At 34.3% G+C, this 72089-nt stretch overlaps 5 protein-coding genes, 1 non-coding gene and 1 pseudogene across 8 annotated transcripts; 3 read left to right on the forward strand and 4 right to left on the reverse strand.

Annotated features, from left to right (window-relative positions):
- The first annotated feature begins 22518 nt into the window (after window positions 1-22518).
- Window positions 22519-28702, forward strand: LOC140978974 (protein NRT1/ PTR FAMILY 4.6-like). Its single transcript, XM_073444282.1, has 5 exons — window positions 22519-22626; window positions 22709-22817; window positions 23380-23597; window positions 27048-27488; window positions 27567-28702. The coding sequence occupies exons 1-5, from the start codon at window positions 22624-22626 to the stop codon at window positions 28539-28541; spliced, it is 1746 nt and encodes a 581-aa protein (XP_073300383.1). The 5' UTR covers window positions 22519-22623; the 3' UTR covers window positions 28542-28702.
- TRNAG-GCC (transfer RNA glycine (anticodon GCC)) lies at window positions 26427-26498 on the reverse strand. Its single transcript has one exon. It is a non-coding gene; the product is annotated as a tRNA-Gly (tRNA).
- A 412-nt stretch (window positions 28703-29114) lies between the features above and the next one.
- Window positions 29115-34931, reverse strand: LOC140978975 (protein TWIN LOV 1). 2 transcript variants are annotated; one of them, XM_073444284.1, is made up of 8 exons: window positions 34633-34930; window positions 33587-34114; window positions 32914-33121; window positions 32759-32823; window positions 32575-32654; window positions 32240-32295; window positions 32095-32158; window positions 29115-29451 (listed from the first exon to the last, which is right to left on the reverse strand). In XM_073444284.1, the coding sequence occupies exons 2-8, from the start codon at window positions 34008-34010 to the stop codon at window positions 29305-29307; spliced, it is 1044 nt and encodes a 347-aa protein (XP_073300385.1). In that variant the 5' UTR covers window positions 34011-34114; window positions 34633-34930; the 3' UTR covers window positions 29115-29304. The 2 variants fall into 2 exon arrangements, with proteins under 2 accessions (XP_073300385.1, XP_073300384.1); XM_073444283.1 differs by having other exon boundaries at window positions 33587-34931.
- A 1533-nt stretch (window positions 34932-36464) lies between these two features.
- LOC140978976 (2-oxoadipate dioxygenase/decarboxylase, chloroplastic/amyloplastic-like) lies at window positions 36465-39717 on the reverse strand. Its single transcript, XM_073444285.1, has 7 exons — window positions 39460-39717; window positions 39109-39258; window positions 38619-38834; window positions 38270-38391; window positions 37703-37866; window positions 36931-37085; window positions 36465-36716 (listed from the first exon to the last, which is right to left on the reverse strand). Exons 1-7 carry the CDS (start codon window positions 39655-39657, stop codon window positions 36618-36620), a joined length of 1104 nt encoding a protein of 367 aa, XP_073300386.1. The 5' UTR covers window positions 39658-39717; the 3' UTR covers window positions 36465-36617.
- A 3572-nt stretch (window positions 39718-43289) lies between these two features.
- On the forward strand, window positions 43290-52790 carry LOC140978920 (pectate lyase-like; annotated as a pseudogene).
- Window positions 52791-63218: 10428 nt separating this feature from the next.
- On the forward strand, window positions 63219-67172 carry LOC140978988 (single-stranded DNA-binding protein WHY1, chloroplastic-like). 2 transcript variants are annotated; one of them, XM_073444319.1, is made up of 7 exons: window positions 63219-63594; window positions 64421-64521; window positions 64625-64717; window positions 65900-65994; window positions 66266-66339; window positions 66441-66529; window positions 66807-67172. In XM_073444319.1, exons 1-7 carry the CDS (start codon window positions 63327-63329, stop codon window positions 66918-66920), a joined length of 834 nt encoding a protein of 277 aa, XP_073300420.1. In that variant the 5' UTR covers window positions 63219-63326; the 3' UTR covers window positions 66921-67172. The 2 variants fall into 2 exon arrangements, with proteins under 2 accessions (XP_073300420.1, XP_073300421.1); XM_073444320.1 differs by having other exon boundaries at window positions 63223-63594; window positions 64424-64521.
- A 57-nt stretch (window positions 67173-67229) lies between these two features.
- LOC140978987 (probable LRR receptor-like serine/threonine-protein kinase At1g14390) lies at window positions 67230-70846 on the reverse strand. The gene is made up of 7 exons (XM_073444318.1): window positions 69426-70846; window positions 68899-69032; window positions 68562-68805; window positions 68315-68499; window positions 68142-68185; window positions 67808-67919; window positions 67230-67721 (listed from the first exon to the last, which is right to left on the reverse strand). The coding sequence occupies exons 1-7, from the start codon at window positions 70654-70656 to the stop codon at window positions 67464-67466; spliced, it is 2208 nt and encodes a 735-aa protein (XP_073300419.1). The 5' UTR covers window positions 70657-70846; the 3' UTR covers window positions 67230-67463.
- Window positions 70847-72089: the final 1243 nt, after the last annotated feature.

Consider the following 72089-nt stretch of genomic DNA (forward strand, 5'->3'; position numbering starts at 1 on the left):
AATTAGATGTTAAAACTGCTTTTTTACATGGTGAACTTGATGAAAAAAATTTTATGAGGCAATCTGATGGTTTTGTTGATTCTAAGTATCCTGATCATGTTTGTTTGCTAAAGAAATCTTTGTATGTATTGAAGCAATCCCCTAGGCAATGGAACAAAAAGTTTGATGAATGCATGCTCTCTATGGATTTTACTAGAAGTAATTATGATCATTGCTTGTATTTCAAACACAATGCTAAAGTACCTGTTTTCTTGCTTATCTATGTGGATGATATGCTATTGATTAGTTCTTGTGTGAAAACTATTGATCATGTCAAAAATTGCTTGAGTGCTAAATTTGATATGAAATTCCTAGGAGATGCTAAACGTATTCTTGGCATGAACATTTATAGGGATAGAAAATATTTTGTCATTTTGTTGAATCAGTATACATATGTTAAGAAAGTTTTGAGTAAATTTTCCATGTCTAATGCAAAACCAGTCAATGTACCTTTAGCTGGTCATTTTGTTTTAAGTAAAGAGCAATCCCCTAAAACTGATTTTGATGTTAAAAACATGAAGAATGTGCCATATTCAAATGCTATAGGTTCTGTCATGTATTTAATGGTTAGCACGAGGCCTGATATTGCATTTTCTGTGAGTTGTTTGAGTCGGTATATGTCTAATCCTGGTGTTTATCATTGGCAAACTGTCATATGGCTTTTGAGATATCTGAATGGATCTGTGAAGCATGGTTTAAAATTTTCAAAGTTTGATGTTGGTGTTAAATTGGTTGGATATGTGGATTCTAATTATGCACATGATAGGGACAATAGAAAATCAACAACTTCTTATATGTTTACATTGTGTGGTGCTTGTATTAGCTGGAAATCTCAATTACAACACATTGTTGCTCTTTCAACCACTGAATCTGAGTATTTTGCTGTCACTGAAGCTTTAAAAGAAGCTATTTGGTTGAAAGGTCTTATTTCTGAAATTGGTTTTCTTGAAGGTGAAGGTGAAGTTGTAGTATTTTCTGATAGTCAGTCTGGTATACAACTGTGTAAGAATCCTGTTTTTCATGATAGAACTAAACATATTGATGTTAGATTCCACTACATTCGTTATGTGGTTGCAAAAGGCATAGTCTATCTTGAAAAAATTCCTTCTCAATTCAATCCTACTGATATGGGAACTAAGTGTTTGTCTGTTGAAAAATTCAGATCTTGTTTAAAAATTTTAGATTTTGATACTTCTGACTGATGTGTTCGGTTTCTGTTCTTTTATGTAGCTTACTTAGTGTTTGCTATAAATTGGTACTTGTACTAACTTTGTGTTTTCTGCAAGTGGGGCAATGATGATGGCTGTAGGTGACTTTCCTGTCCAGTGAACCGGCGTTGGGCCGAAAGGTGGAGAAATGTTGGATTTGGCCCAACTTTTTTCCCATTCCCTTAAACCTTGGCCTACTAGGTTATTATGTCTCATTTTTAAATACCCATTAGTTCCCAGCAACCAGAAACCAAGCGTGAGTTTTCTGATAGAAGGCAGTAGCAATTCTTCTTCTACGAGTAGTGCTCTTTGCTTCGTGTATGTGAGTCCTTCTCTTCTCTCCTTCCTCTATACCCCTAAAGTGATATACGAGAGAGTGTGGTGAGATTGGTAGCTGATGTCTTCTTTCTTGTGCTGTCTCGATCAGTGTTGTTTCTCGCCTTGGTTGAGTTTGCCTACTGTGTGTGGTGAGCTGTGTGCTTAGGGGCTTTTTGCTTAGGGTTGAGTTGGTTATCAGTAACCGAGGTTTTGATCGGGAAACCTTTGTGGTCTTCGCCTTGGTTTACTGTGTATTTGGAGAGGGCAATATCAGTTCGTCTGATCCCCATTTTGATCCTAACATATCATATTGTATTGTTTCTTGTTGTGTTGAAAGTTGCAGGTTTGCCAACCAGATATAGAAGATACGGCATCACCGATGGACACCTAACACATCATGCTAATCTTTCTTACCTGCATCACATGAAACTAAACAAAATGAGTTCATAAAACTCAGGAAATGGAAGTGATTTACTAATCATACTTGAAAGGAAATAGCCTCATTTGACTTGTATTAAACTATCATTCTTTGAAGAATATTAATAACAATATACCAGTGATGGTTTTCATAACTTGTTCTTTCATTTTATGGCATTGATAGTTTGACGTCCATTCGTTCATTCATTAGACGTGTACATTTCAGTCTCATTCAATCATTGTACATGTTAAGTTGGCCAACATCATATTGTGGGTTTATCAACTTTTGTGGTATTAACCATCTTTCATAGCTTATGGATTGGGTTAATTGTGTATCAGTACATTTTCAAAATGGATTTTGGATTTAGTACCTGGAGAGAGAAATTTTCTTTAAAAATACCAAAAATTCCCTTTTTATCTATTTTAATTTAATTGATCCCTGCGCTTTCAAAATGGTATCAGAGCTTAAGGTTGATTTGTTTCAAACACAAAATTTATTGTTATAAAGAAACAAAATGTTTGAGGAGGAGAATCTCGAAAAATTATGAATCCGAACTTTTGTTCGAGAAAAATAATTTACAAGAATTATTCCAATATTTTGGAATATAAACAAGGGAATCTAACTACTGTTAGATATCAGAAACAGAAAGGGAAGCATCAGCACCCTCAGGTAAACTCATGATTCAAACAAATAAGTTTCTGGAAATAGTTCCAGATTCCTCTAAGCTCTCTTTAGACCTTAGAGAAATCCAGAAAACAGTACAAAATTATGGCAACATGCTATATTTTGTACCTCAACGAGTTGAGAAGATCCTTGAAAACCAGGAAGAAATTCTTGAAATATTAAAGGATATTCAAAACAAAATTCAGAAACTAGAACAACAACCAAGTTCTAGTAAAAGATCTTCAGTAGGATGGTTACCACCATCATTTGGTACTGAACCCTTGTTACATCAACAAGGAAAGGCCAGAGTGGTTTCAAAACCATTAACTGAAGAAGAAAAAATGATCAATCTGATTAAGTCGGTCTCAGAAAAGAAATTAATCTGATGACAACTTTAGAAAGGATTGGTCTAGAGGATCTACAAGTGCTTGCGGAATCCTTCGTAAATCTCAAGGTTGTAGATCTTAAGATGAATGTAGCAGGAAATGAAACACCTGATATAACTTGGTCATCCTCTCAGGAACCACCCAGAGAAAGTGTGGGANATTGCAGAATCTTTCGCAAACTCAAAGTTGTAGATCTAAAGATGAACACAGCAGGAGGTGAAACACCTGCTATAACTTGGTCATCTTCACAGGAAGCACCAAGGGAAAGTGTGGGATCTCAAAATATACACATGAGAGAATCTCAAACTGATTTCCATACTGGTGGAGGTTCACACCCTGCGGGAACAAAGAAAAGGAGAAATCAAATTCCCTTGCACCAAACACCCTATGGGAAAACTGTTTTAGATCCTATACATCCTTACGGGGTTATGCTTAACCTTGATGCATTAGATTTCAAAAACATAGAAGAACTCATACACGATTGGACATCTGCTATCAGAATTACAGCAGGAACACTTGATCTCAACAGAGAAGGATTCATTAAACTCCTAGAAATGAGTCTTATGGGATCAGTGAAAATTGCTTGGGACATGACTTCGGTGGAAACTAAAGAGTCGGTCCTAGCCGGAGAATCTCTAAGCGAGATAGCCGGAAGAATGGCTACCCTATTTAAAGCACAATTTATAGGGGTAGACTATTTTAATAGTCAAGACACAGAGAAGAGGAAGAAATATACTCAAGCTCTGTATAGTCTTGAATTACATGACATCTGTTTAGTAGATGAATACATTATGTTATTCACTAAATATAGATGGAATTCAGGAGTCGAAGAAGATATAGCTATGCAGCTTTTCTTCGCAAAAATGCCAAGTCCCTGGAGAGAAATGCTCATAAGGGAATATGTACCTGGAAATCCAGATACATTGGCACGAAGAGCTTCTTTCCTTAAAGGAAAATTGGCGGAATGGTGCCATTTGGCAGCATTACAAAAGAATTACAAACGATTAAGGGGTATTAACAAACGTACTCCTTTGTGTTGTAAGGAAAATGATCTTCCAACAATTATTGGAAGCAAACCACAAAAGCATAAAAGGAAAAGTTTCAGAACTCATCTTTATGCTAGAAGTGGAAGAAGTTCTTGGAAACCAAGAACAATATGGTCTAGAAAAAAAGCCAGATCTTATAAATCTGGACAAAGAAGCGGACCATCAAGGAATAGGACATCCTCCCAAGCATCGAGTACATCTCGAAACACAGGAAGAACACCTACAAAGAAAACTTTCAGAAGGGCTCATACACGAGCTAATGAAAGTTTTAAGGACTGTAATTGCTGGACATGTGGAGCAAGAGGACATATCTCGACTAACTGTCCAGAAAATGAAAAAAGAGGTATTAAACGCTTCGATCCAACTCCGGATATTGAAGAAGCAGTGTATTACCAAGATCTTATTCAGGTATACCGATTTGAGGACATTGCCTCAGATGAAAGTATATATGAAGAAGAAGAAGTCCTAAGTCAGGAAGAATCCGATGAAACTGAATCGGAATCTGACTGAAAACGAGGTATTTTGAAACGAAACACATAAGGATTTGTCTGGGTTTTTAGCCAGACAACAATATCTCATAACATGGTCCAAAGGATCATGAAAGAAAGTCCTAGTCTACAGAGATATCAAGGATTCTCTGCAGGACAGGTAGAAAAGTTCTTAGGAAATCTTGGCCTAAGAAATAGAAAGCATCATCTGATCTATAAAGTTTCCAGAAGGGAAATGACAATCCCAATGGAACTTACTGGAAATAGAATAGAGATGCAATTAATTCCTTCTGAGGAAATGAAGGAGGAATTACAAAAACTCAAGATCGAAGTAGCAAGGACTATGTCTTGGATTCATATTGGAGCAATCCAAATTATGATAAAAGCTACTTTCAAAGAAGGTATAGATTCACCCATTGATATTGCTATATGTGATAAAAGAATGGGGAACCTTCAAAATCCAGTGCTGGGAACTATCTCAGGAAATCTCTGTGCAGGCAAGATTGTAGGAGTAATCTATCCAAGGATAGCCTACAACCTGGCAGATCGAGATTTTAGTCGAGCCTTGACATTGCATCAAAATTTCAAGGAAAAAAGACTGATGAAGGAAGGTAATAGACCATATTCTATTACCTATCAAATCTCATATGCTTTATCTAATACACATCATTCAGAGTTGTTTATTAGAAATGAGTTTATTGAGATACCAGAAATATTCGGAAAAGTTGCTCAGGTAATTTATCCAGAACGAATTGAATTTCCTGTAATACAGGAAACAGATATCCAAATACAAGACAAACCGATTCTACAAAGGAATCAGAGTCTTAGATTGGAATCAAGAAGACTATCTTTTCAAGGAGATAGAATTACAAGCTACAGATGGGAAAAAACCCCTGTCCAAGAAACCCAACATGAGCTAAGAATTTTTTCAACAATAGGAAAGCTTAGATTCCCAGAAGGGTGGAAGAAAGTCGAAATAGTATTTTATATTACGAAACAAAGGAATCAATTTCCTTGTAATACCATCTACTATTTAGAACAACCTATGATAGGAACTTACCAAGGAATGATCCAAGTAGGAGAATTGAAAGTTAATATCACAGGGATTCCAGGAAAAGAACCAGATCAATTGGTTCTTGGACTAGAGTTTCTTGAGGAACATAAACCTTGGAAACGTCTAGAGTATGGAATGGAATTTATGGCAGAAGATAAGATGTGGAAAATCCAATGACCACAAGTCTATTTTCTATATACATTCCGGTAGTAATGTTATATGAACAATATAAGGCAGAATATTTTGCGGCTTATATTGATTCAGGTGCTGGCATTTGTACAGCAAAACGAGGAGTTTTTCCAAATAATTTGGAAGAAGAACTACCCAAAATTGCTGGAAGAGATTTTTCCAGAAGAATCTTAATCTTATGTAAAGAGATTAAGATGACTGAAATAATTATTGGAGGTGCTGGGCAAACACTTTGGTACAAGGTGAAGACACCACCAATTTATTTTCATGATACAGGAACTGACATTTTACTAGGAAAAAATTTTCTACAAATGTTCAAATCATATACTCAAGAAAATGAGACTAGAATATTAGTGTTTACAACTTCTTGTAACAACAAAATTATAGTCCAGAGACTAAGAGAGGCATTTTACAGAAAATTGCCGATCCAGTTTTGCAGCAAGCGTGGTGATTCAGGACAACTTCTGAACCCAAAAATGAAAGATTCTAGAAGGTTTGGAGAAACAATGCTCCGGTTGAGAGCAGATAAAACGCTCCAACCAGAAGATATGGAATACTTGAAGATAACTCTACATCAGAAGGAAGTAGAGTTTGAATCTAAGGTATCCTTAGAAGATGTCAAGAAGAGGATCAAAGAAAATTACAATGAAGATCCTTTGGCATGGTGGGACAGAAATCAACTCAAAGTTTGCCTTAAAATTAAGGAAGGCAAAGAGTATGAATTTGTCCGTTGCAAGCCTAGCCCAATGAATATTACTGATCAAAGGGATATGCAGATTATAATCAAGGAACATTTGGACCTTGGTTTAATCAAAGCGGGAATGTCACCATATAGTAGTCCAGGTTTTCTGGTAAGAAATCATGGTGAGATAAAACGAGGAAAACCCAGATTAGTTATTAATTATCAAGAAATTAATAAGATTCTGGAGTTTGATGGGTATTTAATACCTAGTAGAGAACATCTAATAAGTTGCATACGCAATGCTAAGATATTCTCTAAATTCGATTGTAAGTCCGGATTTTATCAGATTCGAATTCAAGAAGAAAGCAAGAAATTTACAGCTTTCTCTACACCTCAAGGACATTATATTTGGGAGGTATTACCAATGGGATTGGCTAATTCACCTCAAATATTTCAAAGAAAAATGGATAATCTTTTTAAAGATTATTTTAAATTTATGTTTGTTTATATTGACGATGTTTTAATAGCATCTAAAGATATGAATGAACATGTTAAGCATTTGGAGATTTTCTCCAATGTTTGTAAAAAAGAAGGACTGGTTTTATCTGAAAAAAAGCAGTCATTGCAACAAGAAAGATTGAATTCCTCGGAATTGAAATCGATGAGTCAAGAATTATTCTGCAAGAACACATAGTGGAAAAAGTGCAGAATTTTCCAGAAAGTCTCAAAGACAAGAAGCAACTTCAAAGTTTTTTAGGAGTTGTTAATTTTGCTGGGATGTTTATCAGAAACCTAGCAAAACATAGGAAAGTGTTTAGTTTATTATTGAAGAAAGATGCAAGATTTATATGGACGGATGAACACACAAAAGGATTATGCCAATTAAAGGAGATTTGTAAGAATCTTCAAAAAATGGCTATTCCTCAAGATTAGGATGATCTGGTATTGTATACTGATGCCAGTGATCATTGGTGGGCAGTAGTTCTTACTAAGCTCACACCAGATGGAGAACAACAATGCAGGTATTGTAGCGGTTTATTCTCAGATGCAGAAGCCATAAGATGGCACATCAACGAGAAAGAATTTTATGCAGTAAAAGGGCTTTTGAAAAATGGCCATTATTTTTACTTGCAAATAAATTCACTTTGAAAGTTGATAACACACAGGTGAAAGCTTTCTTAAGGAATAGAATTGAATCTAAACCTGAGAAGGCCAGATTATTAAGATGGCAGACATTATGTCAAAATTATATTTTTGATATTATGATAATTAAATCTCATGAAAACATTCTTGCAGATTTTTTAACAAGAGATGGACAGCATTGACATTGATGCTATTATCAAGATGCAGAGGCATTTGAGGGAACACCTTGAAATGCTTCAAACCGAGTTTAACAAGTTAGCACTAAACGCAGAAGTTGCGGGAAGGCTTCAACAAGCTGATAAGAGAATTGTCTCTGATCGAATTACAGGATGTTTACAGGCATATACTCAGTTATGGTCTGTAATGCAAAGGCCTATCCTCCAAGGCATTGAGAAACCAACCAAATGGAGAGTTTTCGAGTACAAGACTATATACCTGGAGCAGGGGATTCAAATACCCCTAGCACAAGTGTTAAGTCGGGATCATCTCCAGATGAGTCGGCTGAAACAAAAAATGAGACTCCAGATCCTTATCTTGAGTCCTCAAGTCAACCCTTCACCTCGGGGATTGAAGAGGGAGAGATCAACCTTAGGCCTCGTACTGACAAAGGCAAAACTAAGGTTGATACTAATGAAAATGCAATTTCTCCATTTCAGGTTTACCAACAGAATTGGGAGAAATTAAACACAAGAATTGGCATCAACCCAGCCATGGCTCGAGTTGATGTTGCAGAAAAATATCCTAGGGTATGGATGAAACAAAATTCATATCCAAAGGTATGAATTTGGGGCTCTTGCCTCAGTTTATACTACTTCGCCCAGCTTCCCGGAGATATCAGCATTACCAAAATGGATTCAGGAAGCTGTTCATGAGATTTGGGCAAATAATGATCATTTGTCCAGAGGAGATGTTTTGGAGCTATATTTTTTTAGTGCAGCACCAGAACCAGCAGGAAAAGGCTCACACGAAGCCTTTCATTTCATCAAGCTAAGGAGGCCAGACATGAATTCTCAAAAATTTATAAAGGATCCTTCTACAAATGAAACCCCCTTAGTCTCTTCATTCAATGAAGATGACATATCTACCAGGAGAGCATGGGGTATCTGGGTCTGTCTCACAGAGATGGACAAAGTCAAGTTTCCATTTAAGTTTTACCAAAATTCTTTAAATGGATCATTCCTGTTAAACACTATGACAGGAAAAACTACAAGCTTTGCAGAAGACCTATTCGAAAAGAAAAGAAATCTTCTGTGGAACAGCAAGCTGCCGGCCAGTAAAGAAACTCGCCGAAAATTCTGTAATATGGCACATATAGGAAGATGGTCAGAAAACATATGTCCTGAATGCCAGAATCAGAAAGAACCGGAGTTCGGTAAAGGTTTCAAACCGAGATCTGATCGGAAACATTCTACCGAAGCAAGGACAAGGAGGGAAGGACCACATTCACATTTTCCTCGATGATACAAAAAGCCTAAGATTCCTCGACAAAATTAAAAGGGACATGTGAGCAAGCCCACTCACCAAAAGAAAATCCACCATGTGAGTGGAAGGACAGGACCACCAATAATCGGTGGAAAAATGATAAAGAACATTGGATACCTTATCTTTAAAGATAAAGGAAATCCAATCAAAACAAGAAACTGGACCAAAAAATTCACAATATAAATACGGGTAATTTGGAACCAGTAAAGCACACCAGAAAATCAAAACTCAAAGATGTAAGTATATCTTAAAGTTTTGAAAAGAAGGATAAAATACAAGAGAAGTGAAGCTGCTGCGCTTAGATCAATAATTAAGATGTACAAAGAAAAGGGTAATGAGATAACATCACATCTATTCCAGACTCATCTCTATTGGTATCTAGGAGAGCTAAGAGAAGATGAGAAGTTGATTTCTAGATAAAAAAAAAAAAAAAAGACGTTTTGCAAGAAAAGTGGAGGGACCATTTTAAAAGACCACTCAACCACTACATGGTCCCAAGGCAAGCTGTAAAGGCTTATCAAGATTTGAAGTCCGAGTTTCAAATCCGAAGAAGCCTTCTATAAATAAAGCAGGAAGAAGGAAGTGAAGATCATCGAACATTTTCCTCATTTCTTTCAATCATAGATTGTAATATTTTCTCTTTCAAGTTTATGTGTTTTTCAAGTTCGGCGACTATAAGTAGCTAAACAAGTTTCTCCTCCTCTACAGGAGGGTTCAATGTAATAATAAATGTTTGTGTTTGAATAAAGAGATCTTTGCTCTCAGCCCCTCTCATGTATTATTTTCAAAATTTTATCTTTTACTGTACACCCTAAGGTAGGAAACGAATTAGGTTGTGCTAAGTGCTGCTGAAGGAATCTGCTTAGTAACCATCGGTTGCGATCGTGTGGTTGGATTGTGAGGAGCAGTTCGTAAAATACGGTGGATATAACCCGGTGGCATTCTGGTCAAAGAGGTAAAAGATTTAATTTATCTTACGGGAACATGATGGGCCTTTAATTTAAAAAGAAAAATCAATGTAATTAAAATTAAGGTTGAGGGGTATTTTGGGAAAATTTTGAAAATTAGGTATTAAAATTAAAAGTGAAAAGTTTAGGGTACTGAATCATAAGTTGCCCTTATGGATTTTCCTAATCTTTGAGGTATAAACAACAAATTTACATAAAATCATCATGCCAAAATTTCATAGCCATTCAAAAATTTTATCAAACACTTTACAGGCATCTTCATTTTATAGTTTTTTTTCCCATAAAAAGGTAGATATAATACATTCTTTCAATATACTTCATGTATAAATATTCCATGCTATTAATTCCCAACAACTGAAAAAAGCTATAAATCAAAAGCATTATCAATAATAATATGTCCATGTGTGGTGCAGCAAGGAATAAATTCCAACTTACAACCAAGCCAAAGAACAAGGATTGAATCGTTCCTACAATGTTTCTTGTTAGGTTTGTAATGCTCAACAGATGTGTGTATATAACAGTATAAAACAATAACAAAATAAAATCGTGAGTATTTGTAATTTGTGTTTTATCAGAATTAAGTGTTGTGCCAAATGTTACAACATTTACGACAACATACAGCGAAATATTAAAGTTTGTAACACAAATTCACTTTAAATAACTAGATGGACAATATTAAATTTGCACAAATATAAATACTTGCACGGTGCCTCAGTGCAACAATTAATCACTAGAAAACTAAAACGTTTACAAAAACCAATCACTAGTGATCTAAACGAAAATCAATTTTCTCAACACATTGAGAAAGCAAAACGTGATCCCGAAAAACACGAGCAACTAAACATGATCTTCAGCCAACATCGTTACGAATGTTGTCTGTAGATGTTTGCAACATTCAGGGCAACACGGCGATCACCATTCTTCCGATCAGCAACGGCTTCGTGAATTTATTTCTCTGAAATTTTCGGTTGCTTGAATTTTCTGCGTGGGAAACTTTTATCTTTGATATCAAACCTCTTATTTATTAGCCTATGTTTCATCAATAAAGATTCCTACACAATATGAAAAGTTAGAGTTTTGTTAGTCACAAACTCTATTTAAACAAGGATATCATATCTCCATTAAATCTTAGCATAATTATAACATTAAATACCATATTATCTAGGAAGACAAAATCTTAATAAATATTAACCAAATCAAATCAAGAAAAGATAATATTAGGGAAATTATTTTATGTTAAGATATCATAAATAGAGAAAATATATTTCTTTTCATTTCTGAGTTGCAAATTCATAAGTTATTCCATCATTATGTATAATTCTCAATGTTCAATCACATTTCATACATATTTTACACCTATCTCATCTAGCCAATGAAGCCATGAACAAAATACCTATTTAGGAATCAGATTATGTGTAGGTTATGAATCCGGCTTCAATTTGGAAAGAAAATTCTTGAGTTGATGGGAATTTATGAAGCAATTGAAGAACCCGAAGTTTTCTCATCTATTTTATGGCTTGGGAGGAGAAGATGAGAAGGCTGAAATGAATGTCAAAATTAGACTTGTCAAATTGGGTCAGGCCCATCGGGTCGGGCCGGCCCGCCCCGCTATAAATATTGAGTGGGTTGGGTTGATAAAATAGCAGCCCGTTTGGAGGCGGGCCAAATGGGCTGAGCTCGTTTGGGTTGCGCGCCAAGATGGGTCGGGCCCAAACGGGACGGGTTGACCCGCCAAATTAGGATATAATTTTATATATTTTTTATATTTTTAAGTTTTAAGTTTTATATAAAAATTGGAATAAGTCTCATGTGCCTCCATCGCTCTCTTATCTTATTTCTTTCTTATTTTTCTCCTTGACCTCGCCTCCATCACTCACTCTGGTAAAATCTGCATCTCTGTAAATTTTATTCATGAATCTTAAAGGGAAGAAATTTATGTAAATTTTATTCATGAATCTTAAAATAATTTTTAAGCATAACAGTTGTTTGTGAACCCAAGAGCGGTTTTGTTTGAAGTCCGACGAGTTGTAGTGAAATTTTGTGGATCCGGCGGAGGTTTGATAATTATGTATATTGTTGAACACATAATATTTTCTAAAATTTACAACCTTCTCTTTCCTCGACTTTCTGTTCTCTTCCATGTATCAATCTTCATGTTTGATTTAAGCACTTTACTTTTTATGGATTATGTTGATGCTTTCTTAATTTCTCTTATTTCTATGTTTTTAAGTATTTTATGAAACTATTTGACTAAAATATATTTTTCTTCTATGTTTACTGCGATATTGTTTAGTATTTTTTTCTTAAAAAAAAATAAACGGGTTAAAAATAAGCGGGTCGGCCCGCCTAGCCCGCGGCCCAAGGTGGGTTGGGCTGGGTTGGCCATTTAGAGGCCCGCCCCGCCCCACCTAATGGCGGGTTGCGGCGGGTGGCGGGCTGGCCCGCCCCGCCAGCCCGTTTTGACATGTCTAGTCAAAATTTGAATTCCATAATTTAAATGACTAAAAACGTGTTTTCAAAACTTGTGGGGGCACTAGGACGGTCATTTTTAACCGTCCTAGCGCGACCCTTGTTGTCTCGAATGTGTGCACACATGGATGGGCGTTGGAGCGGTCATTTCTAACCGTCCTAGCGCACCAAATTCTGCCTTAATTTTTATTTCCGCATTCGCAAAAGTGGCCAACTTGAAACTTGTAGCACTATGTCTTGAATTTTATGGAAGAACAACGATACACACGACATATTCGGGGTGATTTGGGTTCTTTTCTTATTAGATTTGGACAAAACCGAAATTATAAAAGTTATATCTTTATACCTTATCTTTATAATGGAAGTCGTCACATCTCATGTAGACCAATATCCAATTTACTATACAAAAATTTATGACAACCGTCGTTTATCTATTAGAGTCCAACTTACGGTTCAAACATAAATCAAATACTACTTCGTCCCTTTATTCCAACATCATATTTTTCACTTTTTTTCTCGAGCTCAAGTATTCAAGTATTCAATCTTATCATTTATATCTCCATATCAACATTATCACCTCAACCTTTCAAGGTCCAAAATGCATATTTTCAGCATACTCTTTCCATTCACCATTTCATTTCCACATCTCAATTTCATCTTCTTAGTATCAAAATTTCAATATCCAAGTATACTTTCAACATACATATTCCATTCAACATTGTCATATTGCTCATAAACTCGTGCACATAATCGTCACTTTCATTTTCATGAATCCTATGCCAACCTATACGACCTATATAAATCATTTATGTTCATATTTATTTTCTTAAAATTATATTCATAAAAGATATAAATAATGTATTCGCGTATGGGGACGATTGGACATTATGATATTCATCTACCAAACCAATGTATTTTAATTTAAGACTATACAGAGCTTAAGTGTATTTGTTTTTCTTTTTATAACTTGACTATTAAAATAACCAACACCTATGAATTGTGCTTTGAATAAGGTAGTCATTCTTCCGGATATCTCAATAAGAGATTCTTTGTCTATTACTGGCTCTTTGGTTTCGGCTATAGTCGTGTCCCAAACTATCTTGATTGATCCCATAAGACTCATCTCTAAAATTTTGATGAATCATTCTTTGTTAATATCAAGTGTTCTTGATACGATTATCATAGCTAATGTCCAATCATCTATAAGATTTTCTCCGGTTTTTTTAAGTTCTATACATCAATGTTAGGATGTATTTTTTCCAAAACAGTCTTATCATATTATGTTTAATGCAAGGAAATTTGATTCCTTCTTGATCGTGTTCCCAATAGGTGTGATCCCCCTCCAACCTGGTAATCAATTTGCGTTGCTCCCATGCTTATATCATAGAATCCCACACTTTTCAGTGGTTTTTTAGGATTTCCTCTCGTAATAAGGGGTTGTTCACCTCCAATTATATGTTTATTTTTAAATCTACGACGTTGACTTTTATAAAAGATTCGGTAAATTCTTGAAAATCACTGAGACCAATCTTTTCTATTATTGTTATCAGCATATTTTCTTTCCCGAGACAATATTGATAAGTTTGATAATTTTTTCATCGGTTAGAGGTTTTTTACTACTTTGGCTTTCTCCTTTGGATGAAATTAGGGTTTTATACCATAAAAGTATTAACTTTCCTCCCTACATGCTCTTATTAGAACTGACTTTTTGTTCTAGGTGTTGAATACTTGTTTGAATATATTGCAGTGTTACAAGAATTTCTTCTTGTTTCATGAGGAGCTCTTCTACTTATTTTGATGCGTAGTATGGTTGATTGCCATAATTTTTTAATTTTTTTGAGATTTCTCTAAGATCTACTGAAAGTTTAGAGGAATCTGAAATTATTTCTAAAAATCTAGGATCTTGAATCATTTAGTCTAATCTCCTCCTAGGTTCTCGTGGAATCTAGTTAATTGGTTAGATCTCCTTGTTTTAGATATTTCAAAATATAGGAATAACATCTAAAAATAATAAATCTAAACATATGTTTGGATCCATGATTTGATAATAAATCTCCTCGTTAAACTATGTTACACGGTAATAATAATTTTAAATATCTGAATTAATAAACATACCATTTGATACTATTTTAATGACATTTTTATTATTTTCAATATATTTTAATCGACTAGGGTTATTTGGACAATTTTGAAAAAATTTAAGCTTAAAGGACCAAATTGAGCAAGTTTTCGAAAGAGAAGGGACTAATTTAGGAATTTTCAAAGAAGAGGGATCAAAATAGAAATTTTTTTAAACTATAGGGATTAAATTGAGTCTTTACCCTTTTTTATGTATAAGATAAAATACAATAGCCCTAAAACCACGTTCAACGATATTTTGGATAAATTTTTGTTATATTTAAAGAAATTGAATCTTTTAGTGTGCAAAATGTTTAGCTAATTTTTTTTAAAATAAAATAATAATTATGAGCAACTTTTGGATACAATAGCCCTTAAACCACGATCAACGCTTTCCGGTTGATTGGTAAGATAATTCAATTTATTAAGAGAAGCTAAGCATGTATTTGTTTGTTTTTTGCAATTTCAACTTAAAAAAGGAACTGAGCTTTAAAACATTTGGACAAAAACAGTGTGCTGATCTTGTGAAGCTACGATTTAATATAAAATTAATATTTTTTACTCAAATCAACGTATATTGCATAATATAAATTTGAAATAAAAATAATATTTTCATACATATCTCTAATTATTACACAATATTCTTTCGTAACACAGCTTAGAAAAAAATATACTTTTTGAGTGAAAAATAATATTTTGGACATAAAAAAATTTATTTTTTAATGGATACCGATCAAAACCGGACCAAAACTAAAATCTATTACCCAATTATTTTGGGAAATTTTGGTTGATTTAATTATATATGTAATGTTTTTGATTTAATTAAATATTTAATTAAAACTACATAAAAACAGAAAATCATTTACATATAATAAATGTAAGTTCTGATGGGAAGCCTTTTAGAATTAGTAGGGTTGGAAGACCATTTTAAATTAAAATGTTTTGGTATAAATTTTAAAAAAACATATAAAAAAATAGCAATTAAAATATCAGTTAACCGGTTTTAAAATGCTGAAAATCAAACTTAGTTAACCGAAATGACCAATTTTTTTGAAACTTAAAACCGATCTTCTGAAATAATCGAATTTTCAAATTGGTTTGATTCGATTGGTTAATTTGATTTAACGGAAATTTGGTTCATCTCTAACAAGAATTGAATGGACCTTGGGATTGCATGTAGGGATAACCTCTCTAGGTTGGGTCGCGTAATTTCTTAATTCCAATTTTTTATAATTTTACAAAATCGAAATTTTTGAATAACACTGAAAAATAAAAATTTGACGTGATATTAAAAAAAATAAAATAAATCGGCCGAAAAAATATTTTTTTCTGATGAAATTTTTTATTAATAAAATGTAGGGTGGTTTCGACCAACCTAATAAACCAAACATAGAACACAAATTTTTTTATGAAATCGTCTCACGAATCAATTTGATGAGACAAATATTGACATCAATCCAATAATATGTAAAGATGGATTGCTTGGCACGAGCATAGAAAGTGCATGTTTAACCCATTATTTGGACTTGAAAATTAAGAAAAGGTACCATATTTTGCATTTTTATCTGTCCCAGATATTGGGAAGCCAATTAATATCATCAAGTTGTGTTTAGATTGATAGATTTGACATGATGAATCCATTAATTTCAAATTTCTTTATCTTACTTGGATGTAAAAAAATCCAAGTAGATTTCAAATCCAGTCATATCAAATTGTGCGATTTCAACCGTGGTTGCGTTGAATTTCAAAAATAGTTTTTTTGGCATAAAAAATAATAATTTTCATGGGTAACACAAATAAAATATTCGTCTCACAAAATTGATCCGTGAGACTCTCTCATAAAAATTTTGTAAAAATTGTTGAAGTTTCCTGAATTGTTGTTAGACATGATCGACCCTCCGGATAGTGTCGAGATCACACCTAACGCTTAACATTTCTAAAATTTGTAAAATACACTAAAAGACTTAACATTTCAGTTCATTTTTATATTTCTGGATCATTAAAAATTTGAAATTTCAATATATGTACCTGATAATAACATATGGTTTTTTACTGCGATTGTACACGCAATATGCCAAATAAATATATAATAAACAATGAATGCACAAAAATTATATTCGTGAGATGAGTCGAACAAGTTCGTACGGAATGAAAAATATAACTTCGACATAAAAATAATATTTTTCATAATTCGAGTTGAATCGGAGATCTGTCCCACAAAATAAATTCAAAAATGATATCATAAGAATATTTTTTTTGTCAAAATATTTATTTGGTTGTCAAAATATTCGGGGTGACTGTGATCTTCTCGATCACCATATTTTAATATTGTACGACTTATGCCACAAAAAATATCATCATGTTCAATACAGATTCGTACATCTTATTTTATTGGATAATTTTTTTTAAAATACCTCACTATATGTATTTTTTTAATAAAAATGTCCGTCATTCTATGTATTTTAATTAATAAAAATAGTATTTTTTTTTAATCAACACACAGTTCCAAGGATAATTTCCTCTTATTTAATTCAAATCGAGCTATCCACTGTCACATATTGTCGGAATTCATTGAATTCCAACTCTTCATTACAGCAGCTAGTCATAACTCATATACTCTAACGTGTCGATTTCTAATGCGATTAAATTTACAGATATATTATTATTTTTTATATCATTAGAAAATTCCACAATCTTGTTCGTATTAATTTAATATAATATTGTCATGTACATTGTGGTAACCCAAAATGTACATGACAATATTATATTAAATTAATANTTTGGGATTTTTTTTAAAGAAATATGAATTAATGACAAAAATACGAAGTACGCCTTTTTTCACAATGCCCTGTAAAACGTACTATGCATATTTTAATATTTTAAAGATATTTAAACTTTAAAAAGTTTTATTATTCTAGTTTTCTTTATTTAATTTAAAATTTTCAGTTAATACTTTCAAAAAAATAATTCATTCATTTTGATTCTATAATCGTACTTTTTTTTACAATTTTCGTACACTTATTTTTAGTATAAAATTAAAATATCTTAAATATATATTATGTCTCTAATGACTTTATCGATTTAACAAAACATAATTGTCTTCTTCATTTCTATGCTAATCTTTAACAACTTTAGATTTTGAATATTATAATTTTATAAGATAAATAATATTTCTTTAACATAAATTAATTAATGGATATAACATAATGAATATTATATATTATTTCTTGTTATTTAGAATTTGGCTAATGAAAATAAATGTGGAATAAAATTTATAAAATTTAATTTTTGTAAGATATATTTTCATTCAACAACGGTGGTATTATGTACATTATTAATTTTAATTTTCATCTGTTGGTTTTGACTCGAGGATAGCATATTGGATAGAAGTGTTCGGTACGGTATATCTTACCGTAATTTTGGATATCGTATACCGTATTGAAAATATCGGTATGAGAAAAATGATACCTTTGTCGTACCGACTTTGCGATAAAAATGATACTGTTTTCGTACCGACTTTTCATATCGAAAAGTCTGTATGCTGAAGTTTCAATACGGTATTGGTAAAATACCGTCATACCGAAAATATATATAAAAAATTTCATTATTTTGTAATTTCAAGGCCACTGATCACCAATACTAAACAAATCCTTTAAGACAGTCAAAGAAACTAGGAAAGATATAACATAAAACAAATCCATCAAGACAACAAACACCAATCGCAACATGTGTCTGGAGATCCAAGATATCAATGAACACCAATAAACTTCAACTGGAACATGTGCGACTTTTTCATCCGTTATCTTTGCAACAATGTCTGAGGTCCTGTGATTTCTGAAGCCTGACAGCTTTTTAACAAGTCGAGGCCTAACACCCAGTCCTCTAGCTAGTTGTAAGGTTAGACGATATAGATAAAACTTCTCAACAGTTTAAATTCTCCACTATGAGTCGAGTTTCTTCACCAAACTTTGATTTGGATTATTCCAAAATAATGAGTCCAAGAAAAAATTAAATTCTTGATTTTGGTACGGTATCGATGTATATTGTTTTATACCAAAAAAAATATCTTATATTTTTTAAAAATTTAACTTTATTATTTAAAAATATTATATATTTTTTAATTTATATATATTATTTCGGTATTTCGGTATATACCGAAAATTTCAAGTTTCATACCGTTACCATACCAAATATTTCGGTATCGGTACCATATCGTACCGAAAATTTCGGTATACCAAAAATTTCGATAAATTCGATATTTTTCGATACGATAACCTCGATATACCGAAAATTCGATATTTTTCTCGACCCCTAGTATCAGATGGCTTAATTTTTTTCCATTTTAAAACAGTATCGACTACTTTCATTTAAAATATGAACGAGAGGTTAAAAAATTTCTTTTCGAAACAATAAATATAATATTATTTGTACTCTAACATGATTTCCCATCTAATTATAAACATTCGAGGAAAATTCTTATTTTGGAAAATTTTGATTAGAACATTTTGATATAGATTTAATATATTTTTTTGTAAATCAACAAGTATTTTGTCCCATGATTGATATCGGTGTTAATGACACATGTTTGACTTTTGTATTATGACTTGTAAGATCTTATAATTATTAAAATAATTATTGAGAATAATAATTAAATAACTACACATATTGAAAATCAATTAAAATATGATATTTAAGTTGTTGTATGACTTAAAATTTTGAATCACAATGTTACCCGCATTAACATATAAATTTTTAGAATATAAATTTACCATGCCATCGATTTTACTAATTAATGAGTAAGAAATAAGAATAGTTAACATATGTTGCATGGGATGCCTGTATTGCATACAAATTGAGACATATGACTCTTTCCCTTCCTTCACCGTACCTTTTTCATCCAAAAATGCTTGTTCCATTCGACTTAACTCGTCTCACAGATAAAGATTCGTGAGACCTTCTCACGAAAGACCTACTCTTAACAAATTCCCGGGGTGGTTTGGTCGATTCATATCTATAAATAATATTTTTGATATAAAAATTCATATTTTTCATAGATTGGATTTAAGATCTGTCTCACAAATTGACTTATGATACGATCTCAATTATTATTAGTATTATTATTATTATTATTGTTATTGTTATTATTATAATGTCGTGTTTAAAGTGTGATAACTTGATGAGCCAATCAAAATCGAGGAGAAAAATTTTAAAAATAAATTTATTAACGTGTCAAAGCTTCTTTTCATTTGCTTATATCCCATATCCTATATATACTTTCCCTTTCAGATGCAACTACGCAGGGTCAATTTGGAAATATAGATATGGCTAAAAGATTTGTTTCCCACCCTCGATATCTATTCGCATATTAACGTGATGGAAAACATCAAAAAATTCTAAGGATATTTTTATTCAACGTCAATTAATATATAGTCGGGATCGATTAGAAAAATTTTTTGTTCGAAATTTGAGAGACGTATTGTCTTTTTGGTGAACAATTAATTTATTTGTTGTTGGACCAAAGTTTTGTGAGATATAAAATCTTGAATTTAGATTTTTAAAATTTTTACGTTTAAAATTTAAATCATGAATAAATATTAAAATTTCTTTAATTTTCAAATTTTGTAAGGAATAACGCTTAAATCTAAATTATATATTTGGATTTTTAAGTTTATATCACTAAGAATTCTAGACTTGGGATTTCATACACAGTCCTGAGAAAGTTGAAGTAGATCATTGTAAGACTAGTTAGAGACTTGAAATACGATATTCTTCTTTTTGTCCTTCTTCTGTAGGTCAAGGTTCATATCAAAGGTGTGAAACAAACTTATCAAGTCATACAGTCCAAGCTTAATGGTGTCTCGTGCTTCGTCGATTGTACATATCTTGATGTTGAAGCGTTTTGGGAGTGATCTTAAAACTTTGCCAACCAATCTCACGTTTGAGATAAGATCACCAAGCTAGGCTGAATGTTTCATTGGCAATATCATGTAGACGGCGATCATAAGCAGTAATTTTCTCGGTTTTTTTCCATTCTCAAATTTTCAAATTGGGTGGGTAACACTCTAACCTTGATCATTCGCACGCTTTCAGATCATTCACAGTGTTTTTGAAGGATTTCTGAAAAATCCTTGGCAAAGACACAGTTGGTGATTAGATTGAACATATTTGTGTCAACAGAAGTGCATATATCATTCAGTGCCTTTTAATTGAAGTTCGGAATGTGGGCTTCATCAGTCCTCCATGCACTTTTTGGTTTGATCAAACTGTCACCATCTTCATCAACCATTTTTGGTAGAACCCAACCATCGACAACAGTTGTCATGCTCTTTATTCAATAGATTTGATGTAGACCCTCATTTTTGACATTCCACATAGCGTAATTGGATCCATCCAGAACTCGTGGTTGTAGTGCAATGTTGACAAGTGGCATGTCATAAATTTTTTTTTTCATTTGAGCAAAAATAACTAAAATATCACTTAGTAACGTCAAGTTTTCTCTCTTGATACTAGTTGAAAGAATTGTTTAACATATAATTACTAAATAACAAGATAATTGTGTGTTTCAGATATAAGTGTTGTGTGCACTGTTGTAACAATTAACACAACATGCAGCGGAATAAATAATTTACCACACAAATAATTTATATATGTAAATAAATTAAGACGCAACTACTTATACACAGGTTTTCACACTTACGTGGTGCCTCGACAAAAGATTCACAAGAAAATGTATTTACTTTACCCTCAAAAAGAATACTAGTGAATAACCAAAAACTAACTCCTTTAGCACAGGGAGGGAGCAAAGTGCATCTTAAATTTCCATCAACAAAAATAACCAAACCACAATGGACTCAAACCATGTGAACTGAAATCCAGAATAATGAACACTACTCCACCAACACTTTGGTTAGTATTATATTCGAAAGTCTTCAATATTTCATGGCAACACAGTGAGACTCAACTCCTTGATTTTTCAGAGCAACACACATGTTTCTTGTTTTCTAATCACACCCTTTGCAACATCTATTCTTCGATAAATATAGTCTTTTTGACATAGAGAGGATTCCTTGAATAGATAACTATATAAAAACACAGAAAATAGAGTTTATTAGGAAATAAACTCTTTTAAAAACAAAAGATCAAATCTAAAATTAGTATTAATATCTTTGTTAATATCATTAGTCTAGAATGCAAAACTCTACTACTTGAGTATTTTGAATCGTAATATTATCAAAAAGAAAAATATGATTAAGGAATAAATTTTGTCTTGTATGTCAAGATATGTTTCCTTTCAGATATAATTATTCATGTTTTGTCATATTAGCGGTATCAAGATTGATATTACTCTATGTTTTTATATATGAATATTTGGATACACGATCGAAATACTACCATAAAAGTAGCTTCTCACGAACCAGAAAGGCGGTAACACAATCTCGTTATATTCTAGTGTGTACGTGTAATATCCCTGGGGCTAGGGGATAAATGCTTCATACTTCCAACCTTCATGCTTCATGCAGAATGCATGTATTTTATTTGTTGACAGAACTTCGTAAATCTTGTTTCGGTGAACATTACTCTTCTTTAAATATATTTTTTAATAGAGATATAATATTACTTGTGCATCAATACTTCGTTATTTTTCAATATTTGATCTGTTTTTTAATTATATCAAATCAACAAAATCATAAATTGATATATATGCATGTGATAAAATAATAAAATAGTCCGCCATTGACTAATTTGTAGCAACCAACAGACTAAAAGGGTGGCAACAGTACTTTTCCCATTTCAAAATTAATTTAATTTGGTGTGTCATTAATTATATATACAAGTAATTCTGAGGACCATACATCACACCCGTTTCCCCCGGTTCTCCCCAATCTCACCTGCACACATATTTTGCTGCTCTCATCGAAATAATATTGTTGAGGAAAAAGGGCAGAAATATAATGGTACTGTTTTATTTAAATGAATTATTTTTCTTCAATTTTATGTATTATCTTGTTTATTTATCTTATTGTCGTCTGATGACAGGAAGTGGAGAACCAGTTGACAAGAACTTGGGATGGGTATGTGGAGTGGAGGGGGAAGCCTGCTTTGAGGAGCAAACATGGCGGCATGCTGCCTGCTTTCTTCGTTTTGGGTAAATTTTTATACAAATTTTGAGCAAAGGATTAATTTTCTTGCATGATTTTATAAGTAAACACCAGTTGTTATTATTATTTTTTATTTTTATATATATGTGTAAGCTGAGAGTTCTTCGTCTGTAAAAGGTTTTCTTCTTAAAACAAATTTTTCAAGGACAAAAGTGATTCCAAATATTTAGTCTCTGGATGTTTGTCTGACTGGTTTTTGGATATTTCAAAAATCTATCAACAAAAAATAAAAAAACACATAAAAATTTGCCTTTTTTGGTGTTTTTGCCTTCTATTTTCATAATGCAATGATTAAAAATTTGCTTTTTTAAGTAAGGCTTTTGTCTTTTGCTTTTTGTAAAGCTCCCCCAAACTAGTTAACCAAATTCAGCCAAACATGGGAAGAAGAGGAGGGGAAATTATTTACATAATGAGCAATAAATTATATTATCTTTTTCTTTGTTTCCTTTTCTTTTTTAAAAAATATATTTGAATTTATTTCCAAAAAATCCGAAAGCCAAATTTTGTGTGTTTTCCCCTGATCATGGTACAAAATGTTTGGAGTAACAGTGGTGGAGGTTTTAGAGAATTTGGCATTTTTAGCAAATGCAAGCAACTTGGTGTTGTACCTATCCGCATACATGCATTTTGCACCGTCGGAATCGGCCAACTCCGTCACCAATTTTATGGGCACGGCCTTTCTTTTGGCCCTCCTCGGCGGCTTCCTTTCCGATGCCTTCTTCACCACTTACCGCGTCTACTTAACAAGCGCACTCGTCGAGTTTCTGGTACTTATTTAATTATCCTCGATTTAATATCATAAAAATTATTTATTTTTTTTTAGCAAATTCATGAATTTTGATTATGACTCTAATAATAAATAAATAAATTTCATATACAAATACCATTAATTTAATAGCCAAAATATATCAAACTCAGTCTGTAAAAATAGGAAACTTGGTGATGACTTGTGACACCTGGTTGTTGATCTTTCTTCTCCGTCCTGGTTCTGTGACATGCGCGCTGTAGCGCGTTCCTGGCGTGTTGTTAACAAAATTTATTTTCCAAATAAATTTAAAAATAATTTGGTCCAAAAAGATCCTGCCGGCCGCCCGCGTGTTTCACCGAGACCTAGCTCATCAGGTCTTCCCTCTCTTAAAAGCTTCTGATACTCCTTGAGGACCAAACCTTTAGCTCAAACTTTGAGCTTATAAGGGAGACCAAACTTGGCTAATTTTCTAATATGAGACAACTCTCACTCCCTTTTTCATTCACCCCTTTTCATTTATCCAACAACACCTCTAGGCAACTTGCTGCTGCTGGGTAAGAAAAAACATCAAAATTTTCGGTATACCGTGGTTATCGTATCGAAAATTATCGAATTTATGAATGTGTAACGTCTTCGCCCTCTTAAAAGTTTCTGGTACCCCTTGAGGACCAAACTCTTAGCTCAAACTTTGAGCTTATAAGAGATACCAAACTTGGCTAATTTTCTAATGTGGAACAACTCTAACTCCCTTTTTCATTCACCCCTCTTCATTTATCCAACAACACCTCTAGGCAACTTGTTGCTGGGTGATAAAAAAACACCAAACTTTTCGGTATACCGTGGTTATCGTACTGAAAAGTTATCAAATTTATAGAAAATTTCAGTATGGTATTGTACGACAATGATACCAAAAATTTCGATGTATACCAAAATATCGAAACAATATATATAAATTAAAAACATGTAATATTTTTAAACAATAAATTTATAAATTAAAAAATATAAAATATTTTCGATATAAATAATACATATCGATCTTGTACCGAAATCTCGGTATACTGCAAAAGTTCAGTATAAACTCATGAAAATTTCGGTACACCGAAAGTTCAGCACAAATCAATATATATTTTTTTATACATAAATTTTCAGTATAGTATACAATATCCCTAATTTATGCTCGTTTGCACAGAAGTACTTAATGCTCGGATTTTTTTTAAGGTGCCGATAATTTATATATTATAACTGAATTTTTTTAAAAAAAATAAAAATATAGAAGATTGAACATTCATTGGAGTACGTCGATGTTTGTTTGGGTGCACATAACTTAGGTTAAGTTAACAAAATTTTTTAGATATTTTGCAGAGATAATTTAGTTTATTTTTTTTGTCCTTTTCTATCCATAAACCGTGATGACTGCAATTTAATATTGAGGATGATATAGTCAACTAATGACCCAAAAAATATGTTATATAATTATAATAATTCTTATTTAAAATATATTTAATTTATGTTCTCAAATTTTAAGCCAGATGAAAACAAAATTTGTTATTATTTTCTTACTGTATTTTTTATAGTATGTTTAAAATTAAATCAATTATGTAAATTGTCGATGATTTGTATTAAATTTAAAACATTAGAAATGAATTTTACAACATTGTTTATAATTAGTTAAAACAACTTTCTGAATACAAATATTTTTTAATGCATTATTATTTTTTAAATGATCATGAATTAACATTTTTGATATTTTGTTCATTAGTACATAACTCTTATGTGGATTGTCATTAAATAATATAGTATAAATTCCCAAAATTATATATATATATATATATTGGCAAAAATTTGTGTGAGACGGTCTCACAGGTCGTATTTTGTGAGACGGATCTCTTATTTGGATCATGCATAAAAAGTATTACTTTATTACTTTTTATGATAAGAGTATTATTCGTGAGACCATCTCACAAGAGACCTACTCAACTATATTATAAATGTTTAACATGTTATAGAAACTATTTTGATCCACTTAGTTACACAAATGTCGAATTTCATATATAACTCTGAAAATAATTATTGCTAACTAACAATTTGTGGACACAAATGATCAAAATATATTATTTCAAATTTTACTCCATGAATTGTTGTAATTTCCCATTAACATCAAAGTTCGTCAACTTTCATTCAATATAATCTCTATTTCTTTTATTCTCATTTTTTTTCTAATTTGATAATACTTGAATTTTTAATCTTATTTTTTTCTAAAAACGACAATATTCATATATTATATTTTACACACGATGTATCGTGTGGGTTACTATTATTATGTATAAAACGAGCGATGACTTATCACCATACGGAATATTTATTATATTTATTTATTCCCTAAAAAATCAACTAAATAAAATAATTGTTGTATATATGACAACGAAGAGTCGTGGGTTTATTTAAAAAATCTTGAGATATTACTATTAAATTAAATTAAATAAATAGTACGTGGCTTGTAGTGCTACCCCGTCAGCAATATATGAACAAGGGAGATGTAAAATATATAATTCACAAGGTTATATTATATATGGACGTACCCTTTTCTGCTTATGAATATTATATTGTGCCTAGTATCTGCCAATACACATGCCTAATAAATAGGTACTTATTAAGTTTTGACTTCATTTCAATTTTGTAGGTTCGAACTCGATCGAGTATTCAATTTAAAATTCGAAATCAACTGGTGAAAATATTAAATTATTTCAGTTGTTGAGCTCGAGCTTGAGTTCGAAGAGTTCGAAAGTGTTAGTAGCATAATTTCAAGATTTAAATTTTATGTTAATATGGACATAACGACGGAGCCAGAAGCGGAAGGAGGGACTTGAACCCTCAACCTCAGCCTTGGCAAGGCTATGCTCTACCATTAAGCTATTTCCGCCAACTACGGTAGTGGCGAAGCACTACCGAGCAATTCACGTATCACAACATACGGTCCCATTTATATCCTTCAAAAAAATATCATTACTTGAGTAGCCCAATAATTAAAACTCGAACTCGACTAAAGTAAAGAATCGGATCAAGCTCGAGTCGAGTTTTGACCGACCCGCTCAAGAGCTACTCACAAGGAGCTTGGCTCCGGGTGATTTGCACCCCTACTCTCAACTTTACATTGAAATTCTCTAGTTTGTTTAAGTGAAGACTTCAATTAGGTAAACTTACGCCTGATTGCGCTGGCTCAGTTGAGATGGAATAACAAATGACATATAATGAAAACAAGGATAACAAAGAAATATGAGAGCCAAAAGTTGAAACAAACAAGGATGTCGAAATCATAAATGTGTTATCCTTGGATCAAAAGGTGCCTACGTATTTTTCTTACTAAGAGAAGAATAAAAAGCCAATATCAAGTAGTACTGGTAGCATATTGTTACATTAATTTACATTTGATTCCTGTCCTATGATCTTGTGAACTTCGATTATTTGACAGGGTCTAGTAATACTCACAGTGCAAGCAGAAATCGGTTCCCTAAAGCCCCCGAAATGTGACCCCTCCAACACAAACAACCCCTGCCAGAAAGTGCATGGAGCAAAGGCTGTGATGCTCTTCATTGGCCTCTATTTAGCAGCACTCGGTGTCGGAGGCATTAAGGGGTCATTGCCATCCCATGGAGCTGAACAGTTTGATGAAGAGACGCCGCAAGGAAGGAAGCAAAGATCGACTTTTTTCAACTATTTTGTGTTTTCCCTCGCATGCGGTGCACTTGTTGCAGTGACGTTCGCTGTTTGGATCGAAGATAACAAGGGTTGGCAATGGGGATTTGGGGTTGCTACATTGGCTGTGTTCTTGTCCATACCGTTGTTTCTTGCTGGTTCTTCCTGGTACAGGAATAAGGTTCCTGTTGGAAGCCCACTCACAACTATATGTAAGGTACGTGATCACCTCAACTAGAAGATTCTTCCTGGTGTTGATCCTCTAATACGATTTTTGCAATGGATTCTCGAACAGGTTCTGATTGCTGCATTGTTGAACACTTGCATGCCCAGCAGTACTTCAAGCAATGTCATCGCTAATATGGCCACGAGCCCGTCTGAAGATTTAGCCTCGGAAGACGAACGAGCTGTAGAGAATGAGAGCACGAAAACAGCTGGTTCTCCCTCAAAAAGTCTCAAGTTTCTGGACAGAGCAGCGGCAAAAAACTCAGCTACTGGCATGCTAAAATGCTCGGTACGAGAAGTGGAAGAAGTCAAGATTGTCCTGTTGGTCCTCCCCATTTTTGCTTGCACCATTATGCTCAATTGCTGTCTTGCTCAGCTCTCCACATTCTCAGTCCAACAGGCTGCCACCATGAACACAAGGCTTGGTTCCTTAAAAGTCCCCCCTGCTTCTCTCCCAGTGTTCCCAGTTATATTTATCATAATTCTTGCACCAATATACGACCATGTGATCATCCCGTTTGCCAGAAAAGTGACGAATTCTGAGATGGGGATAACTCACCTCCAGCGAATCGGAATAGGCTTACTCCTCTCCATTATAGCCATGGCCATGGCTGCTCTGGTTGAGATCAAACGGAAGCAGGTTGCAACTGATTCAGGCCTACTCAACTCCACCAGGCCTTTGCCCATTTCATTTTTTTGGATCGCGTTTCAGTACTTGTTCCTTGGATCAGCTGATCTCTTCACCTTAGCAGGGTTACTCGAATTTTTCTTCACAGAAGCACCTGCTAGCATGAGATCTTTGGCTACTGCTCTATCTTGGGCTTCACTAGCTATGGGGTATTACTTGAGCACTGTGATTGTATCAATAGTAAACAGTGCCACTGGCAACTCAAGACACAAGCCATGGCTATCAGGTGAGAATTTGAACGGCTACCACTTGGAGCGATTCTACTGGCTATTGTGCGCACTGAGTGGATTGAATTTCATACATTATCTCTTCTGGGCTACCAGCTACAAGTACAGATCAACAGGGACTAACAGGTAACAAAGAGTCAAAGACCACGGAAACTTGTAGTTTGGCAAGCGGAGGCCAGTTTCATGTAAATTCAGTGAAGATTTGTGCAGTAATTATATGCCTTGCTGGATACAGCAAGAACGTACAAGAATTTAGTAAACACAGTTACTGAAAAAACAAACTTTCCATCATATTCAAACGAAACGATACATTCCGCCACATTAACTCCCACCATAAATTTTCAATACAATTACCACCTTTTTATCCATGTGGGAATCATGGTACCTGTTAGAACTCATCACAATAAAATCATACTTAAATATGTCACAATCTTAGTGATAATATCACAAATTTACCATAATCGTGAACATGACCCCCAATACTCGAAGCATAAATCATCTTGTTCAAAAAGAGGTGAAATATCGAACCCTTTACCACCTTCTAAACAATGTCAAGCTCGAAGAGTGCCAATTTGAGAAAAAAATACAAAATTGTGTCACCACGAGCAAGTTTAGATTATAGCTTCGAAAGATATCCATGGCTCGAGGTATTAATTTGTGATGTGGTTCTTGGAAGAAGCCTTTCAATTAAAGTAGAGTCACGAGATCAAAAGGCATGTTTTCAACTCAAATAATGCTATCAACATTACATTGCCAGCATCCTCCAAATAAGCATCAACCTAAGCAATTGATCTTTTACTTGGGATTCAAATGCCTTCAAGCACACATTATTTTCCTTCCGACGTGAGGTATACAGTGAGAACATGAAATAAAAGAAAAGTTCGATACACTGACTACGAAGTACTGGCACTCATCGACAAGCTTCTCACAGCAACTTTGACAGCACCCACGACACTTAGTTGCCGAATATGAGGACTCAACTCATGTGTTTCATGATTTTCGCCATCATCGTCTATCTGAATTCCAACAAAGTACGCCACCTGCACGTATTTTAAGCAAAGAACGAGATGTGAAATGAGGTGTTGATCGAGGGAAAGTTCAATGACGGAAGAGTAGGAGAGACCAAGAAAAAACCTTCCGCCCTCCAGCAACCATACAAAAAAACCTCAACCTTAATTTATTATCCGGATTCAGTTCCTTTTCTAAAGACAAGAATGCATTTGGTGGTATAACCTTTCCTCAGTATCTTTGTTTATGCTACAATCACATTTAATGACAGAAAAATTGTAAGTCAGCACAACCCTTTTTATTCACTGCGGCACAGTGACAGAAACATGACCCTTAGGCTATTGTGTAATTTAAAAGATTTGAACGGTACCATTATCTCAATGAGATTTTTTATAACACAGCAATTGTTCAGTTTACAATTGATATCAGAGCAACTATTACATGTTAATTATCATTCATTGCAAGTTGACACAATTAGTACGATTGTTGAGCATGGGCATCAATAATGAACATGAAACCTTATATCTCACGATGTGGCACAACAATCTAAATGTGCATCTTGGCTGCTTTACTGTTTAGGAGAATTGAATCACACTATTTCCATAATCTTTTAATTTCGGTACTACAACAAAATAAAAATAAGGCCAGTCGATTTCAAGAAATTTAAATGTCATCTCAATATGGACTAGCTCACTCCGAGGTACCATACTACCATATATTCAATAATTACATATATGCCAAAACGCAAAATGACTAGAAACTCGGTACCCGGATTTCTTACTAAAATATTAATAGAGAAGAAGAAATTTTGACAAGAGACTTCTTGTAGCTTAAGAGTTAAGTATGTTGGAACCTCCAAACTAGCCAGCAAGTAAATAACTTACAAGACCATAAATCAAATTCTATAATTATACAACAAAGGCAATCACTTCAAAGTCATTGGGATCTAATGGGAAAACTCCATTTGGATTGCACGCGAATGGGAAAAAGCAAAATTGTTTCAACACAACTACACAAGCAACAATCATGCTCCAAAGAAAGTTTCATGAAACCTCCTTGGAACGCATTATAATGCATCTCTTATCTAANTTGCCGAATATGAGGACTCAACTCATGTGTTTCATGATTTTCGCCATCATCGTCTATCTGAATTCCAACAAAGTACGCCACCTGCACGTATTTTAAGCAAAGAACGAGATGTGAAATGAGGTGTTGATCGAGGGAAAGTTCAATGACGGAAGAGTAGGAGAGACCAAGAAAAAACCTTCCGCCCTCCAGCAACCATACAAAAAAACCTCAACCTTAATTTATTATCCGGATTCAGTTCCTTTTCTAAAGACAAGAATGCATTTGGTGGTATAACCTTTCCTCAGTATCTTTGTTTATGCTACAATCACATTTAATGACAGAAAAATTGTAAGTCAGCACAACCCTTTTTATTCACTGCGGCACAGTGACAGAAACATGACCCTTAGGCTATTGTGTAATTTAAAAGATTTGAACGGTACCATTATCTCAATGAGATTTTTTATAACACAGCAATTGTTCAGTTTACAATTGATATCAGAGCAACTATTACATGTTAATTATCATTCATTGCAAGTTGACACAATTAGTACGATTGTTGAGCATGGGCATCAATAATGAACATGAAACCTTATATCTCACGATGTGGCACAACAATCTAAATGTGCATCTTGGCTGCTTTACTGTTTAGGAGAATTGAATCACACTATTTCCATAATCTTTTAATTTCGGTACTACAACAAAATAAAAATAAGGCCAGTCGATTTCAAGAAATTTAAATGTCATCTCAATATGGACTAGCTCACTCCGAGGTACCATACTACCATATATTCAATAATTACATATATGCCAAAACGCAAAATGACTAGAAACTCGGTACCCGGATTTCTTACTAAAATATTAATAGAGAAGAAGAAATTTTGACAAGAGACTTCTTGTAGCTTAAGAGTTAAGTATGTTGGAACCTCCAAACTAGCCAGCAAGTAAATAACTTACAAGACCATAAATCAAATTCTATAATTATACAACAAAGGCAATCACTTCAAAGTCATTGGGATCTAATGGGAAAACTCCATTTGGATTGCACGCGAATGGGAAAAAGCAAAATTGTTTCAACACAACTACACAAGCAACAATCATGCTCCAAAGAAAGTTTCATGAAACCTCCTTGGAACGCATTATAATGCATCTCTTATCTAAAAGAATGAGAATTTCATACATTAGCGAATATTTGTAACACCATGATTTGTGTGTGCATACAGGAAGACAAAACATGACATGATGCAGGTACCCAATATAACCACAGCAGTTGATGACTATTGAAGTTTTACACGCTGCATATGTGAAATATCAATACAATACACACATTATGGTGACAAAATGAACTCTTAGTAACTTAATAAAATCCTATTAAATAAATCAAAGTTTGAAGGCAGTTAGCGTTTAACTTAGAATACAGCTTTCTATGATATTCTGAAGATGAAACTTGCGAGATAAATTGTAAATCGAGGAAGAAAGGGAGAGTTAAGAAATAATAGAGAAGTGAGCTGTTCAAAAAAGCTGATCCCTTTGAAGAAAATGACATATCATAAATTTCTAATGGAAAACGTACTAATAATAGAAAAGCTTTACATACGAACAAAAAATACCTTTCCAGAAGCATTCCGAACTGGTGAAATATGAAGAAAATTCCAAAATGGACTCCTATCTTTTCTGGAAGCACCAACCAAGATGTAAGGTCAAGTAAAAAACTTCATACTAACTAGCCGTTACAAAGTGGCATCAGTCATCAACCTGTAATTGAGGATACGTACTGTACATGCTTGCTCGGTTTGAATGCATTCCTTCATCTACAAAATAAGAACAAAAACCATACTATCAAAATTTCCATTTCTTTTCCATTCTTGTTGAGGGACAGCACACGATATTCTGATAACATAAAAACCGTAAAACAGTGAGACTAAAGATGCACCAAAAAATTAGTAACATTGTAACTCCAATGTTTACTATTAATAGCCTGACAATCACGTTCCGGTTGCTGCACTATGCAACCATGAGAAACCATGGGAGTTTGTTGCCCTCAAACGGAAAAAAAAAAAAAAGAAAACTGAATAACAGAGGAAACCCACCTCAAATTGGGTGGAGGGATCTGTATCTGTCCCACTCAAAAATCGGCAATTTTTCCCCAGTACTTCATGCCTTCCATAGCCTGACCATGATCTTGGAAATATATTAAAAGAAAAACACATGTTTTTGATTCATTAAAAGATTGGTATAAAACTGTCTTCTCGCAGGTTTCAAGCATTCAAGTACCTGTCAGTTTCAAGAACGCCTCACTTGCATAAACTATTGGCATTTCAGGTAAGGATGCATCAGTTCTGTATCGTATCATAAATGTAGCACATCAAGAGATATTCCTTCCAAATAACATTAGCTGATTTTAGGATTTTAAATATGAAACAACTCACAGTACAAAGCTTTGTTTGATTCTACCGAGGGATAAATTTAAGGACGCCTCAAGACTTTTGTTCCCAGAGAAGTAACATCTTTGTCGACTAACCACTTTGCCGGTCAGCTCACTGTATTGTATTAGCACCGAGAAAATGTTATTAATTGTCGCAGTAGCTTTGGTCTTCTGTAACTCCGATGCTTCACAAGACTCATTAGTCTCAACTTCTGCAACATTTTTGCAGATAAATTTAGATAATATCACCACAGGTAATAAAATAGTTCCAAAGAGAACATTACCAAGATGGTCTATCCACAAATAAAAGGTGAACCACAATTACAAGCACATTAGAATATCATAGAGACACAGGAAAACATTGATCTCAGTCAGAAAGCAACATTCCTTTATCGTTTTGATTAAATATCATACAAGTAACAATGAATCTTCTCAACTCAATGCGAAATGTAAATTGATCCACAAAATAATGAATCTTTTTTTATTTATTTTTGAACCAACAAAACAATGAATTTAGCAACAAAGTATTTAATAAAATTGATACTTACGATCCACGAACCATACAGCAATAATTAACACGACATTTTCAAATAATCAAGTTAGTTGGTACATAAAAACAATTTCCATGGGCAAACACTGAATTATAAGCATGGTAACTGGCAAAATCAAAAGCAAACCTCTATCATCGTGATTTAATAATGATCCTAAAGCCGAGTTATGTCTGAGTTCCAAGGCCGAATCAGAGCCCACCTCCCTCCTGCAACACCGGAACATGGAACCACAAATTCCTCCACCATCTTCGGTCAAATTCATTTCAGCACTCCGATTTCCGAGGCCCGACCACCTTGGTTTCCTCAAAATAGGAACTTGAACACCCACAAAATGAATCACCCTACCATCCTCCTTACCAAAAACAGGACAGATTTGAAACAACATCCAGAAGGGTGTCCCATCTTTCCTATAATTCAACAAACTAATCTCACAAGCCCTCTCATTCCGAATTGCCTCCCGAATCAACATAATCGATCTTCTATCAGTTTCAGGCCCCTGAAACATCCTACCATTCTTCCCAATCACCTCATCTCTCGAATAACCAAACATTTTCAAGAACCCATTCGATGCGAATACGATTGGGTGTCCGGAAATGCAAGGGTCAGTTATGGTGAAACTATCGGGAAATTCATTAAGTGCTTCCCTCACCCATCCTGTGTATCTCAAATCAAATGATTGTTCAATCAATCCCAGTGGTGATTCCATATTAAAAATATTAACTTTACCTCAAAAATTAAATCTTTATGAGCAAAGAGTAATCCCAATCCCATGTGTTTTGTACTTCAACCCTCGGAAAAAACCTTAATTATTTCAAGAATTTCAGTTTCATCCCGTCGAACAAACCCATAAAATACCAAGAACATCAAAAAATAGAAAAACCATGAACAAAGACAAACACAAAGTGTAAAAACTAAAACAAATTCTCCAATTCAAAGAAACCTAGCGGATTTCAACTTGTACGCATGTAAAAAACAAGAAAATAAGGTCACTGTGCCTCAAGTATAATGGAAATTGGTGATTGAACGATTTTTCAACAAAAGAACAAAGACATACACTACTTCTCTTCTCAGAAATTATAATTGTCAAGGAGGCAAAAAGAGAGAGCACAAACACAAGATGATGTAGAACTACAAAATATCTCATATAAACCACAAATTCAAATGAACGAAACTTTTCAGTGGGTACCCATCAATCGTTGTAGATACACGAGTTTATTACATCTACAAAATCTACGGAGAAAAGGAATTTTCAGATATCAAGTGGCAACCCATTCCTATTAACATAGGAACTGGAAGTGGAAAGAAAGGTTATGCAAAGCTAGCTCAGAATAATTTAATCCTAAGAGCGTTAATGAAATCTGGGCACAGACATCACTGACGAGTAAAAATTTTAATGGCAAGAAAGCTAAAAAAACAAAGATGAAAGCGATGAGTTTGATGAGGGATGTACTAGGGGACTCAACTAGGGACCCGCATGAACTTGGTGAGAGATATCCTAATACCAAAACAATATGAAGGCCATTCCATTTTTTTATTTTTCCCTTATTTAAAACCGGCGAAGATGGCGGTGGAGATATACGCAAGATCACATTTTTCTAAGCTCGATCCTCCGTGTCAAGGTAAACTAAAAATAATTTTTAAATCATAAAAACTGTTATGAGACAATAACACGGATTAATTTTGTAACTCCGGTCTATGATTCCATCTAATTTATGAAAAATATTATTTTCTATATAAAAAAATATTATTTTTATGAATCAGACCGACCTGTCTCATGGATATAGATCATTGAAAAAATATTATAAAAGATTACTCTTTTGTAATAAATCAAAATCAAACATTTTAATTTACTAAATTTTCGATAAAATCATTCAAGTTAATATCATAGATCTTAACTTCATCTCAAAACTAGTTCAAAAGAAAAAAGATTGTTTAAATCTCGGTTAGTTTGATCAGTGACATCATATTAAGAATATAAATTTGACCCTAAATCAATCCTAAAAAAATAGCTAAATAATTAAATATTAAAAATAACTTCAACATAAATCTATATTTTTATTCATTATTTTAGGTGTCGAGATAATACTAGCTAGTAGATATATTTTGGTAACAATCAAGATGATCTGAAAAGTATTTGAATATATCCTTGCACGATTCTTTTAACTCCAAGATAATGTTTGACTAGCAGAACTTTAAGTCGGCGTTTAATTTTTAATTCGTTCTTTAAACATTTATTACTATAAAGATACAAGAAACAAAACTTGTTTGCTACTAATTTTTGTGCCAACGATATTATTTTTAAAAGTAGTTGAATGTTTTCAATCAAATATAATTTTTTTTAAAGAAAAAATTGGCAATTATTCGATTTTAATAGTAATAGATGTGATATGATAATTTTTTCGACGGAATATATAGTAGGACAAAAACTTGTGTGAGACGGTCTCACGGGTCGTATTTTGTGGGACAGATCTCTTATTTGGGTCATCCATGAAAAAGTATTACTTTTTATGCTAAGAGTATTACTTTTTATTGTGAATATCAGTAGGGTTGACCTGTCTCACAGATAAAGATTCGTAAAACCGTCTAACAAGAGACTTACTCATATAGTAGAGAGTTAAAACTAAGATTTGATTTGTAGAAAAAATAGACACACAAATTCTAATCGAGTAGTTTACCTATTTCTTTTCCGATTAGCCGTTTATTTGATTTCACTAAAGTTTAAAATTAACTTTATATTTTTAGTTATTTAATTAATTGGATGGATAAAGGCATGAAGCAATGCAAGTTTAGTTTATTTAGTGTTTGAAATCAGATCATATAGAAAATAAACATTATATTCGAAATTCGATACTAGCAGATGGATAGATAGCTATCTGAACTTCGATTGTCTTTCTATTGTATATTAGTCAGGAAATGTTGGCATGCTGGAGTTCATTGGAGGTCACAGACGATTGCAAGTGTATGTTGTGAGGGGACATTTCATCAAAAAAGAAAATAATCAGGAGATAGACGATGATGCATATGTTTTCTGTAGACTAGAGATAACGGGGCAACCTTGAATTTTTGTTTAAAATTGTAGTTTTATGCATTACCAATTAACACAAGTATCATGAGTTTGCAAAAGCATGTGACAATATCTAAAAGAAGTGGTGTTTTTTCAAGCAACCTTCCTAGTCAGCTGATCCTTCGACGTGCTCTCGAATATCTTATCAGCATTTCCTACCTCAAATCCATCTCGTCTGTGGAACTCTTCGACCTATATAACCAAGAGTGAAGATTGTATAAGAACAACCGAATGAAAATTTTCTGTTCAAATGATGAAAAAAAATCACTGGCAAGAATTCGGAAAAGACGTGAACATTAAATATTAGTGTTCGACTTTTCTCTGATCGGTGTGCAAGTAGTTAGCCATTTGATAAGAAGAAAAAACATGAAGAACCAAACCCCATTCGACTAAAGGGGATACAAACCTTATTTTCAGGTAAATCTTTGAATTGAGGAAGCACAAGTCGTTCAGCAAACTCGATGTACGAGCATGGCACAGATTCCATGATTCCATCGGAAAACTGGAAGGGAGATGAATCTGCTACGGTTGAACTTTGCAACAACAGACCATCTGGGCTTACTGATATGCAAAACATTATGCAACAGATTATCTATTCATCTTTGGGAAAATTAACATTATAACCACACTGTAATGAACATATTGGAATCAAGGTCGTAATACAAAATCTACTATCTGTTTATTTTGATTAATATTAACATAGGGAGAGGGCCAAAAAAATTATAAATGGGATGATCCCATGCTTTTGTAAAAATATTTTCGTTAATCCTATTAAACATTGGAATCTCAATGGAAAATGTAGGTTCCATAAATTCCAGAGTTTCAAAAATCTTTGCAAATTGACTGTCATACAGGATAAATATCAACTCCTCATTTTATCAATGATGGCTCTCAGCAAGTTCCATGACAAGGAAAAATGGATAAAATTAAAGTAGCATGCGGATTTCTGCCTTTAGATAATATTGCTTATCTGAGTTTTAACTTTAGCCACCCACAAATGCATTCCAAAACAATTGCTGAAAAACAAAAATTAAAATTTGTATTGAACACAAGCATTATGATTTCTGATGCAATTTAAAAGAAAGCAATTGTCTCGTGCGAACATGAGCCTGAGTGACAACCAAGATAAAAAGAATCCTACATTTCAACAACTAAATAGCAGAATAGTTTTCACCCACCTTTTAGGACGCCTCCTTCGGAGTTCAACTTAAAACCATTCTCTTCAATAAATTGATTGAGACTTCCAATAGTTCGTAAATGAGATTTCAGCTGGTGGGTAGATATAGTGACATGATTTAACGTATAACCATTGACAAGAGTCCAGGCAGCATATTCACTCTCCCTTTAAATTCACAAAATTATCAAGTTAGGTTGCCAGGCCAAAGATTCGGTCATATTTGAAATATAACAAAACCGAATAAGTTGTGATATGAAAAGCAGAAAACCAATGCTTGCTCAACTGCATGCACATAATAACGAGCAACCAGGGGCGGAACTAAAGCGGATCGGAGGTAAGTAATTGCTTCTCATCAGACTAAAAGAGCTATAAAATTTTATGAGGCATCCTCTTTTTGTCTCATCTACCCCTCCCACAATTTTCAGCTCACCCCTAAAGGCAACTTAAACCTCTTACCTCTTATTGATATAAATACATGTTCTGGTCCTCATCTCAACACGGAAAAAACGTAAATTCAGTAAAATAAAATTCGATTTCAACATGTAGTCTCAAGTAAATGAAATTATACCTCGCCAAGAGTTGGAATTCAGGATATGAGGGCTTATTCCACGTCAAAGATCCCAGTGCACTGGCCAAAGCTGCATGAGAGACTCCATTTCCCGACGATTCAGTATACTTTCTGATTATTTTCTATAGCAAGAGCCAAGAAGCAAAAAATGTGAATATATATTAACTTTACAGTAAGTATTCACAACGGTAACAACTGCGACGTAACTGCAATGAAAGCAAGAAACAGCAGCAGCATCATGACACTACCAAGTTAAATAGCCGAAGTATAATTTCATACATAATTTTATCATTCAGTACAACAAAATTTAGAGCAATTCAACATGTAAAGAAATAAACTTCATACAAACCTGAGTTTCTGGACTCATTTGATCAACCAAAAGCTCTGATATAAATATCCTTGGTAAAGGACCATAAACACCGGTGCCAGCACTGGAATGTATGTTATTCGGTGGCGAAAACCAGAATGCTTTCAACTTCTTTGCAGGGAATCTCAACTCTTCTCTTTGGACATAACCGAATTCCGAGAAAAATTTAGCCATAGAATCAATTCCATGGTTATTTACCTAGGACAAACATCTTAAAATCTTCAGATTGAAAGATTCAATCACTAATATATTTAGTAAGAGACTGTTACATCGTTACAAGAGAATGCCTTTATAAAATCATCTAATTATCCCTACTCAGATATCTTATTTCATGCCTCTATGAATATCATGATACATAAAACTGGCGCACACTGGATGCATAGTTTAGCAAGTGATGATAAAAATTAAGAGTGGAGAAAAATAAAGCAAAAAATAAACTCTGATTAAAGTGAGATCGTATAAAAAGTATTACTCCAAAGGTCCTAAAAGCTAAGTGGTCGTAACATATACGATCATCTTCAACCGAACGGACAAGTTCCAATATGGCTTTAGCTGTCGGATTCTTGCTCAAATAAACCGTCTCCATGGCTGCCAACACGTTCCTGAAGAAAGATTCTCCTCCCTACAATGGTAAGAACGAAATCTCTGTCATAATTAAGAATACCATTGAATATTCAGCAAAGCTACCAGCAAAAAAACGTGACCGAGGTACAGAATTGCATGCCAAAATACACACAAATTGCAGTGTCAATGCCAAGAAAAAAAATTGGGGGAGTTTACACCTGCTTCATCAATAAAATTCGTAGGAGACCGAGGAAAGTACCCGAAAGGGAGAATCTTGGATGCCATGATGATCATTTAAAGATGCCACGATAGTCGAAAAATTGTGGGTTCTCCCAAATGAAATGAAATTCCCCGTGATTCTGGTGGGTTTACAGAGGAAAATCGAAGAAGACGAAGAAAGTGAGGGGAAAAGGGGAGACGATTTGATCGAAGTTGGAAGCCTGAGCATGGTTGCCATCAAATTTTGCTACGCTTTGCTTTGGGTTTTCTCGAGCGTCACAGTCACACCGCAGTTGGACTCCTTTTATTTACAAATTACAATCGGTGTTATAATAAGGGGAAATAATTTATTATTTGTAGGGCAACTCTGTATGAATTTAATCTATTTTAAAATATTTTACGTCTTTTCCATTTCAAATTTCAACAAAGTTTATTGTAATCTTCATATTTTGTGAATTCTTAGTGATTTATAAATAAACAAAAACTTGAGTGAGACGGTCATATTTTATGATACAAATCTCTTATTTGGGTCATCCATGAAAAAGTATTATTTTTTATGCTAAGAGTATTACTTTTTATTGTGAATATCGATAGGGTTGACCCGTCTCACAAATAAAGATTCATGAAACCGTCTCACACGAGACTTACTCTTCCAAAAATATATCACAAAAATACAAAAGTTAGTTAATATACGATAAATCACCACCATCTTTTGAGAAATGGTTCTCCATTCTTCAAGCCTCATGCTTCTCAACTTCGACTCCTTGTGGCATAAGTCTGTTTCATCTTTCTTTTTCTCTTCAAAATTTTCCCAACATTTTTAATAATTTCACTACATATAAACCAACTTGTTCCCAACATTTGATCTTTTCGAAAGAGAGAGCAAATCACCGGTAAAAAGTTTTTCCAGTGATTCGGGTTCTTTGCGTGGAAAAAATAATCATAAGATGCAAAAGAAAATCATAGTTAGCGCTTCAATGGCGCTAACTAATACTGAATTATCGATACTGTTAGGTAAGAATTTAATGGGGTGGAACCCACATTAAATTAAATAATAAAAAATATATATCCCACATCGAAAGAATTTTAAAAACTGAAAGAAGGAATTAGTTATAAATAGAGCTCAATTCCTTCAGTTATTGTATCACAAAATCAAAAGCTTTTTAGCTTTGATAAAAAGAGAGTGCATAGAAAAAAAGAGTGTATTTTTTTTTCTTGAGTGCGGGAATTCTCTTTTGTGAGTTAGAGGAATTATTTTCTCGGTATACTCGGGTTGGGAGTGAGAAATATTGAGTGTATTGGTGTATACACTTGTTGTAATTTTTCTTCTAGTTATAAAAGTTGCAGTGCTCCGTGGACGTAGCTTATATTGGGTGAACCACGTAAATCTTTGTGTTATTGTTGGTTATTTTATTCCGCATTTTTGGGTACTATATTATCATCGTGGTCGGCATCGCTTCGAGTGTAATTCCCCAACAACTGGTATCAGAGCCTTGTTGTGAAAATTCTTAAGAATTCTGAGTATGCTATGTGGTTGCAGCTTTGTCTGATCTTCCACATCAGAAAAGATTTTTTTAGATTTTTTGCTAAGGCTAGAGAAGTAATGGCCGGAGATGATGGATCGGGACTTGGAATCAACAAGTTCGACGGAACAGATTTTTCGTTTTGGCGGTTACAGATAAGAGATTATCTGTACAGTAAGAAGCTGCATCACCTCTATCAGGAAAGAAACCGAAAAAGATGGAGGATGATGATTGGGAGCTCGTTGACCGACAGGTGTTAGGTGTGATACGATTGACCCTAACGAAGAANTGTGGAAAAAATAATCATAAGATACAAAAGAAAATCATAGTTAGCGCTATTGAAGCGCTAACTAATACTGAATTATCGATACTGTTAGGTAAGAATTTAATGGGGTGGAACCCACATTAAATTAAATAATAAAAAAAATGTATCTCACATCGAAAGAATTTTAAAAACTGAAAGAAGGAATTAGTTATAAATAGAGCTCAATTCCTTCAGTTATTGTATCACAAAATCAAAAGCTTTTTAGCTTTGATAAAAAGAGAGTGCATAGAAAAAAAGAGTGTATTTTTTTCTTGAGTGCGAGAATTCTCTTTTGTGAGTTAGAGAAATTATTTTCTCGGTATACTCGGGTTGGGAGTGAGAAATATTGAGTGTATTGGTGTATACACTTGTTGTAATATTTCTTCTAGTTATAAAAGTTACAGTGCTCCGTGGACGTAGCTTATATTGGGTGAACCACGTAAATCTTTGTGTTATTGTTGGTTATTTTATTCCGCATTTTTGGGTACTATATTATCATCGTGGTCGGCATCACTTCGAGTGTAATTCTCCAACAACTGGTATCAGAGCCTTGTTGTGAAAATTCTTAAGAATTCTGAGTATGCTATGTGGTTGCAGCTTTGTCTGATCTTCCACGTCAGAAAAGATTTTTTTAGATTTTTTGCTAAGGCTAAAGAAGTAATGGCCGGAGATGATGGATCGGGACCTGGAATCAACAAGTTCGACGTAACAGATTTTTCGTTCTGGCGGTTACAGATAAGAGATNCCCATCTGCAAATAATAAAGTACATCTCATGAAGAAGTTATTTAAGTTGAAGATGAGAGTGATGCATCGGTGGCTAAACACATCAATGAATTCAACACGATTGTTTCACAGCTGACATCGGTTGAAATTAAATTTGATGATGAGATTCGGGCACTTATTCTTTTGGCGTCTTTACCAGACAATTGGGAACCAATGCGGGCAGCGGTTAGCAACTCTGTAGGAAAAAGAAAGCTACAATTCAATGATGTTAGAGATCAAATTCTTGCTGAAGTAGTTCGCACGATGAATTTGAGTGAAGGAACATCATTGAGATCTGCTCTAAATCTCTAGAATAGAGGAAGAGTCAGGAGTGACGAAAAGAGTTTTAACCAATGGCATGGTAGATCCAAGTCAAGAAACGGAAAAGACAAAAGCAACTTTGAAAAGAATGTGAAGTGCTGGAGCTGTGGTGAGACTGGTCACTTGGAAAAGAATTGCAGATCAACAAAGAACGACTCTAATGTTGTTACTGAGGAGGTACATGATGCTCTATTACTATCCATGAAAAGCCCGGTTGATTCTTGGGTTATGGACTCGTGAGCTTCGTTTCATACTACTGGTAATCGTGATGTATTCGATAATTACATTGCGGGAGATTACGGAAAAGTTTTCCTGGCTGATGGAAAACCTTTGGAAATAATTTGTATGGGTGATATCCGGATGAAGATGACAAATGGATCTGTCTGGAAAATCAATAAAGTAAGGCATGTACCAGAGTTGACACACAATCTGATTTCAGTAGGACAGCTTGACGACGAAGGTCATAAGGTGACCTTTGGTGATGGTTCTTGGAAAGTAAAAAAGGGAGCCATGATTGTTGCTCGAGGAAAGAAAACTGGAACACTGTATATGACTTCCAGTTTGAGAAATAAATTAGCGGCTGTGGATGCTGGAGCTAATTCAAGTCTATGGCATAGTAGGCTTGGGGATACGAGTGAGAAGGGAATGAAGATGCTTGTTTCAAACGCAAAGCTACCGGAATTAAAGATCGTTGAACACAAGCTGTGTGAAGCTGTATTTCTTGGAAAGCAGAAAAAAGTGAACTTTTCAAAAGAGGTTAGAGAACCGAAATCAGCGGATTTGGAGCTGGCACATACTGATATATGTGGACCATATCTAGTGACATCCCTTGGAGATCACTCAAGATATTATGGCACTACTGTTGACGATTCGAGCAGGAAATTTTGGGTTTATTTTGTGAAAATAAATCGGATGTTTATGAGACTTTTAAACAATGGGAGTTAGCCATAGAAGATGTGATGGATTCACTGTCATCCAATCACATGTGGGAGTTGTCAGAACTTCCTGAAGGTTAAAAATTTTTACATAGCAAGTGAGAGTATCAGTTAGAACATGACGGTAGTAAGCGATACAAAGAATACTTGGTGTAAAAGGTGAAAAGGAAGTCATTGGTTACACTGATATTTTCTTTCTGGTGGTAAAGTTAACTACTATCAGAACTGTACTTGGATTGATGGTAAAAGAAGATTTACATCTGGAACAGTTAGATGTAAAGACGAGGTTTCTTCATGGAAAGCTGGATGAAGAAATGAATCAATCACAGGGATTTGAAGTGCGAGGGAAAGAGAAAATAGTGTGCAAACTTCAGAAGAGCTTGTATGGTCTCAAACAAGCTCCAAGACAGTGGTACAAGAAGTTTGATGGTGTAATGAATAATGATGGTTTTCTGAGGTATCAGGCCACTGTTGTTATGTGAAGCTTGATGGTTATTATATCATACTACTAATATATGTAGATGATATGTTGATAGCAGGAGCTTGACTGGAGCAGATTGATAAACTCGAGAAAGAGTTATCAAAGGAATTTGCTTTGAAGGATTTGGGTACTGCAAAAAAAATCCTTGGAATCAGGATCCTTAGAGATCAGGTGAATGGAGTTTTGAAGCTTGAGAAGATTCCTGGAAGCAATAATCCAGCTGATATGCTCACGAAGGCTGCTATCATTGAAAAACTGAAGTTGTATTTGACTTTAGTTGGTCTCCTGGACTAACAAAAGAGGTATGAGCTGCTGCACTGATGGTGTGAAGACATGATTGGAATCAAGTCTTCAAGTGGGAGAATTGTTAGGTAAGAATTTAATGGGGTGGGACGCACATTAAATTAAATAATAAAAAAGAACGTATCCCACATTGAAAGAATTTTAAAAACTGAAAGAAGGAATTAGTTATAAATATAGCTCAATTCCTTCAGTTATTGTATCCCAAAATCAAAAGCTTTTTAGCTTTGATAAAAAGATAGTGCATAGAAAAAAAGAGTGTATTTTTTTTTGAGTGCGGGAATTCTTTTTTGTGAGTTAGAGAAACTATTTTCTCGGTATACTCGTGTTGGGAGTGAGAAATATTGAGTGTATTGGTGTATACACTTGTTGTAATATTTCTTCCAGTTATAAAAATTGCAGTGCTCCGTGGACGTAGCCTATATTGGGTGAACCACGTAAATCTTTGTGTTATTGTTGGTTATTTTATTCCGCATTTTTGGGTACTATATTATCATCGTGGTCGTCATCGCTTCGGGTGTAATTCCCCAACAGATACTTGTGGTGCTAGGATTCTTGTTAGTTGTTGAAACGATACCAAGATCCAGCGCAAAAATTGCAAACTACGATGAGTATTTGCAGAAGAGAGCTGAGGTATCCTTTGAGGCATCTTTGAAATCATTTAATCCTAAACCCGAGGAGGTAACAGATGATTTTAACCAACTAGTTGGCGAGTAAGTCATTTTAATTCATATACATACTATTCTCCTTAATGTTTTTGGATACATAAATATATATAGGAAACTGCATGCAGGGAGTTGGTAAGTGAAAATGTTACGAGGCGGAACCTTCGAGAAGGTGGTTGCCGGGCCACGAACCCCATCGACCAGTGCTTGCGTTGTGATCCAAACTGGGCCAAGAACAGGAAGAAGCTAGCGGACTGTACTAGAGGCTTCGGCCACCACACCATAGGAGGAAAAATGGGGCGATTATACGTTGTAACTGATCCATCTGATGACAACATGGACAAACCGAAGCCTGGAACCCTGCGCCACGCCGTAATCCAACCAGAGCCGCTATGGATCATCTTCTCTCATCACATGATCATCAGGCTGAGGCAAGAGCTCATTTTTACAAGCCACAAGTGTAAGAAAATTGTGACCCGTAAAATAAACGTGTTGAAAATGATGACGGTCATTGCCAACAATTGTTGAAAAAATTTGTACACGGCAACCTCAAATTTTGAACATTGAGATACGTATACAAATTTGGTTTGAATCTCGAGCTCCCAAAACACTCGGTGATGGTATGAGTGTGCCTATAAATACCGAAGGCATTGAGGTCCCTAAACACACAATCTCATACAGAAAATACACTATCTAAAGGAGTGTTGAAGTGTTTAGAAGGCTTCAATTGAAAAGAAATCAGAAAGCTTCAACAAATTTTCAATGGCCGGAGGTAATTATCGATTAAGTTTCCGCATATTATATATCATGTTCATGTATACGTAAAAAACATGATTTTGATAAAAAAATCCCTAACATTTGGTATCAGAGCAGTTATACTTCTGCCTTGAAAATTTGTTTTCATATCATGAAATTTTGGAAAAAGAATTTTAAGTTTTACGTTAAAAACTTGAAATTTAAAGTTTGGAGATCATAATATTAAGAAACTTACCTGAGAATTTTGTTTTCGGTTCCACCTTTAAAATCTTCCTTGAAGTCTTGAAAATTGGAGAATTTCTAAAAAATTTTGAATGAATTTTCTCTACGGGAAAAATTGCCGAAGATGTTGCAGAAGAAAAGAGGTTGAAGATAACTCTGCAAACTGACTTCAATAATGAATTATGAATTCAAATAACGTGCATATGTGTGGAGAAGAATAACCTTGCTGGAGTCTATTATTACAGACAATGAGACCCACACAATTTAAAACAATTAATACATGTTCAATTTTTCCTTTCATGTGCCGATGTCTCAAGTATCATCATTATTTTTTTTTAAATAATAATAATGTGGGACCCACGATAATAATTTAGTTTTTTATTATTAGTATTGTTTTTAAAATAAAAATAATAATAATAATAAATAAATAAATAATGATTAATGTGTTATTAAGTTATATGTATAATTCGGTATATACATATAACATTTGGTTAAATAATTGAACACATTAAAATAATTTCAAGTTTGACGTAATTTTTAATACATGTTTAAAAATTATTTTTGCATGTTAGATAAAATGTCAAATATTATGAATAAGTGTTTGATGTGTACATGCAAATTTAATATTATACTTGCATTTATTTTTGAATTTTTTTAAAATGCAAATTGTATTGAAAATTATTTTGGTAATTCACATTATGTTCATATTAAATTATATTGAGTTGTTTATAATTTGAAATGAACATATCAAGTAAGATGTGAATATAATATTATAAAATATTTCAGATGTTCACAAATGAACAAATAATCCTCACTTTATCACTACTCTGATAAAAGAGAAAACTGACGAGGATCCCACATTTTCACGTAAATGTGATCCTCACTTTATCACTACTCTGATTGAAGAGAAAAACTGATGGGGAACATATTTGTTCATATTAAGTAAAAATGTGAATATAAAGTTATTTAATAAAAAATTTTTGCTTATAAAGATTCACATAAATGTGGATAATTAAGTTGAATAATAATTATAAGGTGACNTTAAGTAAAAATGTGAATATAAAGTTATTTAATGAAAAATTTTGACTTATAAAGATTCACATAAATGTGGATAATTAATTTGAATAATAATTATAAGGTGACGTGAGAAAACATGATCTGAGGGAGTTCTTCATAGATCGGTTTAAACTGCCTTGACTAGCCACTGGTCTCCCTGAGAAACGTTGCTCTGTCTAGGAATTAGGTATTTAAAGGGCTTTAGCCCTACCTATCTTTCCTGGGAACACTCTTGGAAAGTGTTGATTGCGAAATAATTATTATATAAAGCATTAAGTAAAGTCAAAATTTTGTCCAGTGAACCGTATAATTTTAAATAATTGAGGAATAACCACAGCATCCTTAATTATGGAAAATTATGCATTAAGTGGATTTGGATCACATAATGGACATCAATTGTAATTAATTATATAAACATAATAAATTTTACCCCACATGGATTTTTATTATATTTATATAACTAATTAGAATAAAATATCAAATTATATTTTCTTAATTTACCCACAGGAGTTAAGGAAAATACATTTTGATAGTTTTATCATAAAGCTACAGAAAAATCTTATTGAATTAAAATTTTAGCCCACAGGAAAATTTTATGTCACTAGATTTTTAAAACATGAATTATATTGGTAAAACATGATATTGTCTCAAAATTTTAAGCATGTGATATTTTGTGCAGTTATGCAACCTGCGAGTTTTTCTGATATGAAATGTGACATTCCCGAACTAAAGGGCGATAATTATAAAATATGGAAAGAAAGAATTCTTCTTCAATTAGGGTGGATGGATATTGATTATGCTATACGGAAAGATGAACCATCTGCTATTACTGAAAACAACATTCCGGATGATGTTGATCTTTATTAAAAATGGGAGCGATCTAATCGACTCTGCGTAATGTTCATAAGACCAAAATCTCTGCTGGTATACGTGGTTCTGTCGCCCAGCATAATAATGTCAAAGAATTACTGAAGGCTATTGATGAACAATTTCAGTCTTCAGATAAGGCACTTGCAAGTACCCTAATTATGGAATTCTCTTCATTAAGGCTCACCAATCTGAGAGGTGTGCGAGAGCACATCATGAAGATGCGGGATATAGCGGCTCGACTCAAGACACTTGAAGTGGAAATGTCTGAGACTTTTCTTGTGCACTACATTTTATGCACTCTTCCACAGCAATATGGACCCTTCAAAATTTCTTACAATACACATAAGGATAAATGGTCAATTAATGAATTAATGACCATGTGTGTTCAAGAGGAAGGAAGGTTGTTGATGGAAACGAGTGATAATATATTTATGACTACACAAGGAAAGTACAAGAAGCAAGCCAAAGTCAAAGGAAAAGGGAAATGAATAATTCCACCCCAACCTGACATTAAGAAAGAATCCAAGTGTTTCTTCTGTAAAAAGACGAGACACATGAAGAAGGATTGCAATAAATTTAAGGACTGGCTTGAAAAGAAAGGTATTTCTACTTTATTTGTCTGTTATGAATCTAATATGGTTGATATAATTTATAACACATGGTGGATTGAATCTGGTTCTACAATCCATGTTACAAATACCTTGCAGGATATGCAAAACCTAAGGAAGCCAATAGAAAATGAACGGAGCATCTATTCAGGAAACAAGATGTCTTCGCATGTGGAGGCTATTGAGACTTGCTGCCTTATATTGGATAGTGGTTTTATTTTAAAATTGGAAAAAACATTTTATGTTCCTAGTTTTTCTAGGAATTTAATTTCAGTTTCAAAACTTGTACCCGTTGGTTATTCATTTCAGTTTTTGGATAAAACAATAAACTTGTTTTATAAATCAAATCTTATTGGAAATGGTACAATGGTTGATGGTCTTTTCTCTATTTCTTTACAAAATAATAACACCATTATGCATGTTCAAGGAGGTATTAAAAGATGTGTTATAAATGAAGATTCCTCTATATTGTGGCACAAGAGATTGAGACACATCTCCATAGAGAGAATTAAAAGATTATTAAATGATGGAGTACTCAGTACTTTAGATTTTACTGATTTTGAGACATGTGTGGACTGCATAAAGGGAAAGCAGACCAATAAGTCTAAAAAGGGTGCCAAGAGGAGTACATAAATATTAGAAATCATACATTCAGATATTTGTTGTCCAGATATGGACATTCAAAGTCCGAAATACTTCATCTCTTTCATTGATGATTATTCACGATACATGTATATCTACATGCTTCATAACAAAAACGAAGCACTAGAAGCCTTTAAGGTTTTTAAGGCTGAAGTGGAGAAGCAATGTGGAAAACATATTAAGATTGTGAGAACAGATAGAGGTGGAGAATATTACGGTAGATACACTGAGAATGGACAGGCACCTGGTCCGTTTGCGAAATTTCTCCAAGAACATGGGATTGTTGCCCAATATACTATGCCTGGTTCTCCGGACCAAAATGGCGTAGCTGAGAGGAGAAATCGAACATTATTGGACATGGTGAGGAGCATGTTTAGTAGCTCTAAACTTCCTAAATCCTTGTGGACTGAAGCTCTTAAGACAGCTGTGTATATATTAAATCGAGTTCCAACTAAGGCTGTCCCAAAGACGCCATTTGAGTTATTTAAAGGTTGGAAACCGAGTTTGCAACATATACGCATTTGGGGTTGTCCTTCTGAAATAAGAGTCTACAACCCACATGAAAAGAAACTGGCCCCAAGAACTATAAGTGGATATTTCATTGGGTATGCCGAAAAATCCAAAGGGTACAGATTCTATTGTTCATCTCATAACACTAGAATTGTGGAATCAAGAAATGCAAAATTTCTTGAAAATGACTTGATTAGTGGGAGTGATCATGACATAGTCTTTGAGAATGATCACATTAATGCACAACCCTCTTATTCAAATGACAGATTGGTCGTTATTCACAACCCGCAAGACCAAATGGGTGTTAGGCAACCGTTTACTGATGTTCCACAAATCGCTGATGAAAATCCAGTAGATCAAGTTGTTAATGAAGAACAACAAGAAATTGTTGATCAACCAAACAACCTAAGGAGATCTACTAGAATAAGAAGATCAGCTATTTCTAGTGATTATGTTGTGTATTTACAAGAATCGGACTTTAACATTGGAGCCGAAAATGATCATTCTAGCATTAGTTGCACATTTTGACTTAGATTTGCAACAAATGGATGTGAAAACAGCTTCTCTCAATGGAGAACTAGAGGAAGAGGTTTATATGAAACAACCTGAAGGATTCTTCGCTAGTAATGGTAAGCAATTGGTTTGTAAGCTTAAGAAATCTATATATGGATTGAAACAAGCTTCACGTCAATGGTATTTAAAATTTCATGATGTTATCTCTTCATTCGGATTCGTTGAGAACCTCATGGATCAATGCATATACCAGAGGGTCAGTGGGAGCAAAATTTGTTTCCTTATTCTATATGTGGATGATATATTACTTGCAACCAATGATAAGGGTTTGTTATAGGAGGTGAAACAATTTCTCTATAAAAACTTTGATATGAAGGATATGGGTGATGCATCTTATGTCATTGGCATTAAGATACATAGAGACATAATTCGATGTATTATAGGTCTGTCTCAAGAAACCTATATCAACAAAGTTTTAGAGAGATATCGGATGAAAGATTGTTCACCAAGTATTGCTCCTGTTGTGAAAGGCGATAAATTCAATTTGAGCCAATGCCCAAAGAATGATCTAGAGCGGGAACAAGTGAAAAACATTCCTTATGCTTCTGCTGTCGGAAGCTTAATGTATGCTCAGGTTTGCACTAGACCTGACATTGCATTTATTGTTGGGATGTTGGGAAGATATCAGAGTAATCCAGATTTAGATCACTGGAAAGCTGCAAAGAAAGTATTGAGGTATCTTCAAGGGACCAAAGATTATATGCTTATGTTCAGACGAACTGAGAATTTGGAAGTAATTGGCTACTCTGATTCAGACTACGCTGGCTGCATTGATTCAAGAAAATCCACTTCAGGATATATTTTCATGCTAGCTGGTGGAGCTGTATTTTGGAAATGTGCAAAGCAGACATTGACTGCTACTTCCACTATGGAAGCTGAATTCGTATCTTGTTTTGAGGCAACCTCACATGGTGCATGATTGAAGAGTTTCATTTCAGGGCTTAAAATTATGGATTCTATATCTAGGCCATTAAGAATATATTGTGACAATTCAGCTGCTGTATTTATGGCTAAAAATAACAAAAGTGGTAGTCGAAGCAAGCACATCGACATTAAGTATTTAGCCATACGAGAACGTGTTAAAGATAAGAAGTTACTTATCAAACACATTAGCACTGAATTGATGATTGCGGATCCTTTGACTAAGGGCATGCCACCATTGAAATTTAAGGATCATGCAGAAAGAATGGGACTTGGTTCTTTTATGTAATTTTGTTGTAAAAACAAAATTAATGAAACTCATTAAGTTATGTTATTTTTCATATTCAGTTACCATGAAAATTATCAATAAAGTTGGACCTCGAATAAACATAGGGTTTATTCATTAAGTTATTTGAGAGATATAATACATTGTGATACATGGAAGATAATAATCGTTTTTTAGATGACCTATTGTCATGATTCATGTATTTTAATTTCTCCTATGATAAATGAGATATACGGGTCAAGTGGAAGAATGTAAGAAAATTGTGACCCGTAAAATAAATGTGTTGAAAATGATGACGGCCATTGCCAACAATTGTTGAAAAAATTTGTACACGACAGCCTCAAATTTTGAACATTGAGATACGTTTACAAATTTGGTTTGAATCTCGAGCTCCCAAAACACTCGGTGATGGTATGAGTGTGCCTATAAATACCGAAGGCATTGAGGTCCCTAAAAACACAATCTCATACAGAAAATACACCATCTAAAGGAGTGTTGAAGTGTTTAGAAGGCTTCAATTGAAAAGAAATCAGAAAGCTTCAACAAATTTTCAATGGCCGGAGGTAATTATCGATTAAGTTTCCGCATATTATATATCATGTTCATGTATACGTAAAAAACATGATTTTGATAAAAATCCCTAACAACAAGACCATAGATGGGAGAGGAGCACAAGTTCACATTGCTTATGGTGCAGGCTTAACACTACAATTCGTGCAAAATGTGATAATCCACAATGTGTGGATCCACAACATCATTCCGGCCTCCGGTGGGCTGATCCGGGACGCACTCAACCACATGGGTTTCCGTACTCAGAGCGATGGAGATGCCACATCGGTCTATAGTTCAAGCAATATATGGATAGATCATGTTTCTTTATCTAAAAGTACCGATGGGCTCATTGATGTGATTGAGGCTTCCACTGCTATAACCATCTCCAACTTCAAATTCAACCACCATAATGATGTAAGTTGGATCGGCTCCAATCGAGGACGCCTCGTTAGCCGTTGTCCTCTTTCTACCATATTTATAATATAAAGCTATTGTCGAACCACCTCTATGACTCGGGCTTCTGCAGGTGATGCTCTTGGGTGCACATGATGGTGATGCTAAAGATGCAATCATGCAAGTCATAGTGGCATTCAACCGGTTCGAAAAGGGTTTGATCCAGAGAATGCCACGGTGCCGATGGGGTTTCTTCCATGTGGTCAACAACGATTACTCCCACTGGGAACTGTACGCCATCGGCAGTAGTGCACATCCCACCATTCTTAGCCAAGGAAACCGATTAGAGCCTCAAATGGCCGTTATGTCAAAGAGGTACTAAAAATAGACAAATGTTTCAGCCATGTTTAACTTTAAAATGATGTCTAATGGGAGTCTTAAAATGTTCATCCCATACAGGTGACCAAGAGGGACTATGCTCCGAAGAGTGAATGGATGAAATGGCAATGGCGGTCCGAAGGCGATCTGTTCAAGAACGGAGCCTTCTTCACAGAATCGGGGTCACCTATTAAACACACGAGAAACCCATTGACAGCGAGAAATACCATCAAGTTCAGGCCTGGTTCATTTGTAGGGAGGCTAACTCGTCATGCCGGTGCCCTCAGGTGCATCAGAGGCAGGCCATGTTAATCTATTTTTTGTCATTTCCTTTTAGAATCTTGGAGAATAAACATGTTTTACGTCACCAATTCGGCCAGAGAAAAAGTGTGTTTCGCTAACTATATTTCTTTTGAAGCTTTGTTAAATCAGTGAAATCATTAATTCGTGATGAGTCGTAAATAACTTACATGTCACAAAATTACTAATTTGGAGTCAGCTAGCTTGTAATTTGTTACAATTAAAAAAGATTTTACAATTCTCAGTTGGCAATTATTTTAAATTTTAATATTACGAAGTATTTATATCGTCCTAACGAGGTCCAAATCTATAATTTCTTTTTCACTGTACTAATGATTTCGATTGATATAGATGATCTGTATTGGTGGGTCGTGACACATACCATATATATTTGTGATCAGCACCAACCTACAAAGGAAAAATTATCGAACATTTCGATATATCACACTTATCGTACCACAAAATATCGCACGGACCGAATTTAACGATATGCCATAACATACCGAATTTTCGGTATCAATATCGGTATGACATTCAAAAAATTTCGGTATTCCATATATACCAAAATATTGAAAAAAATTCAAATATTTAAAAAATTATAATATAATGTCAATTTCGGTAGTTGTATGACATTCAAAAAATTTCGATATTTTGATGTGAATAACACCAATGTTTTTTTAAATTTCAGTACAAACGGTATTATATCAATACCGTACTGAAATTTTGGTATACCGAATTTTTTTGGTAAGAACGGTATGGAATTTATGTCATATCTAAATTTCGGTATACCGACATGGTATTAGTATTCATTTTTCTGTACGATCGGTGTTCTTTGGAAAACCCAGTATACCGTACCGAATCAGACCTAAGTATAAGATGCTTAAATTTAATTAATAGTATAGATATATTCAAAAGAAAAATAACTTGTGGTTCAATAATTTGTCTAATTTTGAGTTTTGGTCTATTAAGCTATCAAATTATAATTTTGGTATGCAAAATTTTAATTTTATTGTTTTGATCTAATTGCTAACATTACATCGAACAAGTCAGTAATTGTTGATGACACGTTAGCATTTTTTTTATGTCATGTCATCATTTTCGGTGTCATATCAGTATTGTACATTGAAAAATCAGTGGTTCGTTGAAATAGGATTGAAAGTAAACAAATCAAAGTTAGTTCACCAAAACAAAAAATTGGAAATTTAGTAGACCAAAACTTAAAATAGAAAAAAATTAATGAACAATAAAAAAGTGTTTTCATCTTACATATTCTTCAATCTTTGTTTAAAAAAATGACAACTTAATCTATACTTATCATTGTTTTGGATACTAAGTATTACATAACATCCAAAACGATGATAAGCATAAATTGTCATTGTTTACACGATGCAACTTGAACTCAGAGCACTCAACAAATCAAGATAGAAAATGAAGATGCAAGAGAACTACGTGGTTCGGCCATGAAAGACCTACATCCACGGGAGAACAGTCAAATTCTTTATTGATGATCACAAAAGATAAAAAAGTAAAAGATCTTTACACGAGAACTCAAATGAAAAACAAAAACTTCTTCGAACAAGTTTTTGTTAGAATTTTAAGGGCCATAATTGTAGTTATAAGTGTTTAATGTAATCAATTAAATAAGTCATTAATTGATGTGGTATAATTTAGAATAAGAATTGACTTAATGTCTTAATTGTCATGATATTATTGTGTGGATACCATATATGATATTTCTGGTTTGTTGTATTGTTTTGTTTCCCATCAACAGAACTCTCTGATTTTGGAAAAAAACTGCAAGATTGAAGATCATTTCCAATAATCGTCTACAAGTCATGGATTCCGGTACGCTTCCGCAATTCTGATTATTATTTGAGTGATTTCTTGAGAATTGGATAGAATTATGGATTTTTTTCTATGTCGAGATTTGAAATCCAATTGGTTTCATCAATTGGTATCAGAGCACTCTATTCCAAATTCTTAAGAAACTATTTTGCCTTCATTAATTGTTTCGATTTCACTCAGTCGATTATGATTATGAAATTTTTCAGAAGTTTTTTTTTCATATCCATGATTGTTCATCGGCCGATTAGAAGATTAAGATTATAAATTTTTTGTTGTTTAACAAATTATGTTTAATCTGCCATAATCTTGTGGGCTAAACAATGTTTTGTCCTTTTTTTTTTTTTTAAATTTCCCTTCCAAATTAATTTCGGATGGATTCTGTGGAATTTAATAATTAATTATTCTTCATGCACAATCCAATGGTGATTGGGTCTCCACCGATTCTGAGCATTTGAAACCAAATTTTCTTTTCCCTTCCAAAATGATTCTATATGTGTATGTGATTATTGGTTGGTTGAAAAATTGAATGGTGCGTCTCTGGTTTTTGGATATACGAATCAAAACAAACAAGTGAAAACTTTTCCAAATCCTTATATAAAAGGCACGGTTATTATTTAAAATAATGACAATATTTTTGATATAAGTGCCATTTATTTTTGCCACAGTTTTATGTTTGATTTCATTAAATTTAATCATTTAGTTTATCATAATGGATTAAATTTTTTTTAAAATAAATTTCATACGTCTATTAATATCTAATATTTCAAATTAAATTAAATTTAAATTATATGTCGCCAAAGTGACCGCTGTTATTTAAATTTATTTAATTTTTATTTGAGATACTAGGATATTATTAAGGTTTTAAATAAAGTGAAAATGAGTATATTTATGTGAGTGTTGATCGGCCCAAAGGAAGATTTATACTTGACAAAATTATTCATTTTCTTGTGATAATGAACATGTAACAATTACATGATTTTACTTGTTTATTTTATGAAAATAATAAATCTATCCAAAGATAGATTTCTTGTTTGTCATGTATTATTGTTAATGTTTGATTATTACCACAAAGTACCACTTGCAAATGATATTATTGTCCAAAGACTTGGTATTGATATTGCACTAGGTATCTTGAGATGAGATTTGCTATTTACTTCTAATTTATTTAAGATGAGCATGTTATTTATGTTATTATTATTATGTTCTTTTTTTCAGCAAAAGTTGCTACTATATCTGCTGATCTAAGTTCAGTGCCGATCCTTAATGGGACAAATTTTAAGTATTGGAAAGAAAACATTCTTCTTGTTCTTGGCTGCATGGATCTAGATCTTGCGATCAGGACAACCTGCTGCTCTTACAGATTCTAGTTCCTCTGAGCAGAGGGCTGTATATGAGAAGTGGTAACGCTCTAACCGCATGAGTCTTATGATCATCAAGCGTGGCATACCTGAAGCTTTTAGGGGTGCGGTGTCCGACAGTGTCACCAAAGCTAAGGATTATCTCGATGAGATTGAGAAGCGCTTTGCCAAAAGCGATAAGGCGGAAACAAGCACGATTATGAAGAGCTTGATCTCCATGAAGTATAAAGGCAAGGGAAATATCCGAGAATACATTATGGAAATGTCCCACCTTGCATCACAATTGAAGGCACTTAAGCTTGAATTGTCGGAAGACATGCTTGTTCATTTAGTGCTTATTTCTCTCACAAACCAGTTTAATCAGTTTAAGATCAGTTATAACTGCCAAAAGGAGAAATGGTCTCTTAATGAGCTCATTTCATATTGTGTTCAAGAGGAAGAGAAATTAAAGCAAGATAAGACTGAAAGTGCCTATTTGGAAAGCACCTCTAGAGACAAGGGCAAGAAAAGAATGAATGAGGCTGCTAAAGGTCCATATGCAAAGAAACAAAGGCAAGATAAGGATAAGAAAGGTTGTTTCTTCTGTGATAAGGATGATTATGTCAAGAAAGATTGTCCTAAGTACCATGCATGGCTTGCAAAGAAAGGTACATTCTCAAATTTGGTATGTTCTGAAGTAAATTTAGCTTCAGTACCAAGAAACACTTGGTGGTTAGATTCCAGTGCTACTACTAATATCAGTGTTTCAATGCAGGGTTGCCTGGGCTGCCGAAAACCAAGTGATGCTGAAATATGCATTTATATAGGTGATGGTAAGTCAGTCGAAGTGGAAGCAGTAGGGAATTTCAGATTGTTGTTAAGTACTGGTTATTATTTAGACTTAGTAGATACTTTTGTTGTACCGTCATTTAGACGGAATTTGGTTTCTGTTTCTAGTTTGGACCAATATGGTTATTGTTGTTCTCTTGGAAACAATATGTTTAGATTATCTATTAATTCTAATGTTGTTGGAACTGGTTCACTTATAATTTATGACAATCTATATATGCTTGATACAATTATATTGAAACCCTATATGTGAAATCACGTGGTACTAAGCGTAAATTTAATAATGAAAACTCTGGTGCATTATGTCACAAGCGATTAGGACACATCTCTAGAAATAGAGTTGAACGACTTGTATCAGATGGAATTTTGAACTCCATCGATTTTACAGACTTAAACAATTGTGTCGAATGCATCAAAGGCAAACAGACCAAACGAAAGAAAGAAGGTGCATATAGAGCCACAGAGGTATTGGAATTGATACATACAGATATTTGTGGACCATTTCCAACACCTTCTTGGAATGGTCAACAATATTTTGTATCATTCATTGATGATTACTCTAAATATGCATACTTATTTCTTATCCCTAAAAAATCACATACATTGGACGTTTTCAAGTCATTTAAGACTGAAGTCGAGAATCAACTCGACAAAAGAATTAAGAAAGTCAGATCTGATCGTGGTGGTGAATACTACGGTAGGAGTGACGGTTCAGGTGAACAACGTGCAAGGCCTTTTGCTTAATACCTAGAGGAATGTGGAATCGTCCCGCAGTACACCATGCCAGGCTCACCAAGCATGAATGGTGTAGCTGAACGACGAAATAGGACTCTTAAGGATATGGTAAGGAGTATGATTAGTCATTCAACCTTACCAGAGTCACTCTGGGGAGAAGCATTAAAAACAACAGCTTACATTCTAAATAGAGTACCGACTAAAGCAGCTATTAAAACACCTTATGAGCTTTGGACAAGGCGAAAGCCAAGTCTAAAACATTTTCATATTTGGGGATGTCCAGCTGAGGCTAGACCATATCGACCACATGAAAAGAAACTGGACTCCAGAACAGTCAGTAGCTACTTTATTTGATATTCTGAGCGATCACGGGGCTATAAATTTTATGATCCCAAAGTAAAGAAAATATTTGAGACGGGAACTACAGTATATTTTGAGGATATTGAGTTTGGGGGGAAGGATAAAATAACAGACTTTGTCTTCGAGGAAGAATTTGATCCAAATACTCTTCAAGAGGAAATGGTTCATATTCCTATGATTGATACTGATAATGTTCAGGATTGTATTCTTGTCATTGATCAGGACATGATACAAGAACAACAAGACATTGTCAATCAAATTCCAATCGAACAAACTCAACAACCTCAAGAACCAGCGTCTGAAGGACAAGTGTCTTTACGGAGGTCCACTAGAGAAAGGAAGAGCGCTATTCCGGATGATTACATAGTGCTACTCCAAGAACATGAGGAAAATGATGGTATGGCGGAGGATGATCCAATCAATGTTCGTCAAGCCATGCAAGATTCAAATTCTCAAAAGTGGGCCGAGGCAATGAGTGAGGAGTATAAGTCAATACAAGACAATAAAGTTTGGGAACTTGTCCCATTATCAGAAGGTGTGAAACCCATTGGTTGTAAGTGGATTTTCAAAACCAAACGGGATTCAAAAGGTAATTTGGAAAGGTACAAAGCACGTCTTGTAGCTAAAGGCTATACTCAAAAGTATGTGATTGACTTTAAGGAGACCTTCTATCCTTCTCTCCAGTTTCATCGAAGGACTCTTTTAGGACAATCATGGCACTTGTTGCACAGTTTGATATGGAACTCCACCAGATGGATGTCAAAACAGCTTTTCTCAATGGAGACATTGAGGAAACAATCTATATGGTGCAACCAGAACACTTTCTATTTGGAAATCCAAAGAATATGGTTTGCAAACTTAAGAAGTCCATCTATGCACTACAACAAAAATGGCTTTTCGCAGCGCGCAAATTCGTTTTCCGCAGCGCACATTGCACGCTGCAAAGTTCTAAGCTGTTGAAAGTTCAATATTATCCGCGGCGTACATGTGCGCGCTGTTAATCTTATTATCCGCGGAGTGCAATATGCTCGCCGTTAATACAATTATCCGCAGCGTGCAATGTACGCCGTTAATAATCAGTGCAAAATCTAATTTTAGCGATGGTTTTTCAATTGCCGTCGACCGTCGCTACATTTATAGGCGACGGTTTTTAAACTGTCTACATTTAGCGACGGGATTTCATAATCCGTCGCTAATCTTTTCGTTAAAATTAAAAAAAAAATTTACTTTTATGATTTAATAAATTTTTTAAAAAAACTTACAATCTAATAACAATACTCATGATTTTTAATAACATTTACAAATTAAATAAAAATTGAAACAAAAAAGTACACTAAATCGAAATTAAAATTCTAAAATCGAAACTAAAATCCTAAAATCGTGAGAAAAATTCAGAGTGTTGTGAAGAAAATGGGAAGGAAATGCTGATATTTATAGACTATTAGCGACGTTTGTATTAAAACCGTCGCTAATAGCGATGGTTGTATATTAAACCATCGCCGATGTAAACATTTGCGACGGGTAAAATAAAACTGTCGCTAAATATAGCGACGATTAATGCTAAATTGTTGCTAAATTTGGCGACGGTTATTTTTAACCGTTGCTAGTTTTAAATCGACGACGATTTAATAAAAACCGTCTCTAATAGCGACGGTATGAATACTATCGTCGCTAAATTTAAATCGACGACAGTTAAATAAACCGTCGCTATATGATGGCGCACCCATTTTCCTCAGCGTGCTTATATATGAACGCCGTTAAAAAAAATGATTTACTATTAACAGCGCACATAAACATGTTGCATAAGTTATTAACAGCTCGCATATAACTGCACGCTGCGGATAAATGCACGCAGTTAATACTGTCAAGTGCAATAATATCAACAGCGCACATATGGATGCACGTCGTTAAAAGTAATATTCGCAGCGTGCTTTTAATGCACGCTGTTGATGACGTGCTGCGGAAAATCATTTTTCTTGTAGTGATGGGTTAAAGCAAGCTTCTCGTCAATGGTACCACAAGTTTCATCAAATAATTATCTCATTTGGTTTTGAGGTAAATGTAGTAGATGCTTGTGTGTATCATAAGTTCAGTGGGAGTAAACATATATTCCTGGTTTTATATGTGGATGACATTTTGCTTGCCATAAAACGATATAGGCATGGTGAACGATACCAAGAAATTTCTCTCTAGACATTTTGAAATGAAAGATCTTAGTAACGCCTCCTTTGTACTAGGAATCCAAATACATCGAGATCGTTCTCGAGGTATTCTTGGATTATCGCAAAAGAGCTATATCGATAAGGTACTTAAAAGATTTGGCATGCAAGATTGTAAGCCAGGTAATACCCCGGTCGCTATAGGAGACAAGTTTAGTCTTAAACAGTGCCCTAAAGGAAGCCTCGAGATTCAAGAAATGCAAAAGATTCCTTATGCTTCGGCTGTCGGAAGTCTTATGTATGCTCAAGTTTGTATGCGTCTAGATATTGTGTACATTGTTGGAGTGTTGGGCAGATATTTAAGCAACCCAGGAATGGATCACTGGAAGCAGCCAAAAGAGTAATGAGATGTCTAAAGAGAACTTGTGATTATATGCTCACATATAAGAGGTCGAATAATCTTGAGATCATGGGATATTTGGACTCCGATTTCGCGGGATACCAAGATAGCATGAGATCCACTTCAGGCTATGTATTTCTATTGGCTGGCGGAGCTATCTCTTGGAGAAGTGCCAAACAAGCACTAACATCTTCTTCCACCATGGCGGCTGAATTTATAGCATGTTACGAGGCATCTAATCATGCAATATGGCTGAAGAATTTTGTCACTGGGTTGCGTATTCTAGAAGAGGTTGAAAGACCATTGAAATTGTTTTGTGGCAATAGATCAGCTGTATTGTATTCCAACAATAATAGGAGCTCGGCAAAATCGAAGCACATCGACATCAAGTTCCTTGTTGTGAAAGAAAGAGTACAAAGTAGACAAATTTTGATAGAACACATAGGCACAAACTCCATGATAGCAGATCTTTGTACGAAGGGTTTGCCACCCAATGTTTTCCATGAGCACACTACTCATATGGGTGTTATTCAGTTTGATGAAGTCTAGATATAGTGGGAGTTTGTACTATACATTTTATGTTTGGTTCTGTTGTTCAAACTTATGTATTTTGATATTTTCTGATCATAAATAAAGTTCATTGTTTACTTTACACTTTGTCTAACTGAAATTAATGTTTTGATCTCACTTTGGTAAAGAAAGACCAGTTGAAAATTGACATGAATAGATCACCTTGCATGTAATTTTCACGCCACACATTCATGATTGATCTATGTCATTTCATTGTATTGATATGTGTGACCATTGATGGTTCAGCTGTGATAGATACAACAAAGACTGCATTGATCCTATGTCGATATAATTAATGGACGAGATTGTTTAAGAAGTCCTATGGTTGTGATGACAAAAGTTTTGAGCTCGTTAAGTTTAACACATTTATAAGTTTACACATATGGCCAGTGGGAGATTATTAGAATTTTAAGGGCCATAATTGTAATTATAAGTGTTTAATGTCATCAATTAAATAAGTCATTAATTGATGTGGTCTAATTTAGAATAAGAATTGACTTAATGTCTTAATTGTCACGATATTATTGTGTGGATACCATATATGATATTTCTGGTTTGTTGAGGGGCCAAATTAAAAATAGTGAAATTTGATTAATTATAAAATGAGGTTATGGTCCCAATTTTGCAGAACGACGTATTGTTTTGTTTCTCATCAACAGAACTCTCTGGTTTTGGAAGAAAACTGCAAGATTGAAGATCATTTCCAATAATCGTCTACAAGTCATGGATTCCGGTACGCTTCCGCAATTCTGATTATTATTTGAGTGATTTCTTAAGAATTGGATAAAATTTATGGATTTTTTTCTGTGTCGAGATTTGAAATCCAATTGGTTTCATCAGTTTTCCCCTACCTTTCTTCCCTCTTGTTTTTTCCTCGACTTTCTTCTGTTTCCGAGTCTATTGAAGTCATGATATCTTTGGTTCAACACTTTCGTATTTATACACACTCATGTTGACTCAGTTAACCAGTCATAAAATAATATCTTCCTTATTTCCGTTCAACAAAAGCTAAAAAGTCAGTTGTTTCAATAGTTGCAACTTCCCACAAACTTCTTCTCTTGAATTCTGTAGAAATTTCTCTTAGAGACACTTATCTCAACAATCTCTATCTTGTCTCTAAAGAACTAGCTAGCTGTCCTCCAACCCTTTTTCGGGCTAGTTCCTTACCATCACAGTGACCAAGTCCAAGAAATCATGGATGGTGGGCCACCGGAGAATGCAATTCTTTTATTCATATCACCTTCTTCGAACTTGTGTACCAGTTGTTTGACTGATCTTCCATCAGCATCAATTTCTTCTTCTTGTGAACGATGATGACCTTTCCCTGTGATAGAGGAATTCCTTCAGGTTTCTCCGTACGCTTTGGAGGCATTGTTGTCCCATTGGACGTGCCAATTTGTTTATCATGAAACTTGTGGGCATGCCAGGCTCATGATTATGCCAAATGTGAAATTATCTTACTTCTATTATCAAATGTTGTATGTTTCAATTCGATCATTTGTTATAATTCTCTCGGTGTGAGTTCAATGGTGAGAATTTGGTTGACAAATATAATGAAAATTATAGAAGAAATCAATTAACAACATAAAATTAATTATGTTGTTATGAACTCGACAACATTTTTACAAGAATGCTGAAGGAATATGTCAAAAATTAAAGAAAATAGATTGCTGGAAATTGTAAATAAGCGAACAAATCATTGAGAGAATTTATAGAAACTTTGCTATAGTTTTTTTGATGAATTTTTGTCGAGAGCTTTTTTGATTATTCCATTCTGTTTTTGTTCAAATCTTTCCAGCGGTTTGGCCATATTCCATGATCATCAATCATGGATCGTGGGTCAATTTCTTCAAACGTGCAAATCAACTTATTTATTTATGAGTTAGACAACTGGGCGTCTCACATTTGATGGACTTCTATTACTGATGATCTTTACAGAATTTGGGCTCAACACAACAATACATAAACTATTAAAAATAATAAATTATAATATAATTTTAAAAACCGTCTCTCACATTTGATGGACTTCTATCGCCCGACCCTGCTTTGATCTGTGGCCCAAAAGAGTCACTTGTTTCGGCCCATCTTTAAGCAAGATGTCGAAATAACGACCCAACTCTTTTCTTAAAAAATTTATTTAAAGGGCCATTTGGGCCGATTGTCAAACCCGAATCGACGTCGTACCTGCCATTTCAATGTTTCCTCCACCGAGCCCCGCCAAATTCCAGACATCTTCCACAAAAACCTCTCCAAAACGCTCTTCGACGTAGCGTTTTTAAATTTTAAACCTAAAATGGTAAGCCTCAATATAACTGCGCCAGGAGGAGGAGGAGGAAGATTCTCAATCCCAAACCCCCAAAAACTTTCTTCTCCTAATTCCACAGTATCCATCTCTATTCTTTTCACCAGAAGTAAGAATGAAGTTTTTCTCACCGCCCCACATGGGAAATGCTCTAAAAATGTACCTTTTATTGTTAAATCTCAATACCTAACACCCCAAGAACAACGACAACAGCAGCAGAGGTTTTCTTCATTTGAGTCTCCTTCTCCCTCTCAGCCTGGTTAGTGTGGAGTACTTTTGTTTGACCGTTTGTTAATCTGTTAGTAATGGTTTCAAAATTTGATTTTTCTTTGTGGGTTTTGCTGAGGTAGCTTGTTTTGGCTATTTCAAAACTTCTTTGGACACACCTTTGTTTTAAGAAAATCAATTTTTGCATAATCTAGAACCAACTGAGAACTGACGGACATTAATCTGGGCTATGTTTCTTGTTTTCTTTCCTTTTGGGCATATAATGGGTGTAGATGCTAATGCTATGCTTGCTTGATTTATTTTCGTTGGTCATTTTTGTACAAAATTTTGGTTTTAGTGTTGTCTAACCTTTTTACTTTCTTCTGGTGAAGTGTTGCTAATTTTTCATTTGTTTATTTCCATCCAGTCTCATATAGGAGGCTTTTTTCTTTGTGAGCTCAGACAGGATTTCTTTATATTTGGATTTATGCTCTTTTTGGTTGTTATTAGTGGTTTTGCTTAATTTAATCACTACGAAGCTTGTCTACTTTGATTCGTTCCTATGTGTTTCGAGAAGTTAAAAGCAGTACGGTGTTCAAAATCTTCTGTCAAAGAGTTGCCTATGGCAGAACATGTGCGTACATTTTCCTGTTTTGCAGCATTTTTTTAACCAAACGAATGATCAGAAATATAACATGTTCAGCTTTTGTTTATCTTTAAGTTATTGACTTTTGAGGAAGAGGATTAACTGGGTGCATAAATTGTTCTAAGATAAGGCGTATGCACATTTTTTATTAATCTAAGAGAAAGTGAGAAATTTGACTCCTTGTTGTTTGATAGAAAATATTATAGAATCCTTAATTTTGAAATGTACGTAGCAGGGCAATTGCCGCCAAGGGTTTATGTAGGGTACACTATATACAAAGGGAAAGCTGCTCTTGCGGTGGAGCCACGCCCACCGGAGTTCTCTCCTTTAGACGTATGTTTCTTGAGCCTTCTAGTGGTTTTGAGTTCTGGTTCTATACCATTTCTTTTGTCGTCAGATTGTATGGATTATTCGTAATAGTTAGTTTATGGTTCAGTCTGGGGCATTCAAACTATCAAAGGAGGGTTTTATTTTGCTCCAGTTTGCTCCTGCAGCTGGCGTACGCCAATATGATTGGAGTAGAAAGCAGGTAAATGTATTTTAATTTGTTATGTGATTATGTGATTTTTATACACGAGGGAACTCACGTGTGGGTATGATAGGATCCAAGTTTGCATCAAGATTTTGTTCGTTGAATGAGTGATTTGCTCCTAAATGTGTAAAGGGGAGATTTAGAGTGTGCAGAAGAAACAGGGAGGAAGAAGAAATAACCAGAGGGTAGAAAAGAAAAACTTTTTTCTAATATCATCTAATATGAAATGTTTATGCATTTATATGCATTCATCATGTGAATTCCTAACTGCAAGAAATTTATTCAACAGACATTGAGCGTGCGCTTTGAACCAAATTTCTAAAGCTTGAGTTTCTTGAGAATAAGCACCATCGGAAGGTGATATTGTGGAACTTTTCCTTGTGGCATATCTGTTTTGATTGCTCCGAGACAAACAAAAACTAAAAAAAACCACAATTTTCACCATATGGATTTTTTGAAACGTGGTTCACAAAGTCAATTAATTTTAAAAACCTAGTTAAAGTCAATTAATTTTAAAAATCAGAGTCAACCAGTTTCAAAAACCCTAGTTACACTAAGAACACAAGCCAGTTTCCTTTGTTTTTACTTTTGGAGATTTGTTTCTATCCTCTCATGCTAGTGAAGCTCAAGGTTGGCTTGTTGATAGTGGTGATGAAGATGAGTTCGAGCCGGTTTCAGGACTTACTTGGAGAATGGTAGGGGAGGCCTCGGGAGCGGATGAAGTTCTACAACCAAGGAGTAGTCCAAGGAAAATCCCCGTTAGACAACTTGATGAGGATTTAGATACATCGGATGAGGAGAACGAAGTAGATGTTGATTTTGAGTCCAATGATGAGAGGATTATGAATGTAGTTGATGGTGCATATATAGATGATCTAGAATATTAGTTATGTTTAGTCTAGTACTTGTTGACATAGAGGATTGAAATTTTGAATTTTAAACTTAGTTTTTGGTAAAAGAATATGATGATGAATATTTATTAATTATCTTCTTAGTTTACTTTTATATATTTATTTGCACTTTTTGATGATATTATATTGTATGAAGCTTCTTCATGGTTAAACATTATTTAATTACATATCTTACATAAAAAACGATGACTATTTGTGGTTATGTTACATGATTATTTATAAAAAATTGCTTAAAAATTCAATGGTGTTTGATTTTGTTTCTTTCCAGTTATTCTCATTGTCGGTGACTGAAATAGGAAACATTATCAGCCTTGGGACTCGAGATTCTTGTGAATTTTTTCACGATCCTTATAAAGGAAGAAGGTCAGATTTTATGTCCGGTACATGCTGACTGATTTTTGTTAATGAGAACTCAGAAGTTTGTTAGGTGAATACCTCATGCATAGCAGCAACAAAGAGTCGCTCATGGATTTTCTATCCACATAACACTACCAAAATAATATGACCTACCAATTTAATTTAACCAGTCTATCACTTCTGGCATCTTGCAAGCCATTGTTAAACACTTGTTAAAGGACTAATTAATTTATATCTTCGTAAATCGTAAATGTCATTTGTGAATGAACTTGTGCAGCGAAGAAGGCAAGGTGAGGAAATTGTTGAAGGTGGAGCCCTTGCCTGATGGTTCTGGCCACTTCTTCAATCTCAGTAATGACATCTCTCTTAAATCATGTCATAAACCTTTTGAGAGTAATATATTATATTCGCTTATTACGCCTTTTGATCATGAGATTGTTTGATGATTTAAGGTGTTCAAAACAAGCTTATAAATGTGGACGAGAATATTTATATCCCCATCACTAAGGCAGAGTTTGCTGTACTAGTGTCATCGTTAAATGTAAGTCACAGCTTTGTACACTATTCAATCCCCTCGACATGTCATCTTTGCGGAATTGATATCATTGTCCTATTGATTGCCATTCTGATAGGAGCTATATGAGTTTCCTCTAGACCTTTATTATTAGTTTAAGAATCAGTTGGCCATGTACAGCTTTTGATCGTCTCATGTGGGAGTTTTTTGTGTTGAGTTTTTTCGTATAGTTAACCATTATAAATCTCTGTTTAACTAATGCACTAATTTTATAATGACGACCGCTCATTTTGTGTTGTTGCAGTTCATTTTGCCATACCTTTTAGGTTGGCATACATTTGCAAACTCAACAAGGCCTGAAGATGGAAGTCGTCTAAACAATGCAAACTCTACCGTGGACTATGAATGGAACAGATAGGAGGAAAACTTCGCACCGAGGTTGCTAGTTAAGCCAAGGATGTCCTCTCTTTTTTTCGTCATTCTCATCTTCTTTGTTTTCTACTGGTGTAAATTTGTTTTTCCCTCTGTTTTTTGTTCATCTTTCTCTGTTGTATGAATACAATGACCAGAAACCAAAAAATTGGGGAAATACTCTTTTCCATTACTTTATGTATGTAATGTGTCAAAGTAATATCCTCTCATTTAACTTGAATACAATGGCTTCATTGAATGTTTTGATGGTTTGATTACCTAATAAATGTCAATAATGGCCTAACTGGTGGAAATAATAAATTACCCAATAGATCTTAATTTAACATATTCAATATACATCAAATAATAGAGCAACAAATGCAGCAGCATATGAAGTCCAAGATGGTTTTGAACTGAAATGGAGAAGAATGTCGTTGCATGATTAATTACGTTGCTCTTAGAGATCAAGAACTTGATTGTGCGCCACCATCGATTGGGTACGCAGGAAAATGGAAGAATTATTACAACAGAATATTATTGGCATGGAGCTTTACAACTTTGTATCAAGGTTACCACCAATATTTCCACTGAGGTTTCCGCTCTTTGTCCAACCCTCTTGAACTTGAACTGAGTACTGCAGATGCCAAAGCACGTCCTCAACCGTAGGCCGCCCTATTGGATCTTTGCATAGGCAGCTTACAGTGATCTGGGCAAACGTTTTCAAGGATTCATATGCAAAAGTTCCATACATAGAGGGATCGACTAAGTCTCGTAGTTTCGATGATGATTCTGCCAAGCTCCTCTCTAGCTGTATATGAATCAACAAGCCGAAGTTCAATAATCCTTGTGGGAAATTGGAAAATTCAGCCTAATTGCGTAGGGTAGTTGCACTACCTGATACTTAAGGTCATTTGATTCACTCTGAGATTGTATTGGTCTACCAATGATAACTTCGGTTAGGATAACTCCCAGTCGATAAATGTCTTCCTTTTCTGGATCTTCACTACTAGACACGGAGCATCGCGTGAGATTATCATATTGTGCTTGCTTTGTCTCAACTCTTTTTATTTGTTTCAAGATGCGACATGAAACTATCTTGAGAATGAAAACGAAAAGTATGAACTAATGTTCAATCGTTTGAATCATCATGTCGATTCATAACGACTATGTTGAAAAGCAGAGGAAATACGCAGGAAAATGAGACTTAGAAAGGATGAGAAAGCTTAACCGGTTTAAGGTGTCCTGTCTATGAAGTGAGTTTTCCACACCAACCTGCAGTTTCATTGGTTAAAATGAGCCATCAAGAACTTTTTGGCTTACTTTTACTTGTTGGCCTATATATAGATATAGATGTACTATATAAACATATAATGTACCATTTTAACCACATAAATTGATTACCTTAGATGGAAGTGTTAATTTATAGCTGCTTATTTTAGGAGTGAGACTTCCATCTAAGAGTATGTTTTCGATTTTCAGGTCGTTCCCTTGAACTCCTCCTGTATGCAGGTATTGAATCCCCCTGGCAATACCCATACTGATTGTCATTCTCTGTGGCCATTTCAGAACTTCCCTTTTTCTCCAATCTGCCAAATGTGAAATAAGTGTTCCTCAGCATTTCAAAATATCAGTTTTAAAAGTAGTGTACCAGTTAGGTGATCCCTCAACGACCCGTTGGCTATATTTTCGAGCACGATATGGACTGTGCTGGTCGTGTTTGGATGGTCTTGGTGCGTGGCAATGCTGTGCCCGAGAACACTGACTAAATGCCTGTGCCTCAGCTTCGATACAACTTCCATGTGGTGCTCCAGAGCTTGTGGTGAATGCTTCTGTTTTAGATTAATACACTTCACTAAGATTGGTGATCCATCTCTAAGTCTACCTTTGTATCTCTGTTGAAAATCAATAAAAAAGACGAGTCGAATTTTTACACAAGCTTACACATTCACTTACATTAAACACACACGAGAAAATAGCTTCTTCACCTGATCCTGTGATCCTTCTCCCACAAGATTAATTGTATCGAAATTGTTGGTTGCATCTTTAATTTCCTCTAGCGTGAACACATGATATGGTGGCAGTCCTGGCAATGCCATTTGATCTGTCTGCGGTATACGTCCTGATGACATGCGATGAAAAATTCTTGATTCAAGTTCATGGATGACAAACTATCAACTTGTATTAATTGCTACTCCCATGAACTCTGATTTTTTAAAGAGTAGATTTTAACTTTATATCATGATAACCATTACAATTTAAAAGCACCGGTTCACACTCTCCTTTATATTTAAATAAACTGATCTTGTATGTTATTTTAGGCGTTTATAACCCGCTACCCCACAAAAATATTTATACTACTTTGAATATTTAATTTTAGGCATATACTTGAATCTTTCTTTGATATGCGAGAGCATGTTAAATATAAACATTATGTCATCCCATTACTCCTTTGACATAAGTACTTTCTAACCACTTCTAGATGCTGAAGAGAAAAAAGGGATTGGGAACTTACTTCCGGTCGAAGTTCCGGGAGCAGAAGTTTTCTGGATTACAACGTTGTCATACTTGTACTCACTGCCTCTTTTTCTTGGAGCTCTTTTCAGGATTGCCAAAATCAAGAACCCCAAGACACCTAAAACTGCGACAATGCCCCCGATGATACCAAGTACAACGCCAAGTTTCATAGTTGGTTGCTCTTTCTGGATTGTTGCCGAGGGATTAACAGCTAATGCGTCATCTTTTTGGCAGAAAGAACTAGGTTTCTGATAGACTGAGGTTGTGTTTGACAGACAATTCCATAGAGTAATAAATGTCCTGTTTCCTAGATTTGATGCTAGACAAGAAGGTAATCTCCCAGTTAAGAGGTTATTTGAAATGTCCACATAACTAAGATTGATATTGCACGAAACATCTGCTGAAAGTGCCCCACATAACTGATTTTTAGCCAGACTGATGTACTGAATTGAAGGCATGGAAAAAAGGAACGAAGGGATTGGTCCAATGAGGTTATTGGATGACAAATCAAGAACTTGAAGCCTATTCATTTTTTTGAAATCTGGTGGAATTTCAGATTTCAATGAATTGTTCCCAATCAGAACAGATACAAGATTGTTGCCTAAAGATGGAAATTTAGGCCCCAAAAAATTGCTACTCAAATCCAGCTCTTCAAGCACCGATAGAGCACTTAGATCTGGAACGCTCCCATTGAGCAAATTGTTACTTAATACAAGACTTTTTAAACTCCGGTAACTTGATACTGATGGAGGGATGCCACCATATATGAAGTTTGACCTAACATTCAGCACTTCAAGGGATCGAAGCCTGTTGATTTTTGCTGGTAACCGCCCCCATAATCCTAAAGAAACCAATGACAGCTTCTGCAAACTCGAAAGCTTGGTTAAGACAGTGAAGAATGATTCAAGTGAGAACTTATCAGAAAGAGTCTGCTCAGAAACTGCAAAGTCTGAAGCTGAGATTTCTGGATTCCTGGAAGCAGAGCTTTTGTTTCCTACAATGATCAGTTCAGTGATGTGATTACTTGATGAACAGACAAGTGTAAGAGAAGGATTTGGTGGCAACGTACAAAAGTTTGTCCATTTGTTCCATTGCTCAAGTGCTGGTGGATATTCAAGAAACCATTGAATTTGGAATAGGATTCTGGTTTCAGTTGAAGATAATTGTGCCATTGAAAATGGGAAAGATACTAGGAAAATGATGGTTGACAACACCCATTGATGTTCCATTTTCACAGAAAAACAAGCTCAATACTGGTATGTTAGGTGGGAAGATGAGAAATTCAACTAGAAAATCAGCCTAAAACACTTAAATCATCAGAACAATTTGGAGTTTGGATATCTCAAGAAGATGAATGTGTCATCTTGGCTTTTCTAAAGTGTAAATAACGCAGAAAGCAATGAGAAATTGATGAAATTATTAAAGTGGGACTTTATTTTGCAATAATTTTGTTTCCTTTTTGCTTGGTTTCAACTTGCAAGCTAGCAAGTAGCACACGGTAATTTTTCTTGAAAATACTACGCAAAATTTTTAAAAAAATGTTTTTTTTATTATAAAAAGCTAAAACATGAATCGGTCGCGCATTTAAATTTTTTTTTTTTATGTATTACATGCATTTTCAATAACATAAATTTCTACGAATTTAGAAACTTAAAAAGATTTAATTGGGACTTTTTTCTTTTGTTGACCATTTAATGCCAATTGATTATTCGTGAATATAATAAATTTTCATTTATTTGAAAACCATTAACTCTGAATTTAAGGAATTTATTTCTGACGAGTGGGACTTGCATGCATGCAATTTTGGAACTTTTCACAGCTAATGGAGCACGTGGGAGTGGAGCCAGGTGTGTTTCATATCACCATTTGATGTCCAATCTTTGCTTTATTTTGATTTATGAAAGTTACAAATTTATATACTCCATACGTCATAAACTCATAGTTGATTGATGGTTACAGTGGCGGAGCTAGCTAGGTTTTCGTTTCTACGTCTACGGAATAGAATTTTTTAAACTATGATTGAGCTAATATTGACAAATGAAGTCTCGGACTACTGGAAAATAAGACAAAATTTAATGTATAAACGTTGTGCAAAAATTTTCTAAACTATGATGGAGCTAATATCATTTATTTGGCTTTAATTTCTTTTCCACGATTTGATTTCCTTTTATATACGTTGTGCAAAAATTTTCACAATTTGAGTATATGTTTCGCAAAAACTTTGTTTATAGAAAGAAAGATACCATCGAATAATTAAAGTTTAGGTTGCGAATTTTTTTTATTTAATAAATGAATATTTAATGTTATTGATTGTACTTTTAGTACATGCTTGACTCTTTGAACTTTCATTTTTTTTTATGTACTTGTATAAATTATTTTCTTTTGAATGGTCAAAAAAAAATTTAAAATTGGACTAAAGTTTTGATGATCATGATTTGAACTGATCGGAATTAACTCATAAATATAGATATCTGACTAACGTGATTTACAAGTTACGTCGTTAGCTCGAAAGTTTGCGAAATATGTTTTGAGATATAGCGGTTACAAATTCTCACGGCATAAAAAAACAACACACTCGTAATATCATAGACCGATGAGTTTTCTACTCTTTAGACTTTAGGCAGTAGAAAGAGCGACGAGAGTCGAAGTGTTCAAAAGACGC

This window comes from Primulina huaijiensis, chromosome 6, assembly GCF_012295235.1.
Source record: "Primulina huaijiensis isolate GDHJ02 chromosome 6, ASM1229523v2, whole genome shotgun sequence".
Lineage (NCBI taxonomy): Eukaryota > Viridiplantae > Streptophyta > Magnoliopsida > Lamiales > Gesneriaceae > Primulina > Primulina huaijiensis.

Bases quoted from the DNA above. Each gene is read 5' to 3' on its own strand.
- LOC140978975 (XM_073444283.1), bottom strand. From the start codon at position 34,166: ATGGAATCACCACTGGGATTGATTGAACAATCATTTGATTTGAGATAC. The intron at 32,824-32,913 runs GTGAGTTGTTTC...GATACGATACAG, and splicing joins ATCAAACAAAGCTTTGTACT to AACTGATGCATCCTTACCTG. The intron at 32,159-32,239 runs GTTGATGACTGA...TGGTGCTTCCAG, and splicing joins GTACGTATCCTCAATTACAG to AAAAGATAGGAGTCCATTTT.
- LOC140978976 (XM_073444285.1), bottom strand. From the start codon at position 39,657: ATGGCAACCATGCTCAGGCTTCCAACTTCGATCAAATCGTCTCCCCTT. The intron at 39,259-39,459 runs GTACTTTCCTCG...TTACCATTGTAG, and splicing joins TCCAAGATTCTCCCTTTCGG to GGAGGAGAATCTTTCTTCAG. The intron at 38,835-39,108 runs GTAATACTTTTT...TGTTTGTCCTAG, and splicing joins TAGCTTTTAGGACCTTTGGA to GTAAATAACCATGGAATTGA.
- LOC140978974 (XM_073444282.1), top strand. The intron at 22,818-23,379 runs GTAAATTTTTAT...TTGGAGTAACAG, and splicing joins GCCTGCTTTCTTCGTTTTGG to TGGTGGAGGTTTTAGAGAAT. The intron at 23,598-27,047 runs GTACTTATTTAA...ATTATTTGACAG, and splicing joins GCGCACTCGTCGAGTTTCTG to GGTCTAGTAATACTCACAGT.
- LOC140978988 (XM_073444319.1), top strand. From the start codon at position 63,327: ATGGTAAGCCTCAATATAACTGCGCCAGGAGGAGGAGGAGGAAGATTC. The intron at 64,522-64,624 runs GTATGTTTCTTG...TTTATGGTTCAG, and splicing joins CGGAGTTCTCTCCTTTAGAC to TCTGGGGCATTCAAACTATC. The intron at 66,340-66,440 runs GTAATGACATCT...TGATGATTTAAG, and splicing joins TGGCCACTTCTTCAATCTCA to GTGTTCAAAACAAGCTTATA.
- LOC140978987 (XM_073444318.1), bottom strand. From the start codon at position 70,656: ATGGAACATCAATGGGTGTTGTCAACCATCATTTTCCTAGTATCTTTC. The intron at 67,920-68,141 runs GTTAAGCTTTCT...CTCCGTGTCTAG, and splicing joins AGACAGGACACCTTAAACCG to TAGTGAAGATCCAGAAAAGG. The intron at 67,722-67,807 runs GTAGTGCAACTA...ATTCATATACAG, and splicing joins CAAATGACCTTAAGTATCAG to CTAGAGAGGAGCTTGGCAGA.